At 37.9% G+C, this 72,089-nt stretch overlaps 2 protein-coding genes across 2 annotated transcripts in view; one reads left to right on the top strand and one right to left on the bottom strand.

The window, feature by feature from the left end:
• The window catches only part of C2CD6 (C2 calcium dependent domain containing 6), a 145,139-nt gene extending 142,125 nt beyond the window's left edge, over positions 1-3,014 (top strand). The window contains exons 17-18 of the mRNA XM_021703012.1: positions 1-21; positions 2,667-3,014. The exon at positions 1-21 is cut by the window's left edge and continues 3,233 nt beyond it. Coding sequence (XP_021558687.1) covers positions 1-21; positions 2,667-3,014 — 369 coding nt within the window. The remainder of the gene's footprint in view (positions 22-2,666) is intronic.
• A 22,469-nt stretch (positions 3,015-25,483) lies between these two features.
• Positions 25,484-68,923, bottom strand: STRADB (STE20 related adaptor beta). Its single transcript, XM_021702991.2, has 12 exons — positions 68,817-68,923; positions 65,541-65,636; positions 60,547-60,627; positions 42,097-42,196; positions 39,111-39,232; positions 37,632-37,740; positions 29,669-29,792; positions 28,281-28,452; positions 27,877-27,981; positions 27,454-27,698; positions 26,777-26,819; positions 25,484-26,299 (listed from the first exon to the last, which is right to left on the bottom strand). The coding sequence occupies exons 2-12, from the start codon at positions 65,550-65,552 to the stop codon at positions 26,165-26,167; spliced, it is 1,248 nt and encodes a 415-aa protein (XP_021558666.1). The 5' UTR covers positions 65,553-65,636; positions 68,817-68,923; the 3' UTR covers positions 25,484-26,164.
• Positions 68,924-72,089: the final 3,166 nt, after the last annotated feature.

The raw sequence follows: 72,089 nt of genomic DNA, 5'->3' as shown, positions 1-72,089 counted from the left end.
ACTGCAAGAAGAACTATACACGTAATACTGTCTTTCTAAGTCTTCTACTTTTGTATTTGGCAAAGTCTGTCAATAATCTACTTTAGGGTGTATATGTCTGTATGCAAGTATGTGTGTAACCTTTGTTGCCCCAAAATACACAGATTGTCAAACTTAAAAAATTCTTCTGACATTCAAATTCACCTCACCCAGTTTAAAATGCAGTCACAAAATCAGGGGACTGTTAACACACTCAGTGCCTTTGTATGAAATAGATAAAGGGCACTCCATCTGGAGCATAAATTAGAAAAAAATCACCCTTTCCTCTGGGCAGACTCTGTTGACTGACACAGCCTGGAGCCAGAGCATATAGCCCCTGTCAAAGGAAAACTGGCTGGATCTCAGCCATGACTCACCCCTCAGCCCGGGGCTGCTGTGCAGTCACAACGTATACAATTCTTGGCAGTGGCTGTATCCTATGGAAACACGGCTGGAATTTTGTTTTCATGCAGATATAAGTATATATAGTATTATGTGCCAGTTATTCTGATAAATATTAGGGATATGCAAAATTTATAATCTATTGGATTATGAACAGAAAAATTTTAATTTAGCTTCTCCTCTCTTCTATTACCATTGCCCCTCTGCTATATCATGTGCTGAGAAACTTGGGAATTCAAATCTATTTATAATATTAACATAAAACAATTAGGAAGGTAAACCTGCTAACAGACTTTATACAAACCATTCTGAGGTTAAAAACTAGGAGTGGAAGGGACTTATTTTAGTTTTCTGGACTGCTGCTCTTTTCTGTTTGTATATATAAATAGGCATGACCCATAACTCGGAGAACTCATAAATCCCAAAATGATATTACATTGAAAATTTGATGTGCATAATCCTTTGAATGAGAAAAATAGATCTAATTTAGAACAGTTGCTTTTTTTCTTGTTTAGAACAGTTGCTTTGAATTTGCTCTCCATAGTAAAACAAATATTTAGCTTTAGTAAATAGTAAAAATAGTAGCAGGGAAAATATCAGTTTAGCTTATACTCTCAATGTTGGAATTCTCTTTTCTATTTAAATTTGATAATTTTAGTATTGAGTGTGTATGTACACACACATGTGTGTATCCACTAGGAAAAGGAAGTAGAAGATGGGTTCACAGTTTTGAGAAAGGACTTTCCAAAGTTCCTTTAGACAAATTGAATCTTTAATGTCACTTTTCCAAACAAAACAATAAATTGTGTTTATATTATATAATATGAGATCATCTAGGATCTCAGAACCTTTATCCTAAGAGTGGGCAGGAGAGATAGAGTTATCCTTATTTTCCTCTGTTAAACCAACAGTCCCTAAACTTTTCTCTCCAGTGAAGTTGACAACAGAGAATTGAATGGTAGCAAGGCATTTTTCAGATCATCAGAAAGACGTGCTCATCTGATTCTTTTCTAAAATCCAGGAAGCTCCCAAAAGAATCAAAACAGAAAACAAGAGAAATTGAGTTGTAGGAGAATCCAGAAAAGTAACCAGTTGTGTGGGTCTCCATGCCCTTTCGCTGTTATTTCATCTGTTGTTTCAGTTATTTCATCTAGTAATCAGTTATTTCATCTGTGAAGCAAGAATTATGTATTACTCACCAAAGCAGCAGAAATTCCCTTAATAATGTTCCACGTCCATAAAAGGGGAGAGGAAGAATGTTTCCTTGCCTTCTTCAAACCCAGGCAAAGATGTAAAGTAGGTACAACTAGTCTTTAGACTCTATACCTCCTTTTTTGTAAATCTTTCTTGCCGCCCTAATTCTTCTCAGTCCTGCACAACTTCCCCCCACCCTCCAATTCTATTAATTCATTCACACCTTCTCTCTAAATCAGAGTAGCTTATTCCTTTGGTGTGGTCATCGCTGCAAAGTGTTAAGGGACAAGATGCTCAAGCTGCAGAAGAAACTAGTTTATACTAGTTTAAGAATGACTAATAGCTCCATACCCTCTTTGGGATAATTGTAGGTTATTATATATTTATTATAAAATAGAGCCATATTATATAAATTTGAAAAAAAGAGAAAAGAAAAACAAAACCCATAATCCCACCACCCTAACCCAACCATCATTTTTAAAAAATTGCTTGGTGTATATCTTTCCAGTTATTTTCCTAAATGTCTTACTTCTTTACTCTCAGAATGTACATAAATTTTTATTACTTTAATATAAACAGTATAACTATATCCTAGATGCTAGGCTCTCTCTATGTGTGTGAAAGCGTGTTAAATAAGATGTTTATTAACTCTTAAAGAATGAAACTTTGGATGATATAAAGTATGAGTTCATGATTTATATTTAGGGTTGGAGAAAATATAATATGGAGAATTATAGAATAGGCTGACTGCCTTTAGGAGTCTGACCCCTAAGGACAGCTCTCCTAAGTTTTTCTGGTTTCCAGCTTCATATTTTCTATCCCTTCTAAAATAACAGATCCTTTGAAACAGTAAGATTTTTTTTTTTTTAAGCATGGTTTCTATGATAGTGTCTAATAGGAGGCATTGGGTGTAGGATCTGAATTTGGGGACTGCCTATAAAATATTTAATGCTCTCATTCTTTAACTGTTGATATTACACACTTCAATTCTTGTAAATTTAAAATGTACTTTTAAGAAAACTAATGCACCAACCTGATCTTTTAATATTTAGGATTGTTCGGATAGATTTGAGGATATACCTGTGACCTCATTTAAGCATGCTGAACAAGCAAAATCAAGAACAAGGCTTTTAGGAAAAAGCCCAGATGATAGCCATAATCAGTTAAAACACTTTGCAAGACCGAATACTGCTCCAGAGGTTCACAAACGGCGAGAGAACTACAGCGGAAAATTTACAAGTCCTCGAATGGTTTCAGCAGGCTTAGTTCACATAAATGATGCAAACCCAGATTATGAAATCCATAAAATGAGGCAAAAAAGAAAATTAAAAGAGAATATTGAAAAGTGTTCGCTCATTTGTGATATCATCCAAATGTTAAAAGTTCAGAATGATATGTAAGGCCAACTGTCGATTTCTCCAATTAACAAAATGGTTTGGACATCTGTCCTTTTGTGGGATAGAAGTCAGCAACCAAATTTCATTTTGTTAGAACCATTTTGTTTTAATTAAAATGATAAAGAAGCACTTTTGATGTAAATGTGTTTTTGTTTATGAACCTTAGGGAACAGACCAAGATATACATATTCAGTTCATATTTGTTAAGTTTTATTTCCCAGTTTTTCCCCCTTTTCACTGTATAACAATACCACACCAGTTGATAGTTCTCTGATTTCCCAAATCTTTGTTATTCTCTGAATTATTCCTGTCTACCCAGTTTTCAAGGTCTTTATTTGCAGTTATTTATGTTTAGCCATTTGTTATGAATATATTCTTATTCTTCAGCTCTAATTATATTTCCAGATTCAAAAGTATGTAATTTTCTGGGCTTAGAGAACATCTGTTAATTTTAATATCATCTGATATTACAACTTTTACACTATAAATAAAGATAATAGATTTAATATAATTCCTGAGGCACCTCCTATACTGGATTGACTCTTCTAACTTACTCAAAAAACTATGAAAGGGCCTCTTTAATGGCACAAAATGTAGGAAACCACATAAAACTGTAGAAATTGCATAAGAATTAGCAAAATCAACATAGGATTTAAATCAGAGACTTCCTGGGGCACCCAGGTGGCTCATTTGGTTAAGTGTCCAACTCTTGATTTCAGTTCTGGTCATGATCTCAGGATTGTGAGATTGAGTCCTGTGTTGGATCTGCACTGGGCCCCTCCCGCCCCCCTTTCTCCCTCTCTAAAAAAACAAAAAACAAACAAACAAAAAAACCCAGAGTCTTTTGAGAATTGGTTCTACTTTTTTTTTTTAATTCAAGTATAATTAACATAGTGTTATAATAGTTTCAGGTGTACAATATGGTGATCCAAAATTGTATGCATTACTCAGTGCCCATCAAGGTAAGTGTACTCTTAATCTCCTTCACCTATTTCATCCATCCCCCCCACCCACCTCCCCTCTGGTAACATTTGTTCTTTATATTTATGAGTCTGGTTTTTTGTTTGTCTCTTTTTGTTGTTTATTTGTTTTGTTTCTTAAATTCTACATGAGTAAAATCATGTGGTATTTGTCTTTCTCTGACTGACTTCTTTCCCTTGGCATTATACCCTCTATATCCATTCATGTTGTTGCAAATAGCAAGATTTAATTCTTTTTTATGGCTGAGTAATATTCCTCTGTGTGTGTGTGTGTGTGTGTGTGTGTGTATCATCTCTATCCATTCATCTGCCGATGAACACTTGAGTTGCTGCCTTTTCTCGACTATTGTAAATAATGCTGCAATAAACATAAGGGTGCATATATCTTTTCAAATTAGTGTTTTTGTGTTCTTTGGGTAAATACCCAGTAGTAGAATTACTGGATCATATGATAATACTTTTGATTTTTTGAAAAACCTCCAAATTGTTTTCCACAGTGGTTTGCATTCCCACCAACAGTGCACGAGGGTTCCTTCTTCTCCACATCCTCACTAACACTTGTTATTTCTTGTGTTTTTGATTTTAGCCATTCTGACAGGTGTAAGGTGATTTCTCATGATTTTGATTTGCACTTCCCTGATGATGGGTGATATTAAGCATCTTTTCATGTGTCTGTCTTCTTTGGAAAAATGTCTATTCATCTCCTCTGCCCATTTTTAAATTGGATTATTTGTTTCTTTTGGGGCTGAGTTGTATAAATTCTTTATATATTTTGGATATTAATGCTTTATTACATATATCATTTGTAAATATCTTCTCACATTCAATAAGTTATTTTTGTTTTGCTGATGGCTTCCTTTGCTATGCAAAAGCTTTTTATTTTGGTGTAGTCCCAATATCTTAATTTTGTTTGTTTCCCTAGCCATAAAAGACATACTAGAAAAATGTTTCTACAGCTGGTGTCAAAGAAATTACTGCCTATGTTTTCTTCCAAGAATTTAGTTGCAGGTCTTACAGTATTACATCCATTTTGAGTTTTTTTGTACTGTGTAAGAAAGTGGTCTAGTTTCATTCTTTTGCATGTAGCTTTCTAGTTTTCCCAACCCCATTTGTTGAAGAAACTGTTTTTCTCTCATTGGATATTCTTGCCCCCTTTGTTGTAGATTAATTGACCTTAAAAGTATGGGCTTATTTCTGGGCCCTCTATTCTGTTCCATTGATCCTTTTTTTTCCCTTTCAAATTTTTCCTTTCAAAATTTTATTTAAATTCAAGTTGGTTCACATATAGTGTAGTATTTGTTTCAGGATTAGAAGTACCCTCCTTAATGCCCATCAACCAATTTCCCCTTTCCCCCACCCCTATATTTAAGAGTCTCTTATGGTCTGCCTCCCTCTCTGTCCTTATCTTATTTTTCTTTACCTTTCCCTATGTTCATCTGTTTTGTTTCTTAAATTCCACATATGAGTGAAATCATATGGTATTTGTTCTCTGACTCATTTCACTTAGCATAATACACTCTAGTGGCAAATGGCAAGATTTCATTCTTTTTGATGGCTGAGTAATATTCCATTGTATATATATACACACCACTTCTTCTTTATCCATTCATCAGTTGATAGACATTTGGGCTCTTTCCATGTTCTGGCTGTTCCACTGATTTATGTGTCTGTTTTTTGTGCCAGCACCATCCTGTTTTGATTACTACAGTTTTGTAGTATACCTTGAAATCTGGGATTGTGATACCTCCAGATTTGTTTTTATTTTTCAAGATTGCTTTGGCTATTCAAGGTCTTCTGTGGTTCCATATAAATTTTAGGATTGGGGCGCCTGGGTGGCTCAGTTGGTTGGGCGACTGCCTTCGGCTCAGGTCATGATCCTGGAGTCCCGGGATCGAGTCCCGCGTCGGGCTCCCTGCTCGGCAGGGAGTCTGCTTCTCCCTCTGACCCTCCTCCCTCTCATGCTCTCTGTCTCTCATTCTCTCTCTCACAAATAAATAAAATCTTAAAAAAAAAATTAAAAAAAAAATTTTAGGATTATTTGTTCTAGTTTTGTGAAAAATGCTGTTGGTATTTTGATAGGGATTGCATTAAGTCTGTAGATTGCTTTGGGTGGTGTGAACATTTTAACACTATTGGTTCTCCCAGTCCATGAGCAAGGAATCTTTCCATTTGATTGTGTCATCTTCAGTTTCTTTCATTGACGTTTTATACTTTTCAGAGTAGAGATCTTTCATCTCCTTGGTTAAGTATATTTCTAGGTACTTGGTTCTTTTTGGTACAATTGTAAATGCAGTTGTTTTCTTAGTTTCTCTTTCTGCTACTTCATATTAGTGCGTAGAAATGCAACTGATTTCTGATATTAATTTTGTATCCTGCAACCTTACTGAATTCACTTGTCAGTTCTAGTAGTTTTTTGGTGGACTCTTTAGGGTTTTCTATATATAGTATCATGTCGTCTGAAAATAGTGAAAGTTTGACTTCTTTACCAATTTGGAGGCCTTTTATTTCTTTTTGTTGTCTGATTGCTGTGGGTAAGATTTCCAGTACTGTGTTGAATAAAAGTGGTGAGAATGGACATCCTTGTCTAGTTCCTCACCTTAGAGGGAAAACTCTCAGCATTGAGTGTGATGCTAGCTGTGGGTTTTTCATATATGGCCTCTATTATGTTGAAATATGTTTCTCTGAGCTTAATTTGTTGACAGTTTTTATCGTGAATGGATGTTGTACTTTGTCAAATGCTTTTTCAGCATGTATTGAAGAGATGATGTGGTTTTTATCCTTTTTCTTGTTAATGTGATGTGTTGTGTTGATTGATTTGCAAATATTGAACCACCATTGCATCCCAGGAATAAATCCCACTTGATTGTGGTGAATGATTTTTTAAATGTATTGTTGGATTCCATTTGTTAATATTTTGTTGAGAATTTTTACATCTATGTTCTTTGGAGAAATTGGGTTTGGGGTTTTTTTTTCAGACTGTCTTTATCTGGTTTTGGTATCAGGGTAATGCTGACCTCATAGAATGAATTTGGAATTTTTCCTTGCTCTTCTTTTTCTTCTTCTTCTTTTTTTAATAGTTTGAGAAGAATAGGTATTAACTCTTCTTTAGATGTTTGGTATAATTCCCCTATGAAGCCATCTAGTCCTGGTCTTCTGTTTCTTGAGAGTTTTTTTGATTAGTGATTCAATTTCATTGCTAGTAATTGCAGTGTTCAAATTTTCCATTTCTTCCCAATACAGTTTAGGAAGCTTTTATGGTTCTAGGGCTTTATTTATTTCTTCTAGGTTGTCTAATTTGTTGGCATATAATTTTTCATAATATTCTCTCATAATCCTTTGTATTTCTGTGTTGTTGGTTGTTATTTCTCCTCCATCATTTCCGATTTTGAGTTCTTTGTCTCTCTTTTTTTCTTTTGATGAGTCTGGCTAACGGTTATCAATTTTGTTGATTTTACAAAGAACCAGCACCTGGTTTCATTGATCTGTTGTATTTTTTTTTAATTTTGATTTCATTTGTTTTTCTTCTAATCTTCATTATTTCCTTCCTTCCAGTAGCTTTGGGTTTTGTTTGTTCTTGTTTTTCTAGGTCCTTAGGTATCTCTATTCTTCAGAATGTTCCATGTGTACTTGCAAAGAATTTGTAGGTTGAAATGTTCTGAATAGATCTTTTAGATCCATCTGGTCCAATGTGTCATTCAAATCAACTGTTTCTTGTTGATTTTCTGTTTGGATGATCTCTCCATTTACTTAAATGGGATGTTTAGGCCCCCTACTATTATTGTATTACTATCTATTTCTTCCTTTATGTCTGTTAATAGTTGCTTTATATATATGGGTGCTCCCGTGTTCAGTGCATAAATGTTTACAATCACTGTATCTTCTTGTTGGGTTGTTCCCTTTATGATTATGTAGTGTCCTTCTTTCTTTTTAGTCTTTTTTTTTTAAGTCTGTTGTCTGATATAATATTGTTACCCCAGATTTCTTTTCACTTCCATTTGCATGATAAATGTTCTTCTATCTCTTCACTTTCAATCTGCATATGTCTTGAGCTCTGAAATGAGTCTCTTGTAGGCAGCATATAGAGGGATCTTGCATTTTTTATCCATTCAGTCACACTGTCTTTTGATTGCAGCATTTGGTCCATTTACATTCAAAGTAATTATTTTATTTTTTTTAAAGATTATTTATTTATTTATTTGACAGAGAGAGAGACAGCAAGAGAGGGAACACAAGCAGGGGGAGTGGTAGAGGGAGAAGCAGGCTTCCTGCCGAGCAGGGAGCCCGATGCGGGGCTCGATCCCAGGACCCTGGGATCATGACCTGAGCTGAAGGCAGACGCTTAACGACTGAGCCACCCAGGCACCCTACATTCAAAGTAATTATTGATAGATATGTACTTATTGCCATTTTGTTACGTGTTTTAGGGTTGTTTTTTGTAGTTCTCTGTTCTTCTCTTGCTCTCTTTTGTGGTTTGATGGCTTTATTTGTGATATGCTTGGATTCCTTTCTGTTTATTTTTTGCTTACCTATTATAGGGTTTTGGTTTGTGGTTACCATTAGGTTTATATATAAGATCCTGTGCATATAGCAGTCTGTATTAAGCTGATGGTCGCTTAAGTTTGAACCCAAACTAAAAGCACTAAATGTTTATTCCCCTTCATGCATGTTTTATGTACATGGTGGCATGTATTACATCCTTTTATTTTGTGAATCCCTTGACTGATTTTTATTTATGTAATTGATATGACTGCTTTTGTGCTTAACCTCTGTATTGTTTTTTTTTTTTTTAATTTCTATTCCAGTGTAGTTAATATACAGTGTTATATTCATTTCAGGTGTACAATATAGTGATTCAACAATTCCATATATTATTCAGTGCTCATCAAGATCAGTGTACTCTTACTCCCCTTCACCTATTTCACTCTTCCTCCCACCTACCTCCTCCCACCTGCCTCCCTTCTGGTATCCATCTGTTTATTCTCTATAATTGAGAATCTCATTTTTAGTTTGTCTTGTTCTTTTTTTCCCTTTGTTTGTTGTTTCTTAAATGCCACATATAAGTGAAATTATATGGCATTTGTCTTTCTCTAACTGGCTTGTTTTGCTTAGCATTATATTCTCTGGCTCCATCCATGTTATTGCAAATGGCATGAATTCATTCTTTTTTATGGCTGAATACTATTTAATTGTATATATGTACTATATCTTCTTTACCCATTCACCTATCAATGGATACTTGGGCTGTTTCTATAATTTGGCTTTTGTAAATAATACTGCAATAAACATAGGAGTGTATGTATCCCTTTAAATTAGTGTTTTTGTATTCTTTGATTAAATACCTAGTATTGAGATTGCTTGATCATAGGGTAGTTCTATTTTTAATTTTTTGAGAAACCTCCATACTGTCTTCCACAGTGGCACTGGTTTGCATTCCCACCAATAGTGCACTAGGGTTCCTATTTCTCCATGTCCTTGCCAATACTTATTATTTCTTGTGTTTTTTATTTTAGCCATTCTGACAGGTTTGAGGTGGTATCTCGTTGTGGTTTTGATTTGCATTTCCCTGATGAAGAGTGATGTTGAGCATCTTTTCATGTATCTGTTGGCCATCTGTATGTCTTCCTTGGAGAAATGTCTATTCATATCTTGTCCATTTTTAATTGGATTATTTGGTTTGGGGATGTTGTGTTGCATCAGTTTTTTATATATTTTAGATACTAACCCTTTATTGGCTATGTCCTCCCATTCACTATGTTGTCTTTTAGTTTTGTTGATTGTTTCCTTTGCTATGCAGAAGCTTTTTATTTTGGCGTAGTCCAAATAGTTTATTTTTTACTTTTATTTTCCTTGCCTTGGGAGACATATCTAGAAAGATGTTGTTATTACAGTGTCAGAGAAATTACTGCCTATGCTCCCTTCTAGAATTTTTATGGTTTCAGGTCTCACATTTAGGTGTTTAATCCATTTTGAGTTTATTTTTGTGTATGGTGTAAGAAAGTGGTCCAGTTTCATTCTTTTGCATGTAGCTGTCCAGTTTTCCCAACAACATTTTTTATAGAGACTGTCATTTTCCCACTGCATATCCTACCTCCATTGTCAAAGATTAATTGACCATATAATCATGAGTTTATTTCTGGACTCTCTATTCTGATCCATTGATCTATGTGTCTATTCTTGTGCCAGTACCATAATGTTTTGATTTCTGCAGTTTTGTAGTATAACTCGAAGTCTGGAATTTTGATACCTCCAGTTTTGTTTTTAAAGATTGTGTTGGCTATTTAGGGTCTTTTGTGGTTCCATACAAATTTGAGGATTGTCTGTTCTAGTTTTGTGAAAATTGCTATTGGTATTTTGATAGGCATTGCACTATATCTGTAGATTGTTATGGGTAGTATGGATATTTTAACAATATTTGTTCTTTCAATCCATGAGCATGGAGTGTCTTTTCATATCTTTGTGTTGTTTTCAATTTCTTTCATCAGTGTTTTATAGTTTTCAGAGTACAGATCTTTCACTTCTTTGATTAAGTTTATTTCTAGATATTTTATTATTTTGGTGCAATTATAAATGGGATTATTTTCTTAATTTCTCTCTCTGATGTTTCATTATTAATGTATAGAAATGGAACATTTATGTACATTGGTTTTGTATCCTGCTACCCTACTGAATACATTTGTTAGTTCTAGTAGTTTTTTAGTGGAATCTTTAGGGTTTTCTATGTAGTACATTGTCATCTGAAAATAGTGAAAGTTTGGCTTCTTTACTGATTTGAATGCCTTTTATTTCTTTTTGTTGTCAATTGCTGTGACTAGGATTTCCAGTACTGTGTTGAATAAAAGTGGCGAGAATGGACATCCTTGTCTTGCTCCTGATTTTAAAGGAAAAGCTCAGTTTTTCACCATTGAGTATGATGTTAGCTGTGGGTTTTTCATATAAGGCCTTTATTATGTTGAGGTATGTTTCCTCTAAACCTACTTAATGTTGAGGGTTTTTGGATGAATGGATTTTGCACTTTGTCAAATGATTTTTCTACATCTATTGAAATAATCAAATATGTCTTATCCTTGTTTTTATTGATGTGATAAAACATATTGATTGATTTGCAAGTATTGAACCACCCTTGTATCCCAGGAATAAATTCCACTTGATCATGGTGAATAATTTTTTAAATGTATTGTTGGATTCCACTTGTTAATATTTTGTTGAGAATTTTTGCATCTATGTTCATCAGAGAAATTGGGTTTTGGACTTGTTTGTTTTTTTTATACTGTCTTTATCTGGTTTTGGTATCAGGGTAATGCTGACCTCATAGAATGAATTTGGAATTTTTCCTTGCTCTTCTTTTTTTTTGGAGTAGTTTGAGAAGAATAGGTATTAACTCTTTAATGTTTGGTAGAATTCCCCTGTGAAGCCATCTGGTCCTGGACTTTTGTTTTTTGGGAATTTTTTGATTACTGATTTAATATCATTGCTGGTAATCCCACTGTTCAAATTTTCTATTTCTTTCTGGTTCTGTTTTGGTAGGTTACATGTTTCTAGAAATGTATCCATTTCTTCTAGGTTGCCCAGTTTGTTTGCATGTACTTTTTCATAATATTCTTTTTTTTTTTTAAAGATTTTATTTATTTATTAGAGAGAGAATGAGAGAGAGCAAGCACATGAGAGGGGGGAGGGTCAGAGGGAGAAGGAGACTCCCTGCCGAGCAGGGAGCCCGATGCAGGACTCGATCCCGGGACTCCAGGATCATGACCTGAGCCGAAGGCAGTCGCTTAACCAACTGAGCCACCCAGGCGCCCCACTTTTTCATAATATTCTTATATGATCCTTTGTTTTCTGTGGTGGTGGTGGTGGTATTTCTTCTTTTTTGTTTCTGATTTTGTTTGCATTATCTCTCTTTTTATGATTCTGTTAGAAGCTTATCAATTTTGTTGACTTTTCAAAGAACCATCTCCTGGTTTTGTTGATATATTCTGTTGTCTTTGTTTCTATATCATTTATTTCTGCGCTAATCTTTATTATTTCCCTCCTTCTGCTGGATTTGGATTTTGTTTGTCCTTCTTTTTCTAGTTCCTCTAGGTGTAAGGTTAGGTTATTTGAGATTTTTCTTGCTTCTTGAGGTAGGTCTGTATTACTATAAACTTCCCTCTTAGACTGCTCTTGCTGCATCCCAAAGAATTTGGAACATTGAGTTTTCATTTTCATTTGTCTCCATGTATTTTTTTTATATAATGTATTATTTGTTTCAGGATACAGGTTTGTCATTCATCAGTCTTATACAATACCCAGTGCTCATTACAACACATACCCTCCCTAATGACCAGCACCCAGTTACCCCATACCCCCACCTCCTTCCCCTCCAGCAACCCTCAGTTTGTTTCCTAAGAGTCTCTTATGGTTTGTCTCCCTCTCTGGTTTCATCTTGTTTCATTTTCTCCTCTCTTCCCCTATGATCCTCTGCCTTGTTTCTTAAATTCCGCATATCAGTGAGATCATATCATAATTGTCTTTCTCTGATTGACTTATTTCATTTAGCTTAATACCCTCCACTTCCATCCATGTCGTTGCATATGGCAAGATTTCATTTTTTTTAAAGATTTTATTTATTTGACACAGAGCACAAATGGGGAGCAGCAGGCAGAGGGAGAGAGAGAAGCAGGCTCCCTGCCAGTGCGGGGCTCAATCCCAGGACCCTGATCATGACCTGAGCTAAAGGCAGTTGCTTAACCAACTGAGCCACCCAGGCACCCCAAGATTTCATTTTTTGAAGGCTACATAATATTCTAGTGTGTGTGTGTGTGTGTGTGTGTGTGTGTGTATACACACACATTATCCATTCATCTGTCGTACATCTGGGCTCTTTCCATTGTTTGGCTACTGTGGACATTGCTGCTATAAACATTGGGGTGCAGGTGCCCCTTCAGATTACTACATTTGTATCTTTGGGGTAAATACCTAGTAGTGCAATTGCTGGGTCGTAGGGTAGCTCTATTTTCAACTTTTTGAGGAACCTCCATACTGTGTTCCAGAGTGGCTGCACCAGCTTGCATTCCCACCAACAGTGTAGGAGGGTTCCCCTTTCTCCGCAGCCTCGCCAACATCTGTCGTTTCCTGACTTGTTAATTTTAGCCATTCTGACTGGTGTGAGGTGGTATCTCATTGTGGTTTTGATTTGTATTTCCCTGATGCCAAGTGATGTTCAGCATTTTCTCATGTGTCTGTTGGCCATTTGGATGTCTTCTTCACAGAAATGTCTATTTGTGTCTTCTTCGTATTTCTTTATTGGATTAGTTGTTCTTTGGGTGTTGAGTTTGAGAAGTTCTTTATAGATTTTGGATACTAGCCCTTTATCTGATAAGACATTTGCAAATATCTTCTCCCATTCCATCAGTTGTCTTTTGGTTTTGTTGACTGTTTCCTTTGCTGTGCAAAAGCTTTTTATCTTGATGAAGTCCCACTAGTTCATTTTTTTAAAAGATTTTATTTATTTATTTGATAAAGAGAGACCCAGTGAGAGAGGGAACACAAGCAGGGGGAGTGGGAGAGGGAGAAACAGACTTTCCGCAGAGCAGGGAGCCCAATGCGGGGCTCAATCCCAGAACCCTGGGATCATGACCTGAGCCAAAGGCAGACACTTAACAACTGAGCCACCCAGGTGCCCCCCCCACTAGTTCATTTTTGCCTTGGTTTCCCTTGCCTTTGGCGGTGTGTCTAGCAAGAAGTTGCTGCGGCCAAGTTTGAAGAGGTTCCTGCCTGTGTTCTCCTCACGTATTTTGATGGATTCCTGTGTTACATTTAGGTCTTTCATCCATTTTGAGTCTATTTTTGTGTATGATGTAAGGAAATGGTCCAGTTTCATTCTTCTGCATGTGGCTGTCCAATTTTCCCAACACCATTTGTTGAAGAGACTGTCTTTTTTTTCCATTGGATATTCTTTCCTGCTTTGTTGAAGATTAGTTGACCATAGAGTTGAGGGTCCATTTCTGAGTTCTCTATTCTGTTCCATTGATCTATGTGTCTGTTTTTGTGCCAGTACCATACTGTCTTGATGATTACAGCTTTGTAATAGAGCTTGAAGTCCAGAATTGTAATGCCACCAGCTTTGGTTTTCTTTTTCAACATTCCTTCTTTGGCTATTCGAGGTCTTTTCTGGTTCCATACAAATTTTAGGATTATTTGTTCCAGTTCTGTGAAAAAAGTAGGTGATATCTTGATGGGGATTGCATTGAATGTGTGGATTGCTCTAGGTAGCATTGACATCTTCACATTTGTTCTTCCAATCCATGAGCATGGAACGTTTTTCCATTTCTTTGTGTCTTCCTCAATCTCTTTCATGAGTATTCTATAGATCTGAGTACAGATCCTTTGCCTCTTTGGTTAGGTTTATTCGTAGGTATCCTATGGTTTTGGGTGCAGTTGTAAATGGAATTGACTCCTTAATTTCTTTCTTCTGTCTCATTGGTGTATAGAAATGCAACTGATTTCTGTGCATTGATTTTATATCCTGCCACTTTACTGAATTCCTATATAAGTTCTAGCAATTTTGGGGTGGAGTCTTTTGGGTTTTCTGCATAGAGTATCATGTCATCAGCAAAGAGTGAGAGTTTTTTTTTCAAAGATTTTATTTATTTATTTGACAGAGAGAGACATAGTGAGAGAGGGAACACAAGCAGGGGGACTGGTAGAGGGAGAAACAGGTTTCCCATGGAGCAGGGACCCTGATGTGGGCTCGATCCCAGGACCCTGAGATCATGACCTGAGCTGAAGGCAGATGCTTAATGACTGAGCCACCCAGGCACCCCAAGAGTGAGAGTTTGACTTCTTCTTTGCCAATTTGGATGCCTTTTACTTCTTTTTGTTGTCTGATTGCTGAGGCTAGGACTTCTAGTACTATGTTGAACAGCAGTGGTGATAGTGGACATCTCTGCCATGTTCCTAACCTTAGGGGAAAAGTTCAGTTTTCCCCACTGAAGATGATATTCACTGGGTTTTTCATAGATGCCTTTTATGATATTGAGGTTTGTACCCTCTATCCCTATACTGTGAAGAGTTTTAATCAAGAAAGGATGCTGTACTTTGTCAAATGCTTTTTCTGCATCTATTGAGAGGATCTTAATATTTTCTTTTATTTATGTAGTGTATCACATTGATTGATTTGTGGATGTTGAACCAACCTTGCAGCCCAGGAATAAATCCCACTTGGTCGTGGTGAATAATCCTTTTAATGTACTGTTGGATCCTATTGGCTAGTATTTTGGTGAGAATTTTTGCATCCATGTTCATCAGGGATATTTGTCCGTAATTCTCCTTTTTGTTGGGGTCTTTGTCTGGATTTCAGATCAAGGTAATGCTGGCCTCATAGAGTTTGGAAGTTTTCCTTCCATTTCAATTTTTTGAAACAGCTTCAGAAGAATAGGTATTAATTCTTCTTTTAATGTTTGGTAGACTTCCCCTGGGAAGCCCTTCAGTCCTGGGCTCTTGTTTGTTGAGAGATTTTTGATTACTGCTTCAATTTTCTTGCTGGTTATGGGTCTGTTCAGGTTTTTTATTTCTTCCTGGTTCAGTTTTGGTAGTTTTTATGTCTCTAGGAATGCATCCATTTCTTCCAGATTCCTTAATTTGTTGGCATATAGTTGCTCATAATATGTTCTTGTAATTGTTTGTTATTTCTTCAGTGTTGGTTGTGATCTCTATCAATCATGATTTTATTAATTTGGGTCCTTTCTCTTTTCTTTTTGAGAAGTCTGGCCAGGGGTTTATTGATCTTATTAATTCTTTCACAGCAGCAGCTCTAGTTTCGTCGATCTGTTCTACTGTTCTTTTAGTTTCTATTTCATTGATTTCTGCTCTAATCTTTATTATTTCTCTTCTCCTGTTGGGGTTAGGCTTTATTTGCTGTTCTTTTTCCAGCTCCTTTAGGTGTAGGGTTAGGTTGTGTATTTGAGACCTGTCTTGTTTCTTGAGAAAGGCTTGTATTGCTATATACTTCCCTCTTAGGACCGCCTTGCTGCATCCCAAAGATTTTGAACTGTTGTGTTTTCATTTTCATTTGTTTCCATGATTTTTTTTAATTCTTCTTTAATTTCCTGGTTGACCCATTCATTCTTTAGTAGGATGCTCTTTAGCCTCCATGTATTTGAGTTCTTTCCAATTTTCCTCTCATGATTGAGTTCGAGTTTCAAAGTATTGTGGTCAGAAAATATGCAGAGAATGATCCCAATCTTTTGGTACCAGTTGAGACCTGATTTGTGATCTAGGATGTGATCTATTTGGGAGAATGTTCCATGTGCCCTAGAGAAGGATGTGTATTCTATTGCGTTGGGATGGAATGTTCTGAATATATCTGTGAAGTCCATCTGATCCAGTGTGTTAGTCAAAGCCCTTATTTCCTTGTTGATCTTCTGCTTAGATGATCTGTCCATTGCAGTGAGGGGGATGTTAAAGTCCCCTACTCTTATTGTATTATTATCAGTATGTTTCTTTGATTTTGTTATTAATTTCCTTATATAATTGGCTGCTCCCATGTTAGGGGCATAAAGATTTAACAATTGTTAGATCTTCTTGTTGGATAGACCCTTTAATTATGGTATAGTGTCCTTCCTCATCTCTTATTACAGTTTTTGGTTTAAAATCTAATTTGTCTGATATAAGGATTGCCACTGCAGCTTTCTTTTGTTGTTCACTAGCATGATAAATGGTTTTCCACCCCCTCACTTTCAATCTGGAGGTGTCTTTGGGTCTAAAGTGAGTCTCTTGCAGACAGCATATTGATGGATCTTGCTTTTTTATCCAATCTGATACCCTTTGTCTTTTGATTGGGGCATTTAGCCCATTTACATTCAGGGTATCTATTGAAAGATATGAATTTAGTGCCATTGTATTACCTGTAAAGTGACTGTTACTGTATATTGTCTCTGTTCCATTCTGGTCTATATTATTCTTGGGTTCTCTCTTTGCTTAGAGGACCCCTTCCAGTATTTCTTGTAAGGCTGGTTTGGTGATCACAAATTCTTTTAGTTTCTGTTTGTCCTGGAAGCTTTTTATCACCCCTTCTATTTTGAATGACATCCTGTCTGGATAAAGTATTCTTGGATGTGTATTTTTCTCCTTTAGCACCCTGAATATATCATGCCAGTCCTTTTTGGCCTGCCAGGTCTCTGTGGATAGGTCTGCTGTCAATCTAATATTCCTATCCTTATAGGTTACAGACCTCTTGTCCCAAGCTGCCTTCAGGATTTATTCTTTATCTCTGAGATTTTTAAATTTCACTATTATATGTTGGGGTGTTGACCTATTTTTATTGATTTTGAGGGGGGTTCTCTGTGCCTCCTGGATTTTGATGCCTGTTTCCTTCCTCAGATTTGGGAAGTTCTCTGCTATAATTTGCTCTAATTATACCTTCTGCCCCTCTCTCTCTTTCTTCTTCTGGGATCCCAATTATTCTAATAATTTTTCATTTTATGGTATCACTTATGTCTCAAATTCTCCCCTCATGATCCAGTAGTTGTTTATCTCTCTTTTTCTCAGCTTCTTTATTCACCATCATTTGGTCTTCTATATCACTAATTCTCTCTTCTGCCTTATTTATCCTAGCAGTTAGAGCCTCCATTTTGATTGCACCTCATTAATAGCCTTTTTGGTTTTGACTTGGTTAGATTGTAGTTCTTGTATTTCTCCAGAAAGTGTTTCTCTAGCATCTTCCATGCTTTTTTTCAAGCCCAGCCAGTATCTTTATAATCGTCATTCTGTGTCTGGTTGAGTTTGCAGGTGTTCCCTATGGTTTGGTAGCTAGCTAGCTGAATTCCTGGGACCACACAAAATTAAGGTCTCCTACTCATCTGTCATCCTAGACTTCCTCCTCTATGTATTTCTTTTTATTCCTTCTGATTTCTTTGTTGACCTATTCATCATTTAGTAGCATGTTAACCTCCATATATTTGTGCTCTTTCCAGATTTTTATCTTGTGGTTTATTTCTAATTTCATTGCATTATGGTCAGAAAAGATGCATGGTATAACTCTGACCTTTTTGAAATTGTTGAGACTTGTTTTGTGACCTTATATGTGATCTATTCTGGAGAATATTCCATGTGCACTTGGAAAGAATGTGTATTATGCTGTTTTAGGATGAAATGTTCTGAATGTATCTGTTAAGTTTATCTTGTCCAATGTGTCATTCAAAGCCACTATTTCCTTGCTGATTTTCTGTTGAGATGATCTGTCCATTGATGTAAGTGGGGTGTTAAAGTCCCCTACTATTATTGTATTACTTTATATTTGTTATTAACTGTTTTATGTGTTTTGGTGCTCCCACGTTGTTTGCATAAGTATTTACAATTATATGTCTTCTTGCTGGATTGTCCCCTTAATGATTATATAGTGTCCTTTGTCTCTTGTTACAGTCTCTTTTGAAGTCAATTTTGTCTGATATAAGTATTGATACCCCAGCTTTCTTTTCATATTCATTTGCATGATAAATGTTTCTCCATCCCCTTTCAATCTGCATGTGTCTTTAGGTATGAAGTGATTGTCTTGTAGGCAGCATAAATGGTCCTATGTTTTTATCTATTTTATCACCCTATGTCTTTTGATTGGAGTGCTTAGTCCATTTAAATTCAAAGTAATTATTGATAGATATGTATTAATTACCATTTTGTTATTTGTTTTCTGTTTGTTTTTATGGATCTTCTTTGTTCCTTTCTTCCTTTGCTCTCTTTTTTTAACCATAAGTTGGCTTTCTTTAATGATTAACTTGGATTCATTTCTCTTTTGCATATCTGTCACTGGTTTTTTATTTGTGGTTACCATTAGGTTTGTAAATCACATCTACATATAGCAGTCTATATTAAGCAGATGGTTGCTTAATTTTGAATCTATTCTTTACTCCTCTTCTCCCCATATTTTAGGTATATGTTATCATACTTCATTTTGTGAGTCCCTTGACTGATTTTTATAGATATAATTCTTTTTCCTGCTTTTGTGCTTCCTTTTTTTCTTTTACTTATGGTCTTTCCTTTCCACCCAAAAGGGTCCCCTTTAACATTTCTTGAATGGCTGGTTTAGTGTCACGAACTCCTTTAACACTTGTTTATCTGGGACACTCTGTATTCTGAATGATAGTCTTGCTGGATAGAGTATTCTTGGCTGCAGATTTTTTCCTTTCAGCACTTTGAATCTATCATGCCACTCCCTTCTGGCCTGCAAAGTTTCTATTGAAAAACTCACTGATAGCCTTATGGGGTTTCCCTTGTATGTAACTGTTTTCTTTTCTCTTGCTGCTTTTCAAATTCTTTATCACTGCTTTTTGCCATTTTAATTACTGTGTGTTTTGGTGTGGACCTCTTTGGGTTGATTTTGTTGGGTCGGGCATCTCTGTGTCTCCTGGATCTGAATTTATTTCCTTCCCCCAATTTGGGAAGTTCTCAGATATTATTTCTTCAAATAAATTTTCTGCTCCCTTTTCTCTTTCTTCTCCTTCTGGGATCACTATAATCTCTATAATGTTAGTATGCTTGAGAGAGTCATTGAGTTCCCTAAGTCTGTTCTCATTTTGCATAATTTTTTTCTTACCACTTAGCTTGATTTCTTTTCATTACTCTGTCCTCCAGGTCACTCATTTGTTCTGTGTCTTCTAGCTTGCTATTTATTCCATCTAGTATATTTTTAATTTCAATTATTGTGTCCTTCATCTTTTTTTAAATATGTGTTAAGGGTCTCTTGATGTCCTCTACTCTTCTCAAGTCCCATGAGTATCTTTACGAACATTACTTTAAATTCTCTATGAGGCATATTACTTATATCTGTTTTGCTTAGGCCTCTTGCTGGATTTTTCCTATTCACTTGGGACATATTCCCCTGTCTCCTCATTTTGCCTCTCTGTGTCTGTTTTTGTGTAGTAGGAAACTGAGCTATATCTCCTGCTCTTCAAAGGAATGGGTGGTGTGTGCACTTTTAACAAGATAGCACTCATCCTCTTCCACAGGGGACATGCAGCTGCTGCAGAGATGGGGGCACACAGGCTGCTCCATAAAGCATGCATGGGGGAGTGCAGTTTTAACAAGGTACGTGCATCTTCCCCAGGAGGTGACAAGCTGCCACCAGGATAAAGGCCCTGCGAAGTGCACAGTTGGGAGATACAGTGTTGGCAAAGTTTGCATGCTGGTCTTGCTGGGGAGGGCACCAGCAACACCAGGGCTGAGGCAGGCCTGGGTGGAAGGGGCAGATCCACAGAAGCACTAGGGAGGGTGATGTAGTTTAAGCAATTTAGGTAGTGAATGACGGTTCCCACAGGTGGCTGTGTGTTTATGCTGGGGAACAGGGGAGGGAAAGGGTGCCTGCCTGCTCCTTTGTTCCTGAAAAAGTCCCCCATAGACTGACATTAGTCAATAACTTTCCCTCCTATATGTTCCAGGAATTTTTTCACATTACTGCTTCTAAACTGTGTCTCCACAGGCTATGTGTCATGCTGTCACTTTAAGTGTGGGGACTCAGCTTCCTATCACCTTCAGTGCTGTCCCAGAGCTAAGGCCACTGATTTTTAAAATTACAGGTTTTAAGTCTCACTGGTCTTAAAAACTCACAAAATTTGGCCCTTCTGATTTTCAAAGCCAATTGCTATGGTGATTTTTCTTCTCTGTGCAGCCTCCCCTGTGTGTAGTCTATTTCTTGCCCATGTCTGCACCTGTAGCAACCCACCTCTGGCAGGCAGACCTGTAGGGTTAAGCTCCCCACCATGTCTCTGATAGGAACGTGGCCTCTTCTCTACATTTAGTTGTGGAGTTATTCTCCCAGTCTTTGGGTCATTTTCTGGGTTATACTGATGTGAGTGTCATCTAGTTGAATCCATGGGAAGAGGTGAGTTTAGGGCCTTCGTACTTCACCATCTTTGCTGGAAGTCCCCTGTACTGGACTTATAAGTGATTTATCTACTACCTTTATTATGTTTGTATGTACCTGTGAAGTTTTTTCCTTTTCTAATTTTCTTACTCCTGTCTATGTTTTTTTCTTTTCACTGAAAGAATTAATTCCTTTTAACATTTCTTATAAGGCTGGTTTAGTGGTGAGAATTCCTTTATCTCTCTGTCTATTCTGAATGATAAAATTACTGGATAGAGTATTTTTGGTTGCAGGTTTTTTTCTTTCAGCACTTTGAATATATCATTCCACTCCCTTGTGGCCTGTGAAGTTCCTGCTAAAAAATCAGAAGATAGCCTTATGGAGTTTCCCTTGTATATAACTTTTCTTTTCTCTTGCTGCTTTTAAAATTCTCTATAACTACTTTGCCATTTTATTGTGTCTTGGTGTGGACCTCCTCGGGTTGATTTTATAGGGGGCTCATTGTGCCTCACTGTGCCTCCTGTTTCTGGATGTGTTTCCTTCCCTAGATTAGGGAAGTTTTCAGCAATTTTTCAAATTTTCTTCCCTCTTTTTCTTCTCCTTCTGGGAACCCTACAATACAAATGTTATTATTATACTAGATGGTGTTGCTGAGTTCCTTAACCTATTTTCATTTTTCTGATTCTATTTTCTTTTTGTTATTCAGCTTGATCACTTTCCATTACTTTGTCTCCCAACTTGCTGATCTGTTTTGCATCCTCTAGTCTACTATTTATTTCCTCTAGTGTATTTTTTAGTTTTTGAGTTCATGTCTGGTTTTTTTATATTTTCTACCTCTTTGTTGAGGGTCTCACTGAGATCCTCCTCTCTTTTCTCATGTCAATTATCTTAATGACCATTACTTTGAATTCTTTATCTGGCATATTGCTTATATCCATCTCATTTAGCTCTTTGGTTGTGATTTTGTCCTGTTCCTTCATCTGGGGCATAGTCCTCTCCCCTCCCACCCTCGGCCCCATTTTGTCTATGTATTGGGAAAGTCAGCTACATCTCCTGATCTTAAAAGTAGTGGCCTTTTGAAGAGGTCCTGTAGTGCAATGTCCCCTGTTCACCAGAACGAGGAGCTTCAAGGGTGTCTCCTCTGTGTGGTTGCATGCACTGTTCTGATTGAGTCACATTTGCCTTCTGCAATGGCTCTCTTTGTCTGTTGTGGGCAGGGTTTGGTCCCTGTTCTGTTAAGGGGCCCATCTGGGGCTGTGTTGGGCATAATAGTTGGGTTGGACCAGATGCCTGCCTTCAGCCCATTTGCTGGGGTTAAGGGTTGCATGAAACTGTGGGGCATTTTCCCTGAGTTGTCCCTTATTGGTGGGTGGTGATGGCATTCAGATTAGATGTCTGGCTCCAACTCACCCTCTCACTCTCCTAGGTCTAAGCCCACTGATCTTTAAAGTACCAGGAGTTAAGCCCTGCTGATTGTAAACTCATCAAGTTAATCCCCATTGCTTTTCAAATCCAGATGTTGTGGTAACTCATCTTCCCAGTGCAGGCACCTCGTGTCTGCGGTGCCTGAAGTGTGGTCTGTTCCTCTCCTTTCTCTATTCTTGTGGTGTCCATCCCTTTTCTGGTTAGTCTTGCTGAGAGTTTGGGTACTGACTGCATCTCTGCCCCTCCTACCATTTTCCTTGTGGCCTCCTCTCAACAATTAACTATGGAGGGCCTGTTCTGCCAGTCTGGGTTGTTTTGGGGGTTAGGTGCACTGATGTGGCTGTTATCTAGATGTATCCATGGGACAAGCTGAGCTTAGAATCCTCCTACTCCACCATCTTCCCAGGCTCCTATATGTTCTATTCCTATCAAGTACAATATTTGGATCTTGTCAGACTTTGGTTTGCTCTTGAGAAAAACTTCAATTTACAGAATATTGGTCAATTTTTCTACCATAAATCATAAAGACTATGGGGGGGGCTTAAATAGAATTGGAAAATGGATTCTTGATCATTCACTTAATGGTATAATCAATAGGTAGTAATTTTTTTTTTTGGAGACCAAGAATTTCTAGTAATCTTCAAGGTTGTCAGTATGTGTATCAATCAGGGAATTGGGAAAGTAACTCTGGATCTGTCAAGTTAGAAGGAACACAGGGAACTGGTTTCATTGGTGATGGAACTAAGGCTAAGAAATCAAAAGGGATAGTGAGGCAATCCAAAGATTAGCAAGAGCAGGAAGTGATACCCGCCCTAGGATGGAAGGGACAGCAAGAAGTGGTGTTACCTGAGTCCTAAAGCAAGAAGACGAAGAAGGTACAGCTGCTGCCAGAGACACCACAAAAAACAGGGAAGTGGGACAAAAGGTGAGCAAGAAATACATTTCTTCTGTCTCCTCTTATACTCTGATCTTCCACTGGTGCCTCCCTGGAAACCAGAGAGTGAGGGTGCATGGGAAATGTAGTTCCCAATGAAGCAGCGCAGGGGAAGAGTGAATAAGTGGATTTGAGAACAGGCAATTGACCAGAAGTACTTAAGAGGAAAACCACTGACCTAGCTTATAGTAGAGGAGATATTTACTAAATGAAAACTGAAATCCCTTTACCTCACTAAACTTCTAGAGGCAATCTTGTAACATAATATCAATATTGTAACATATCGTCAAAATTTTCCATAGAAATCAAAATTACCAGAGACATCTCTCAAATTTTTTCAAGTCCTTTTTTTAAAAAAACAAAAAAACCCTCATAACCTTTATTCAAGGAAGAATTCCTTAAATATATATTAAATGTCTACAATATGCCAAACACTTTGCCAAACACTAGGAATATAGTAGTGAATAAGACAATATTTCCAAGGAGTCCACAGTCTACTGGGGACATAAATACACAAGTATAGAGTTGTGTAAGTGCTGTTTGGGGGAAGTACTACAGCAGCTCATAGGAGGGCATTTTGCTAAGGTGACTGTATTAGTTTGGTTCTTTAGAAAGTAGACACCAAGATGAAATCAGACATGTGTGGTAAGGCAGAATAATGACTCTCCTCCCCCTTCACCCCAAATATATCCACATCCTAATTCCTGGAACCTGTGATTATGTTGCCTTACATGGCAAGAGAGACTTTGAAGCTGTGATTGAGTTAAGGATCTTGAGTTGGGGAGATTATCTTGCATTTTCGGGGTAGGCCCAAGAGTCCTTACAAGAGAGAGGCAGAAGGGTCAATCAGAGGTGTGATCACTTGAAACAGAAGCTGGAATAATATTGGTCCACAAAGGCAGGCAGGTAGTTTCTAGAAATTGGCAAAGGCAGATTTCTCCCTAGGGCCCCTAGAAGGAATATAGCCCTCTCAACCCATTTGAAATTTCTGACCTTTAGAACTATAAGAAAATAAATCTGTATTGTTTTATGCCACTAAATTTGTGGTAATTTGTTACATCAGCGATAGAAAATTAATACAGCAAGCAAGGAGCCTATGGTGCAAAATTTAAGGCAAGTGATCTCAGGGTGAAGCTATCAATATCTATCATGATGGTTAATTTTATGTGTCGATTTAACTGAGCCACAGGGAGTCCATTTATTTGGTCAAACATTATTCTGGCTATTTCTGTAAGGAAGTTTTTTGAGGAAATTGACTAAATCTATAGACTGAATAAAGCAGATTGCCTTCCTTGATGTGGGTCGGCCTCATCAGTTGAAGACCCGAATAGAACAAAGACATTGACTAGGCTGACTCTCCCTTGAGTAAGAGATAATTCCTTCTGCCTAACTAACTGCCTTCAAAGAGGAGCATCAGCTTTTTCCTGCCTTTGGACTGGAACTACATCATTAATTCTCCCGGGTCTCCAGGTTGCTCACTCACCTTGCAAATCTTGGGACTTGTTAGTCTCCATAATAGTATAAGCCATATTTATTCCTTATAATAAATATCCTATTGGTTCTGTTTCTCTGGAGAACTCTAATACTCCTCTAATACACAGGAGATCTGAGAAGCACTGCTTCGTGGCTTCCAGAGTCCACCTTTTGCACTAACATCAACTCTCACCCAGGCTCTATGGTTTCTGTTAGCCTCTCTTACCTAGAGGAAATAGGAGGAGGTTAGTGGAATGAACTACAGTCCCCACTACTACAGGTGATCTCAGGGCCTCAAATGGTATTTATGTCCTCTCTCTTCCACCTTGGCAGGTCTTCATGGCTTACTTGATGGAGTAACTTAAACATTCTTGAGGAGAGCTGGCCAATAAACATGAAAAGGTTTGTGTTTCAAATTGTCTATTCATTTTTGCATTATTTGTCTCATTGGTTTTAATTCTTTAGTCTTAAGACAATCATCTGAATTTTTAATGTAAATAAGCTAAAGACAATCCATTAACTGAGGTAGGTCCCAATTTACCACAGTTTAAACTATATACTCTTTGAGACACATCTCTCTTTTTTGCTAATAAGGTAAAACCATTAATTAAGATCTCTATGTCCTTAAATGTTGTATCCCCTACAGGAGCAAGAATAATCATATAAAGGGCCAGAACATCTTCTGCCTCATTGAATAAATACCAGGTTGTCCCCAATTCATGTATGTTATGTAAATAAATCCATTTGAGAAGAGGCTTTCCTTGGCAAAACAAATTAGAATCTGTGTTTTAGCTTTATCAAATCACAAAAATAAAAACAAACTCAATTCAATAAATCTTTATTGAGCTCCCACAGGGTGCATGAATTTAGAATCTATAATTTACAGAAGTAGAAAAGTGTCACTTTAGCCTCTTAAAAATGAAAAAAAACAAAGCAAATTACAATTTCTCTATATATTTCAAGTGAATCATTTAATGTGAGGCTCAGTTTGATATTACCGTAAGTATTAACAGAATAAAATGGGAAAGTATAAACATTTTCCCTTCTATCAAAAAAGGGTTTTGATGCCAGGATAAACTAGCCTGTTGGTCTAAAACAGCTGATCAAAAAGGCTAGAGAATCTGGAAGTAAAAAATGTACTTGGAAGCACTGTCCTCTGAGGGCTCATTCCCCTGAGGGCAACAAAATGCTGAAACCTGGCTCAAAAATTATATTGAAAGATCAAGAAGGGGCGTTAGTCACAGCTTGGGGAAAAACAATTGAGAACAGATGACACTAAATGTAGCTAGATTCATAATTCTGAAGTTTTCCTGGAGTCATACTAGAACTCTGAGTTAACCAAATAGGCTATGAACTCATGCTCCTTTGAAGAGAGTGGTTTTAAGAAATAGACTCTCCAGTGCACCAACTGTATTTTCAAGTATAATTCTAGTATTTGTACCTAGCAATACAGAAGAAAAGCAGCAGGGAGAAAGTGTCAAGTATCTAGGACATAAAGGATGTGGTAGTCCTAGAATTCCCAGTTTAAGTCTTTTTCATCAGGAAAATCACATTCTGGCTCAGTCCAAGGTGACACCGGAGACAGTGCTATTGATGGCTTAGGAGGCAACAGTGAAAGTATTGAATCCTGGCTTTCTTCTTTCATCTGTTAAAGAAACTCAAAATAAGGCTGTTGGTACATAAATTCAATACATTAGCTATGTTAGCAATAAATGACTTTTTAAAATGTAAAAAGTGTTTAATTTTCACTAAAAATGCCTTTGATCATCTGAAAACAGGAAGAAGTAATAACCAGATGAACTAATTTTTATCAGAATTATTTTGCCCCTTCATCATCTCTAGCCAATATAGAAAACTAAAATGTCTCTAATCAAAATATAAATTGAGGGCATAATAACATTTAATGATACTCTGTTTTTACTCATTTTGTTTCACAGAATGGAAATATTTTAGAAAGTCTGTAATTGAACTACCAAAAAAGTTTTCTTGTTTTTAACTTTACTTTGTAAGGAAGTCATTATTAAGAATCTTGGTTACCAAACTGTCCCATTAAGCCAAAAAATGAAATGAATTTTTAATAGTATTTAAAAACATCTAGGCAACAGAGGATAGATCAGCTTACCTGTTTGAAGAAAACATGAGACAATAAACTGCTTGCAGATGGTCTGAAATTTTTTTAAAAGTTATAAGAAAAAAAGAGCCTTGTGTTAGAATGTGTATTTTTAGGTGTAAAAATATATTAGAAATTAGGTTTAGAGCTATAAAATTCAATACTAAAAAACTGAAGCCCAATTCTTAGCTTCAGCGTTGACTAATGGGAAAAATTAATTTGAGAAATAACATTTATTGGGCACTTACTAATTTTAAGGAAGTATTCTAGGCATTAAGAGGCTAAAAAAAGATACACCTTATTTCTGAAATACTAACACATATGTAGTTGCAATAATAATTTATGCTATAGCAACATTTTTGTACTACTTGGAAGTTTCTAAAATGTATCAACAAAAAATGCAGTAATTAATGTTCAGAAAGATGAACTGATTTTTACAAAATAACTTGGTTAAGAAGGGATACAGCTGAGACCAGAGACCAAGTCTTCTGACTTCAGATCCAGTACTCGTCCCATTTGCTCACTGCCTCTACTTGTTCTTAGCACTGATATTGTCTGGATTAGACTGTAATTTTTTGATCAAAAGATTGATAGAAGAGATTTGAATTTTGTGGGAAGAGAGTATCACAAAGCTTCTATAAAATATAAAACACGTAAGTTTGATGCTATTTACAAGTGGCCAATATTACCTTTTCTCAGGATCTTGTTGCAAACAGAGCTGAACCAAGCTAAAGAAGGCAGGAGAGAAAGTTTTTGAGGATGGAGTTTGCAATCTGTCACTATTTCCTGTGTGAGTTCCACTGGAGACAAGTACACTTTCTCCAATCCCAGAGTCTACACCTGATCGGGAATTCTTCATTCTGGATTCTGACTGAGGGAAGATACTAACATCCAATGGGCTATAAGGAGGACCTTTCAGTTTCTGTAACAACATCTAAAAGAAAGAAAATTTCCTTCAACCCTTTTCAGAGAAAATTTCCTTCAACCCTTTTCAGAGAAAACATTAAAATAACAATAAAGATTCTAAGAGCAAAGATGTTTAACAAATTATCTAGAACATAAGGGATCTTATGAAAAAAAAAAAGTAGTTTGGGGCTCTTAATAGCATTTACCTGAGTCCTATGCATGTCCTGGAAAGGTACCTGCCCACTGGCCAATTCGCATGCTGTAATCCCAACACTGTAAATATCTGACTTTACATTATATCCATGTAAATCCTGTAGAACAATTAATTTGAAGTCCTTTAGTGAAAATAACTTAAAAAGTTATATAAATGTGCTTTTTTGAGAACGGATGTGGGAATAATGGAAAAAACTCATAAGTGAGAAATCAAGATATACCTAATATGTGGTATAAACATTTTAAAATCCCTAACATAATTTTGACAAGAAAGAGGAAAAAAAAGTCTTGCAGTAGGCCATTCACCAATCCAAATCTAAGGGCACAATTGTCCTTTAGTCAAGCTCAGAAGACACTCAAGATGCACAGACAACCCAATACGAAGGCCACACCTGACCTGTCTCAGTAGTTCTGGGCTCAGCCACGGCTGCACTGATGTGCTGAACTGTGGGAAATCATACACAGCCCTATGCCTCTGTCCGTGCTTAACCAAACTATGCAGGTGGGACAGGCCAGAGAGGGTCACTAGGCCATCACCAGAAATGAGGATATGGCTGGCTTTAATACTCCTAGAACAAAAAGAAACAATCCTAAATACTAGGAAATTGGCCAAGGAAGAATAAATATCTGGTCAGAACAAATCCATGTATTCTCTTGGAAATTACTCTTTATAAAATTATAAAATAGCACACTTATATATAAGTGTGCTTATACAAACATATACACATATATGTATACATACACATATGAAAAGTGAGGAATTAAGGAATCCTTTCAAGTATTTAATATAGCATTAGAACAAGGGAAAATACAACTGACAGCTACATTTGGAAGGGATAATATTTTTTTCAAACTAGGAATGGAATCAAATTATTAATTTCACTGTTTTAGGATACTGTTGCAATATACCCAAAGAGAAGTCTAAAAAGTCAAGTAATATTTGAATTATAAAGTTAGAATTTAAAGTTAAATGCAGTATTATCCAATAAAAGGCAGCCTAGCCTCTCATGGTATTAACATCATTTACAAAGATGTTTTATATAAAAATTTCCTTTGTCAGATAAATTATACAAGAGCCTTGTTTTTCATCCAAAATACTGAATTTGGAAACTAACAGAAGTAGGATGGCCAACAGTCCGGTTAACTATATTAAAACCTTGATTAATTAGAATACAGTATGTTAGAACTCCTCTGTTAACCAGAATGTTCCTAAAAATGATAGTAAGAAGCTTTAAAGATATTGAAATGAACAGTAAAAAAACAAGCTTATTTAAAAATAATTAAAAGGGAAAAAGTCCCAGTATATCATAGAACAACGTTGTTTTTAACATTCAGCCAATTACTTCTGCATCTATAGTTTAAAAATAAGAGAACTGATATTTAATATGATAGTTTTAAGGTGCTCCAAAATATTTAAGAAATCAAAGGTTTAGTTCCAATTTGTACATGATATAAATATGACACAGAGCTGAAAAGCAGATAAGAAAAACAAACAAGACACAATGAGAATCACTATCTACAGCTTATACCCTAGAGTTCCACGAAGGCAGGCGCTCCACCAGAACACTGAGCACAGCATTTGGTAAACAGGATGTGGTCTGAACATTTTTGGTGAATGAACATAAAATGTAAACAATTACTGTACCTACTGGCCCGTTCCTCCCTCAATTTTCACTTACGAGTTTCCTATCTCTCCTAACACTCAACTGCTCCTTCCTAAAAGCTCCTTACATTATTTCTTCCACTTAAATCCATTCATTCTATAAAATACAAGTAAGTAAATACCTGTGAATACAGCCATTTTGATGCAGATAGCTCAACCCTCTCACTGCTCCAAAGAGAATGTTTCTTATTAAAGTTTCATTCATTCCTTCAGGAAAGTAAGTCTTCAAGAGTTGACTTGCTGATCCTGAAAGAAACACCTGAAATCTTCAATTGAACATTGAAAGTGATTTTGCTTCTAGCTATGTTTCTGGGTTTTTTTAAATTTTTTTTATTGTTATGTTAATCCCCATACATTACATCATTAGTTTTAGATATAGTGTTCCATGATTGTTTGTGCATAACACCCAGTGCTCCATGCAGAACGTGCCCTCTTTAATACCCATCACCAGGCTAACCCATCCTCCCCCCCCCCAGAACCCTGTTTGTTTTTCAGAGTCCATCATCTCTCATGGTTTGTCTACCCCTCTGATTTTCCCCCTTCATTCTTCCCCTCCTGCTATCCTCTTTTTTTTTCTTAACATATATTGCATTATTTGTTTCAGAGGTACAGATCTGAGATTCAACAGTCTTGCACAATTCACAGCGCTTACCAGAGCACATACCCTCCCCAGTATCTATCACCCAGTCACCCCATCCCTCCCACCCCAACTCCCACTCCAGCAACCCTCAGGTTCCTGAGATTAAGAATTCCTCATATCAGTGAGGTCATATGATACATGTCTTTCTCTGATTGACTTATTTCGCTCAGCATAATACCCTCCAGTTCCATCCACGTCGTTGCAAATGGCAAGATCTCATTCCTTTTGATGGCTGCATAATATTCCATTGTATATATATACCACATCTTCTTTATCCATTCATCTGTTGATGGACATCTTGGCTCTTTCCACAGTTTGGCTATTGTGGACATTGCTGCTATAAACATCGGGGTGCACGTACCCTTTCTGATCCCTACTTTTGAATCTTTGGGGTAAATACCCAGTAGTGCAATTGCTGGATCGTATGGTAGCTCTATTTTCAACTTTTTGAGGAATCTCCATACTGTTTTCCAGAGTGGCTGCACCAGCTTGCATTCCCACCAACAGTGTAGGAGGGTTCCCCTTTCTCCGCAGCCTCGCCAACATCTGTCATTTCCTGACTTGTTAATTTTAGCTATTCTGACTGGTGTGAGGTGGTATCCCATTGAGGTTTTGATTTGGATTTCCCTGATGCCGAGCGATGTTGAGTGCTTTTTCATGAGTCTGTGGGCCAGTTGGATGTCTTCTTTGGAAAAATGTCTGTTCATGTCTTCTGCCCATTCCTTGATTGGATTAGTTGTTCTTTGGGTGTTGAGTTTGATAAGTTCTTTATAGATTTTGGATACTAGCCCTTTATCTGATATGTCATTTGCAAATATCTTCTCCCATTCTGTCGGTTGTCTTTTCGTTTTGTTGACTGCTTCTTTTGCTGTGCAAAAGCTTTTTATCTTGATGAAGACCCAATAGTTCATTTTTGCCCTTGCTTCCCTTGCCTTTGGCGATGTTTCTAGGAAGAAGTTGCTGCGGCTGAGGTCAAAGAGGTTGCTGCCTGTGTTCTCCTTTAGGATTTTGATGGACTCCTGTCTCACATTTAGGTCTTTCAACCATTTGGAGTCTATTTTTGTGTGTGGTGTAAGGAAATGGTCCAGTTTCATTCTTCTGCATGTGGCTATCCAGTTTTCCCAACACCATCTGTTGAAGAGACTGTCTTTTTTCCATTGGACATTCTTTCCTGCTTTGTCAAAGATGAGTTGACCATAGAGTTGAGGGTCCATTTCTGGGCTCTCTGTTCTGTTCGATTGATCTATGTGTCTGTTTTTGTGCCAGTACCATACTGTCTTGATGATGACAGCTTTGTAATAGAGCTGGAAGTCCGGAATTGTGATGCCGCCAGCTTTGCTTTTCTTTTTCAACATTCCTCTGGCTATTTGGGGTCTTTTCTGGTTCCATACAAATTTTAGGATTATTTGTTCCATTTCTTTGAAAAAAGTGGATGGTATTTTGATAAGGACTGCATTGAATGTGTAGATTGCTCTAGGTAGCACTGACATCTTCACAACATTTGTTCTTCCAATCCATGAGCATGGAACGTTTTTCCATTTCTTTGTGTCTTCCTCAATTTCTTTCATGAGTATTTTATAGTTTTCTGAGTACAGAAAACTTTGCCTCTTTGGTTAGATTTATTCCTAGGTATCTTATGGTTTTTGGTGCAATTGTAAATGGGATCAACTCCTTAATTTCTCTTTCTTCTGTCTTGTTGTTGGTGTATAGGAATGCCACTGACTTCTGTGCATTGATTTTATATCCTGCCACCTTACTGAATTCCTGTATGAGTTCTAAAAGTTTTGGGGTGGAGTCTTTGGGGTTTTCCACATAAAGTATCATATCATCTGCAAAGAGTGAGAGTTTGACTTCTTCTTTGCCGATTTGGATGCCTTTGATTTCTTTTTGTTGTCCAACTGCTGTGGCTAGGACTTCTAATACTATGTTGAATAGCAGTGGTGATAGTGGACATCCCTGCCGTGTTCCTGACCTTAGGGGGAAAGCTCTCAGATTTTCCCCATTGAGAATGATATTCGCTGTAGGTTTTTCATAGATGGCTTTTATGATATTGAGGTATGTACCCTCTATGCCTATACTCTAAAGAGTTTTGGTCAAGAAAGGATGCTGTACTTTGTCAAATGCTTTTTCTGCATCTATTGAGAGGATCGTATGATTCTTGTTCTTTCTTTTGTTGATGTATTGTATCACGTTGATTGATTTGCGGATGTTGAACCAACCTTGCAGCCCAGGAATAAATTCCACTTGGTCGTGGTGAATAATCCTTTTAATGTACTGTTGGATCCTATTGGCTAGTACTTTGGTGAGAATTTTTGCATCCATGTTCATCAGGGATATTGGTCTGTAATTCTTTTTGATGGGGTCTTTGTCTGGTTTTGGGATCAAGGTAATGAGTTTGGAAGTTTTCCTTCCATTTCTATTTTTTGGAACAGTTTCAGAAGAATAGGTATTAATTCTTCTTTAAATGTTTGGTAGAATTCCCCTGGGAAGCCATATGGCCCTGGGCTTTGGTTTGTTGGGAGATTTTTGATGACTGCTTCAATTGCCTTAGTGGTTATAGGTTTGTTCAGGTTTTCTATTTCTTCCTGGTTCAGTTTTGGTAGTTTGTACATCTCTAGGAATGCATCCATTTCTTCCAGGTTATCTAATTTGCTGGCACAGAGTTGCTCATAATATGTTCTTATAATTGTTTGTATTTCTTTGGTGTTGGTTGTGATCTCTCCTCTTTCATTCATGATTTTGTTGATTTGGGTCATTTCTCTTCTCTTTTTGATAAGTCTGGCCAGGGGTTTATCAATCTTGTTAATTCTTTCAAAGAACCAGCTCCTAGTTTCGTTGATCTGTTCTACTGTTCTTTTAGTTTCTATTTCATTGATTTCTGCTCTGATTTTTATTATTTCTCTTCTCCTGCTGGGTTTAGGCTTTATTTGCTGTTCTTTCTCCAGCTCCTTTAGGTGTAGGGTTAGGTTGTGTACTTGAGACCTGTCTTGTTTCTTGAGAAAGGCTTGTATTGCTATATACTTTCCTCTTCGGACTGCCTTTGCTGCATCCCAAAGATTTTGAACTGTTGTGTTTTCATTTTCATTTGTTTCCATGAATTTTTTAAATTCTTCTTTAATTTCCTGGTTGACCCATTCGTTCTTTAGTAGGATGCTCTTTAGCCTCCATGTATTTGAGTTCTTTCCGACTTTCCTCTTGTGATTGAGTTCTAGTTTCAAAGCATTGTGGTCTGAAAATAGGGAATGATCCCAGTCTTTTGGTATCAGTTGAGACCTGATTTATGACCTAGGATGTGATCGATTCTGGAGAATGTTCCATGGGCACTAGAGAAGAATGTGTATTCCATTGCTTTGGGATGGAATGTTCTGAATATGTCTGTGAAGTCCATTTGGTCCAGTGTGTCATTTAAAGTCTTTATTTCCTTGTTGATCTTTTGCTTAGACGATCTGTCCATTTCAGTGAGGGGGGTGTTAAAGTCCCCCACTATTATTGTATTGTTGTCAATGTGTTTCTTTGCTTTTGTTATTAATTGCCTTATATAATTGGCTGCTTCCATGTTAGGGGCATAGATATTTACAATTGTTAGATCTTCTTGTTGGGTAGACCCTTTAAGTAGGATATAGTGTCCTTCCTCATCTCTTATTAGTCTTTGGTTTAAAATCTAATTTGTCTGATATAAGGATTGCCACACCAGCTTTCTTTTGGTGTCCATTAGCATGGTAAATGGTTTTCCACCCCCTTACTTTCAATCTGGGGGTGTCTTTGGGTCTAAAATGAGTCTCTTGCAGACAGCATATCGATGGGTCTTATTTTTTAATCCAATCTGATAGCCTGTGTCTTTTGATTGGGGCGTTTAGCCCATTTACATTCAGGGTAACTATTGAAAGATATGAATTTAGTGCCATTGTATTGCCTGTAAGGTGACTGTTACTGTATATTGTCTGTGTTCCTTTCTGGTCTATGTTGCTTTTAGGGTCTCTCTTTGCTTAGAGGACCCCTTTCAAGATTTCTTGTAGGGCTGGTTTCGTGTTTGCAAATTCCTTTAGTTTTTGTTTGTCCTGGAAGCTGGAAGCCTAGCTGGATATAGTATTCTTGGCTGCATATTTTTCTCATTTAGTGCTCTGAATATATCATGCCAGTCTTTTCTGGCCTGCCAGGTCTCTGTGGATAGGTCTGTTGCCAATCTAATGTTTCTACCATTGTAGGTTACATATCTCTTGTCCCGAGCTGCTTTCAGGATTTTCTCTTTATCTCTGAGACTCGTAAGTTTTACTATTAGATGTCAGAGTGTTGACCTGTTTTTATTGATTTTGAGAGGGGTTCTCTGTGCTCCTGGATTTTGATGCCTGTTTCCTTCCCCAAATTAGGGAAGTTCTCTGCTATAATTTGCTCCATTATACCTTCTGCCCCTCTCTCTCTTTCTTCTTCTTCTGGGATCCCAATTATTCTAATGTTGTTTCGTCTTATGGTATCACTTATCTCTCGAATTCTGCCCTCGTGATCCAGTAGTTGTTTATCTTTTTCTCAGCTTCTTTATTTTCCATCATTTGGTCTTCTATATCACTGATTCTCTCTTCTGCCTCATTTATCCTAGCAGTTAGTGCCCCCATATTTGATTGCACCTCATTAATAGCCTTTTTGATTTCAACTTGGTTAGATTTTAGTTCTTTTACTTCTCCAGAAAGGGTTTCTCTAATAACTTCCATGTTTTTTTCAAGCCCAGCTAGTATCTTTAAAGTGATGATTCTGAACTCTAGATCCGACATCATACTAATGTCCGTATTGAGTAGGTCCCTGGCAGGCAGTACTACCTCTTGTTTTTTTTTGTTGAGGTGATTTTTTCCGTCTTGTCATTTTGTCCAGAGGAGAATAGATGAATGAGAGAACAAAATGCTAACAGGGTAACAACGTCCCCAGAAAATATACTCTAAACAAATCAGAAAAGACCTGAAGCAGGGGGGAAAGAAAGGGAAAGAGAGAAAAAAGGAAAAAAAAAAGAAAAAAGAAAAAAAAAAGATAAAAACAAAAACAGAACAAAACAAAAAAAAAACAGAATATGATCAAATATGATCAGGCTGGTATATAGATCAGTGCCACACACTAGATGTTGGGTGTATTTTGGTCTGTTAGAAGAAAGTGCCTCCCAAAATTTTAAAGAAAGAAAAACTTATATATGTACAAAAGTAAGGGTTGATACGATGAAGGGATGGAATATGACTGTAAAGATGGAAAGTATAAAAAATTTTATAAAAGGAACTGATAAGTTGTTTAAAAAAGAAAGAAGAGGATTTAAAAAAAAAAAAAGAAAAAGGAGAGAATGTGATCAGGCAGGGGAGTAGAAAAAAAACATACACTAGAGATTTAGGGTATATTTTGATCTGTTAGAAGAAACTATCTCAAAATTTTAAAGAGAGAACAACTTATATATATATGCCAAAAATACAGGTAACTACTATGAAGGGATAGGATATGACTCTAAAAATGAAAAATAAAATTTTTTTTTTAAAAAACGGATTGATAAAATGTTGGCTGAAAAAGGGAAAAAGAAAAATTCCGAAAAAAAAAAAGGCAGTTAAAAAAAAAATTAACTTTGAAAGACTAAAGAATCATGGTAAAAAAAAGCCATGGATTCTATGTGCAGTATTCCCCTAGCGCTGGAGTTCTGCCATTCTCATTGATCAGTAAACTTGGTCTTGGCTGGCTGTTCTCGCTGATCTTTTGGGGGGAGGGGCCTGTTGCCATGGTTCCCAAATGTCTTTGCCGGAGGCGGAATTGCCCGCCCTTGCCCGGTCCGGGCTAAGTAATCTGCTCGGGTTTGCTCTCCGGAGCTTTTGTTCCCTGCAAGCTTTCTGTACAGCTTTGGAGGCGAAGAGTGAAAATGGCGGCCTCCCAATCTCCACCTCGGAGGAGCCAAGAACTCAGGGCCCCACTCCTCAGTGCGCCCCCAGAGAAAAGCCATCAGTCACTCCATGCTCACGCAGCCTGTGACCCTGCCTTTCTATCTCTGGCACCCGACCCCATGTGGAGTCTCCAAACCCCGCAGATCCCTGCGGTGCACTCCCGTGCCTCTCCTCCCGGGAGAAGAAGGTCAGTCTCCACGGATCTGCCGCTTGTTGGGTCCCTGCTGGAGGAGCAGTGGCCCAACTGTGCTGCGGATCACGGTTTATGACAACCCTGAGCTGAGAGCCTGCGCCTCGGCTCCGTCTCTGCAGCCGGCTTTCCCGCTCCGATACCTGGGAGCTCTGCCGCACTCAGGCTCCCCCGGTCCTTCTGTGACCCCGAGGGTCCTGAGACCACATTGTCCCACGCGGGTTCCACCCCCCGCTTAGCCACTGGAGTGACGTCCCTCAGCAGAGCCGACTTCTAAAAGTTCCGATTTTGTGCTCCGCTGCTCTATCACTTGCCAGAAGCGGCCGACAGAGGCCCCTCCCCCGCCGTCTATCCTCCTGAATATCGAATATCGCCTCAGATTCACTTCTCCACACGTCCTACCTTCCAGAAAGTGGTTGCTTTTCTGTTCAGAGAGTTGTTGCTATTCTTTTCTCCAATCTCCCGTTGAGTTTGTAGGTGTTCAGCATGGTCTGATCCCCATTCAGCTCAATTCCTGAGACCAGATGAAATCCAGGTCTCCTACTCCTCCGCCATCTTGCTCGGTTTGTTTCGCTTCTAGCTATGTTTTAAATGTTCTTTCAACCATAAACTCACACACACACACACACACACACATTATGTTTTAGAGTCTAACCACTATCCTATGATGCAAAGGTAATTTTCCTTCAAGAATCTTCAAAAAGACCTAATGATACTCTAGAGATTAGAAAATTAACAATTTTCAGTATTACCAAAAAAATACTGTGTGGATGTATTTATTTTTCAATCCAGAGGCAATTCACAAAAGTGTCCTAAAAATCAAAGCTCTAGAATCCATTAATTTATTTATTCAATACACTTATTGAACACTGTGTGTGAGGGACTATATGAGCACCAAAATGAAAAATACATGATCCTGGCCTTAAGAAGTTCAAGTCCAGTGAAATGAGGCAGGTACACACAGAGATGTTTACCATACAGTAAAATAAGTTTACAATGAGAGAAATTGGGACAGAGATAGTGTGCATAGGTGAAGAAGCATTCTGCTTGAAGACCTATAGCGGCTCTCCATTGATAGAGAGGCAGGAAACTGAAGGGAAGAGACAGTTTTTTCAAAGGTATGGACTTTTAGGGAAGCAGTAGTAGTTTCACTGATGATCAGACCCATTCTGCCTTTTTCCAAAGACTAAAATTCAACATGAACCAGATATAGAGATTTATCATGAAATCTAGACTTGGCCACCAGATTTATAAATTAAAAGTAGGGACTAATAAATCTAAGATCCCACCCATCCTTATAATTGTAGCTTCCAGGCTAAACTATGAGTTACTTTATCTAAGATGAGTTTTCTTACCATAAGCCATAAATGGAGAAATAACCCAAAGCCAGCTGCCAACAGTGAAAACAGTCCAATAAGTTGTAATATTGGGGTGCCGGAAAAAGTGGGATAGAATCACTGCTTTCTAGGATAAACACACAAGAGACAAGACATTTAAAAACAACTTTTTTCCCCCTTATGATGAAAATAACAGCAGAGATGGCAGCTAACACTCAGCACAGCTTATTAGTACTAAGCACTGTTCTCGGGGCTGCCATCTCTTTAAATGTCACCACCATGACACAAAGTATGTCATATGATCATTCCTATTTTACAGGAGAGAAACAGGAAATAAGAAACTTAGAAATAAGTCAGAAAGCTTGTTCAAAAGCACATAATCAATAAAAGGAGTGGAAGAGAGATGTGAATTGAGTCTGACTCCTGAGGTCATACTTTTAATAACTATAGTATGTTCTTATTACAGAAACATTTAAAAATACATAAAACTATGAAGATAATCACTTCTAACACTAAATCAGAGACAACCACTGTTAACATTTCACTGTACTTTTTTTTTTTTTTAATTTTACTTATTTTTTTGAGAAAGAGAGTGAGAGAGAGAGAGATCATGAGCAGGGGGCACGGGTAGAGGGAGAAGCAGACTCCCCACTGAGCAGGGAGCCCGATGCGGGGCTCAGTCCCAGGACCCTGAGATCATGACCTGAGCCGAAGGCAGATGTTTTAACTGACTGAGCCACCCAGGTGCTCCTTCACTGTAATTTTTTTTTTTTTTTTAAGATTTTATTTATTTATTTGAAGAGAGAGACACAGCGAGAGAAGGAACACAAGCAGGGGGAGTGGCAGAGGGAGAGGCAGGCTTCCCGCCAAGCAGGGAGCCTGGTGGAGGGCTCGATCCCAGGACCCTGGGATCACAACCTGAGCCGAAGGCAGACGCTTAATGACTGAGCCACCCAGGCGCCCCCACTGTAATTTCTTTCAATCTTTTTTTTTCTGTGCAAAAACATGTGCACATGTAAATACTTTAAAAATTCGGACAATATCAAAACAAAATGCTTTCCCTCTTTATATCAAAAGTGATTAGTGACAATGAAAATGGTATTACAATATTCCTGAAATGCAATTCTGTTAAAATTTATCAATTCAGAACTTGATTTTACTTAGCTGGATGAAAAGGAAACTATTTGTTTTTGTTTTTTTCTATTTCCGTATATGACTATTTGGGATTGGACTAGGAGCACTGTAAATCTCCAGACCAGCATTTTGAATAGGATATTCATTTGAGGGAATTTATAGTAGTTACCAAAGTTTGAATATATTTGTTCTTTCATAGATATGGCTTCCAAGCATTATTTCCAATTCTGTTATTGCATGTTTATTAGAAGAAAGAAATTTAACTTTCTCTAACAGAAAGAACTGTAATTTGGGAAAAAGAATTCTTACAGATGTAATCTCATCAAATAGACATTAAATATATCATTTTTCTCATATTGGTACCTGTAAAGCATTCAGGCGTTCATCAGTGCAGTTTTCTAGATTTGTAATTTTTATAGTCACCAGTGTTCCTGTAGGAGTATGACGGGCAAGATGGACAGTCGTCAAGTTGTCAAATCCTCTTCCTATAATCAAATGTAAAACTCATGTTAGCAACTAAAGAAGAAAAAAACTGATAATTTGGACATCATCAAAATTTAAACCTTCTGCTCTTCAAGAAAACACTGTTAAGAAAATGAAAAGATAAGCCACTAATAGAAAGCATTAATGATACTTATATCTGACAAGACTTATATCCAGCATATATAAAAAATTTTTTACAACTCTATAGAATTCTTACAATTCTATGCTACCCTATACTAAACTTAAAAATATGCAGAAGATTAAATAGGCAACCCACAAAAGAAGATATAGGAATGTCTAATAAGCACATGAAAAAATGCTCAAGATAGAGAAATGCAAATTAAAACCACAATGATATACCATTACATATCTATTATAATGGCTCAAATTGTGACTTGATAAACAAATTATGACAAATTCAAACAATGGAGTATTATTCAGCAATCCCTGAACCACTGATGTGTTTTCTGTTTGTCACATAAATGGTATCATACTTTGTGTCTGGCTTCTTTCACTTAGCATAATGCTTTTGAGACTTTTTTTTTTTTCCAAGATTTTATTTATTTGACAGAGACACAGCCAGAGAGGCAACACAAGCAGGGGGAGTGGGAGAGGGAGAAGCAGGCTTCCCGCGGAGTGGGGAGCCTGATGCTGGCCTCAATCCCAGGACCCTGGGATCATGACCTGAGCCGAAGGCAGACGCTTAACGACTGAGCCACCAGGTGCCACCGCTTTTGAGACTGTTCCATGTTGTTGTGTTTCAGTAGTTTCTTTTTATTGCTGAGTAACAATCCATTGGATGAATATACCACAATTTATCCATTCACAAGTTGATAGATACTTGCGTTGTTTTCAGTTTTTGGTGACTATAAATAAAGCTTCCAAAACATTCTTTAAGTAGACATATGTTTTCATTTCTCTTTGGCAAATACTTACAAATGGGAAGGCTGGGTCATGCATATTTAACCTTATAACCTTATATTTAACCTAATTTGAAAGTGGCTGAACCACTTTTATTCCCACATGCAATGTATAAGAGCTACAACATACTCACCAGCATTTGGTGTCATCAATTTTTAAAATTTAAAACACCTGGAGTGGCACCTATCAATAGGCACCTAATAAATGTTAGTCCCTCCCTCTCTCCAGTCACCAAATTATGCCATTTATCTTTGAAATGAAGTTAATCACAAATTCATCCCTTCCACTCCAGTCAGCATGACTGCCTTAGTTCAAGTCCTGTCCTCTGTCACTGGTCGCATGCAGTGACTTCCTCACCATGCCCTGCATTCTCAACTAAGGCATGTTCCAAAATTACTGGGGAAACAATACTTTTAAAGGCTATACCTAGGTCCCACTCACCAGAAATTTTGATTCAGTAGGTCTGTGATGGGATATAGGCACTGCAATTTTTAAAGACTCAGGTGATATGGATGATCCTTCCAGTTGTAAATCACTGATCTACATCTTCCAGACTGCTGCCTGGAACTGCTGCCAGTTATCTATTGATAAAATTCAGCATTTTATCAATAGAAAGGTACTAGAGTGCAGCATCTCTCCAGTCAGAAAGATTTGCTTTCAAATCACTAGCTGTAGGGCTGTCACTTAAATTCTCAGAGCCTCACTATCCTCATCAGACAAATGGGAGTGGTAAAAGGCTGACATGAAAACATACACATGAAATGTTCAGCACAGTGCCTATTAGATGGTATTATTACTACTGTCACCATTCCACAATGTATCTAACACGGAGAGGATAAATTCCAAACTTGTGCCTTAAGTGCTTTGAGAAATGAAGTGGGTAAGTTGTGAGGGATGACAGAGTATGAACTTCTAAATACATCATATGAAATCTTTCAGAGTGTTACAAACTTCTCTTTCCAGATTTGTCTCCTGCCACTGCCTACTCTCCCTCTGTTCCCACTTGTAGGCAAAGAGCATCTATGGGGTAGTTCCCCTCTAACCATCTTTCCTTAGTCATCTACCGAAGTAATTTTTTTTTTTAACCTTTTTTTAAATTGACACCATCCGAACATCCCTTCTAATTTGGGGGCATTTTCCACCAGTGCTATTTAGAAATGTCAGATCCTTATCTTCTCTTGGTCTCCTTGACACTGGCACGGGAAGGTCAATGACTTAAGCTTAGCCAAATGATGGATGGAGTTAGTGACAAACAGAAGCAGAGGCAGCAGAACTCACTGCAGTGGGTTCCAATATCTGGGATATAAGTACTCTAACAGGTAGTTCACGAACCAGGCTGTTCCTATGCCATGGCCCTGACTCTGGTTCTAGTTACATAGCTTTTCTTAGTTTTTTCCAAGTCTCCCTCTCTAGCCAACAACTGTGTCAGTTAGCAATACTGTTCAAAAAATTCTCCTCTTAAGTTAGGATTGTTTTCTGTTGTAACAAAAACCCTGAGTAGAACATTTAGCAAACTTTTCCTCATTCTTCAGGATCCCGCTTATTTTTGTGACCTTTATTAACTCTCAGAGTAGTCAAGATGGATGGTCAGATGTTCCATCTTTTCTGTTCCCATAACAACATACCTCTACTATAGTGCCCTCTAGTACATAAACAAGACTACCTTACGAGTTCATCTTCCCAGAGAGAATACGGATTCCCCAAGTGTTTTACATGGGTTTATATCCCTAGCACCTAACATAGTATCTGTTTGTAGTGTTTAATAGATATTTCTGAATATTCACAGCAAATATTTCACAAGTGTATGGCTATTAATAGATCTGTCTGACACAATTAACATCTAGTTTTATGCTACAGGTGACAACAGAAAAAGACCTGCCCACAAAATAATCTTTTTGTCATCAATTTCATTTCTAACGATGAAGGGTCAATTCAGGATAATTACCTATTTCCACTTGGAGTTCATAGTGAGAAACATTGGTGGAACAGATCACATCCTTGGCTCTAGTGGAAGGAGGCAATTGGGAAAAGGTTGGCGCATCAACCTGCATTATTTTAAAAAGATGAAAACAAAATAAACTTTTTTGGTCCCCCATTTTAGTCCCCTACCCTAATATAAAATACTGGTATTTTATTTTCAAACACAAAAGTGCTCATTAGGAAGGCACTGGAAGGTGGCTTACGACACCATTTCAAGATCTAAAAAGAGTTTAAAATTGCTAATAAGTGGTTAGTTAAAAAGCTATCAGCATGTAAAGGCGGAGAGGATGGGAAAAGCAGATTTATAGGTAGCAAAGAATACTTTCCTGCACTATTTCCAGTAAGCATTTTTAGGAGTTGCTAGAAACAGCTATTAATTCTTCAGGGTATCTAATAAATACATGAAGGGAAGAAACGCAGGGACCTGTGAGGAATATTCTGTACTTTTGCTCTTGCTTCAAGTGGTTGCCAGTTATATCTATTACACATGTAAGTCCCTGCTCAGCTAATGGAGATGTTAACAAATCAAGGAAAAATTTCCACATTGCAGCCTATTAAAATTGCTGAAGTTTGGGCGCCTGGGTGGCTCAGTTGGTTAAGCGACTGCCTTCAGCTCAGGTCATGATCCTGGAGTCCCTGGATTGAGTCCCGCATTGGGCTCTCTGCTCAGCAGGGAGTCTGCTTCTCCCTCTGACCCTCCCCCCTCTCATGTGCTCTCTCTCATTCTCTCTCTCTCAAATAAATAAATAAAATCTTTTAAAAAAAAACATTGCTGAAGTTTTTCACAAGATGAATCAGAAGGAAGGTAAGAAAGAAAAACCTCAAGAGATGGGAGAATAGGGTACAGACTTCCTGAGTTAATGACTATGTGCCAATATGAGGTCTCATGGGGGTGCTTTAGGGTCAGAGTCTCAGGTTTGCATCAGATCCCAGTCACAGTGAAATAAGATGCACACAGAAGAAAGAAGAGGCCAAAACCACTGGTGTCATACGATAGCCAAGAAGACCTCCCAAAAGACAGCCATACTCTAAAAGACACTTGGGAGATTTCACAGGCATCAGCAGGTGGCACGAAGCTTGTTACTGCCTCCAAGGTACAGAGAAGGAAGAAAGGGATGAGAAATGACATTACTGTAGTAGGAGTTGTGCTGCTTTTTACAACCTTGATTCTACATGTTCCCTAAACTTTTAAAAGAGCAGAAAAAATATAAGCTCACAATTAAAGATGAATAAAGGTCAATACTGTTCAAGAGGGGTGAAAGACTGTAAAAAGAAATCCTACTATTACAATTGGAAATAATCCCAATGAAGAAATCTAAATAAATCATTTCTTCAAAACAGGTAGTCTTCAAATTACATTAGATTTGAAGAACACAAATAAGAGATAGAAAGAAGAACATATTAATAATTTTTTAAAATTTTCAAGTGATAACCTATAAGCCTGTCAGGAAGGCTAGAGCACCCAATGAACTGAGGTTTATAGCTCACTGCTAGAGAAAAATGGAATAGGTTACCAGACGATGGATTGAAATCAGGCTAATCAGCCTCTTTGCTTCCATCTTCTCCATTAGGGAAATAGTCACCTTTTTTTTTTTTTTTTTTTTAAATAGGCTCCATGCCCAACATGGGGCTTAAACTCACAACCCTGAGATTAAGAGTTGTATGCGCTACCAACTGAGCCAGCCAGGTGCCCCAGGAAATAGTTTTCTTTAAAATAGAAGGGGTGGGGCACCTGTGTGGATCAGCTGGTTGGGCATCTGACTCTTGGTTTTGGCTCAGGTCATGATCTCAGGGTCGTGGGATCAAGCCCCGTGCTGGGCTCTGTGCTCAGCGCAGAGTCTACTTGGGATTCTTTTCCTCTTCCTCCCCCTCTGCCCCTCCCCCCACTGCACATGGGCACACGCTCTCTCTCTCTCTCTCAAATAAAATCTAAAATAGAAGGGGCACATATATTGTAAATATGTAGCTGAAGTCCAAAACAAAGTGTTTTAAATAGGTTCAAAGTTACAGGCCAAAGACAATTATATCTAGAATATTATATCTAGAATATTAAGTTTGCAGATGTAGTAGAACTGAGAAGAGAAACCAGAATGAAAATAGTCAAATACTGACCCAATTTTCAAAACTGCCCGGCCCCCACATTCTCCTGCAGACCTGCCCTCAGCAGAAGTCCATCCAAGGCAAGTCACAGAAGGGCATTGTGCAAGCAGTCTAGACAGTTGCCAGTACCACTCCACAGTGACTCTTGCCATAGGGAGAGGGGAATATAGCCATATACACCAATCTGACTCTGACCCCAGCATTGGCTGGGGGCAAACATCTGGTCTGATTATAGGTGGCCCCACCCACCAATAAAAGCTTCTCAGGAGACAATACAGGGAGAGCACACTGCAGTTGGGTATGACCCTAGCACTGGCAAATGCCTGGTCTGACCCACCTTAAGCCCAAGGCAACCCCAAACTGGCCATTCACAACACAGGGACCAAAAGCTGCCAACAATCGGCAAAGAGAACCACTGCAGATCACTGGACTGAAGGCAAACACTGCTCAGCCACAACAGGGCACATACAACACACATAAGAGACACTCCTGAAGCACTTGGTTCTGGCACAGTGCGTGGTACTACAGAAGCTCTTCTTCAGAAGGCCACTACTTTTAAGAGCAGAAGTAGCTGACTTTTCTAACATAGGGAAACAGAGAAAGTTAGACAAAATGAGGACACACAGAAATATGTCTCAAATGAAAAAGCAGGACAAAATCACAGCAAAAGAGCTAAACAAAACAGAGATAATATGCCTGATAGAGAATTTAAAGTAATGGTCATGAAGATACTCACTGGACTTGAGAAAAGAGTGGAGGATCTCAGTGAGACCCTCAACAAAGAGATAGAAAATATAAACAAGAACTAAGCAGACATGAAGAATACAATAACTCAAAAATATACTAGAGGTAATAAATAGTAGACTAGAGGAAGCAGAAGACAGGATCAGTGACCTATAAGAGTAATAAAAAAGCCATCAAGCTGAACAGCAAAAAGATGAGAACAGATTAAGGGAACTCAGCAACACCATCAAGCCCAGTAACATTTGCATTATGGGGATCCCAGAAAGAGAAGAAAAAGGAAGCAGAAAATTTATTTGAAGAAATAATAGCTGAAAACATCCTGAATCTGGGGAAGGAAACAGAAATCCAGATCCAGCAGGCACAGAGAGCCCCCAACAAAATCAATCCAAGGAGGTCACAGCAAAGACATATAATTATTAAAATGGCAAAAGGTAGTGATAAAGAGAGAATTTTATTTTTTAAGATTTTATTTATTCATCAGGAGAGAGAGCACAAGCAAGGGGAGCGGCAGGCAGAGGGAGAGGGAGAAGCAGGCTCCCCGCTGAGCATGGAGCGTGATGTGGGACTCAATCCCACGACCCTGGGATCACAACCAGAGCCAAAGGCAGATGCCCAACTGAATGAGCCACCCAGGTGTCCCCCAAAAAAGAGAATTTTAAAAGCAGCAAGAAAACAGTTACATACAAGAGAAACTTGGGGCACCTGGATGGTTCAGTTGGTTAAGCATCTGCCTTCAACTCAGGTCATGATCCCGGAGGCCCAGCATGGAGCCCTGCATTGGGCTCTCCTCTCAGCAGGGAGTCTGCTTTTCCCTCTGCCCCTTCCCCCACTTGTGCAGTCTCTCTCTCTCTCTCTAATAAATAAAATCTTTAAACAGAGAGAGAAGGAGAGAGAAACTCCATAAGACCATCAACTGATTTTTCAGCAGAAACTTTACAAGCCAGAAGAAAGTGGCACATATCCTAAGTGCTGAAGGAAAAAACCTGCAACCAAGAATACTCTATCCATCAAGGCTAGCATTCAGAATAGAATAAAGAGTTTCCCAAACAAAAGTTAAAGGAATTCATCAACACTAAACCTCTCTTACCAGAAATGTTAAAGGGGATTCTTTGAGTAGAAAGGAAAGGCCATAAGCCAGAGTTTAAAAAGTAGGAAGCACAAAAGCAGTAAAATTAAGTATATCTATAAAAATCAGTCAAGGGATTCACAAAATAAAAATATGTAAATTATGAGACCATATACATAAAAGGTGGGGGAAGGAGGAGAGTAAAACTTTAGTGCTTTTAGAAGTGTTCAAATTTGGGGCGCCTGGGTGGCTCAGTTGGTTAAGCGACTGCCTTCGGCTCAGGTCATGATCCTGGAGTCCCGGGATCGAGTCCCACATCGGGCTCCCTGCTCGGCAGGGAGTCTGCTTCTCCCTCGGACCCTCCCCCCTCTCATGTGCTCTCTTTCTCATTCTTTCTCTCTCAAATAAATAAATAAAATCTAAAAAAAAAAAAAAAAAAGAAGTGTTCAAATTTAAGCAACCATCAACTTAATATAAACTGCTATATGCGTAAGATATCATATATAAACCTAAGAGTAATGACAATTCAAAAACCTGTAATAAATATGCAGAAAGTAAACAAAGGAATCCAAGCATAGAAAAAAAGCCATCAAACCACGAGAGAAGAGAGCAAGAGAAGAAAGAACAGAGAACTACAAAATCAACCGTGAAACAACAAAATGGCAATAAGTACATACCTATCAGTAATTACTTTGAATGTAAATGGACTAAATGGTACAATCAAAAGACACAGGGTGGACCAGAGAGTTTTGCAGGGTCTCAGTTCTGGTAGAGGTCGTGACAGGTCTCATTTCACAAGCAGACCAGGGCACACCTAGTTAGAACTCACCACATTCAGGCCAAGGACCAAACACTGCCCACAGCAGACAAGAAGAGCCTCTACAGAAGACTGGCCTGAAGTACAGATCAGCCAGAACACAACAGCAGAGTGCAGGCAGCACACACCTGAGATACTCCAAGAAGCACCAGGCCTGGGCACTACATGACCTCTCCTTCATATGGCCATTACCTTTAGGAGCAGGAGACATAACTGGCTTTTCTAACACACATAAACAGGCACAGACTTAGACAAAATGAGAAGACAGAGGAATTAATCTCAAATGAAAGAACAAGATAAGGCCATGGCCAGAGATCTAAGCAAAACTAATATAAGTAACATGCCTGATGGAGAATTTAAAGCAATCCTCATTCATAAGGATACTCACTAGGCTTGAGGAGAGTGGAAGACATGAGTGAGACCCTTACCACAGAGATTAAAGAGTTAAAAAAGAATCAGTCAGAGATGAAGAGTGCAATAAATGAGATTAGAAACATGCTTGCTGCAATGAACATCAGGCTGGAAGATGCAGAGGAACAAATTAATGACATAAAAGACAGTGTAATGGAAAGCAATTAAGGTAAACAAGAGAGAGAATTATGCAACACAAGAATAGACTTAGGGAACTCAGTGACTCTATCAAATGTAATACCATTCATATTATAGGAATCCCAAAAGAAGAGAGAAATGGGGGCAGAAAATTTATTTGAAGAAGTAAAGTTGAAAATGTCCCTAATCTGGGGAAGGAAACAGACATCCAGATCCAGGAAGCACAGAGAACTCCTATCAAAATCAACAAAAGACAGCCAACACCAAGACATATTGTAATTAAATTTACAAAATACAGTGATAAAGAAAAGCAACAAGACCAAAGAAGTCAGTAACTCACAGGAGAAAACCCATAAAGCCAGCAGATTTTTCAACAGAAACTTTGCAAGCCGGAGGGAGTGGCAGGACATATTCAAAGTGCTGAATGGGAAAAATCTGCAGCCAAGATATTCTATCCAGCAAGGCTAACATTCAGAATAGAAGAAGAGATAAAGAGTTTCCCAGACAAAAACTAAAGGAGTTTGGGACCACTAAACCAGCCCTGCAAGAAGTATTAAAGGGGACTCTTTGAGTGGAAAGAAGAGACCAACAGTGACAATATAAAGGTAGGAAACACAAAAGCAGTAAAAATGAATATTTCTGTAAAAAAATCAGTCAAGGAGCCCACACAAAAAAGATATAAAATAACATATACCTAAAATGTGGGGAGGAGAGAAGAAAAGAATGGGTTCAAACTTAAATGACCATCAACTTAATATAGACAGCTATATGCCAATGAGTTATAAATAAACATAATGGTAACCATAGATCAAAAACCACTAATAAACATGCAAAGAATAAAGAGAAAGAAATCCAAATATATCACTACAGAAAATCAACAAACACAAAAGAGAAAAAGACAAGAAAGGATCAGAGAAAAGCTCCAGGGACAACCACAAAACAAGTAATAAAATTCCAATAAATTCATAGCTATCAATAATTATTTTGACTATAAATGGACTAAACATTCCAATCAAAAGACATTGGGTGTCAAAATAAACAAAAATACATGACCCATCTGTATGCTGCCTACAAAAGACTAACATTAGACCTAAAGTCACCTGCCAAATGAAAGTGATGGGATGGAGAAACAATTATCATGCAAATGAATGTCAAAAGAAAGCCAGAGTAGCAATACTTGTATCAGACACACTAGACTTTAAAACAAAGACCGTAAGAGACAAAGAAGAATACTACATAATAAAAATAAAGGGGGATACTCCAACAAGAAGATATAACAATTGTAAATATTTATGCAAACAACAAGGGAGCACCCAAATACATAAAACAGTTAATAATACAAAGGAATTAACTGACAGTAATACAATAATAGTAAAGAACTTTAACACCCCACTTACATCAACGGACAGATCATCTAAACAGAAAAGCAACAAGGAAACAGTGGCTTTAGATGACACACTGGACCAGCTGGACTGAACAGATATATTCAAAACATTCCATCCTCAACAGCAAAATATACATTCTTTTCAAGTGCACATGAAACATTCTCCAGAATAGATCACGTATTAGGCCACAAAACAGGCTTCTACAAATACAAGAAGATCAAAGTCACACCACTGACCTTTTCTAACCACAACACTATGAAACTACAAGTCAAGCACAAGAAAGTATCTGGAAAGAACACAAATATATGGAGATTAATTTAACATGCTACTAAACAATGAGTGGATCAATAAGGAAATCAAAGACGAAATAAAAAAATACATGGAGACAAAAAAAAATACATGGACACAAATGAGAATGATAACATACTGGGTCAAAAATCTTGGGGATGCAGCAACAGCAGTCTAAGAGGGAAGTTTATAGCAATACAAGCCGACCTCAAGAAGCAAGAAAAATCTCAAATAACCTAACCTTACACCTAAAGGAGCTAGAAAAAGAAGAACAAAAACCCAAATCCAGCAGAAGGAAGGAAATAATCAAGATTAGAGCAGAAATAAATTATATAGAAACTAAAAAAATAATGGAACAGATCAGCAAAACCAGGAGCTGGTTCTTTGAAAAGTCAACAAAGTTGATAAACCTCTAGCCAGATTTATCAAAAAGAGAAAGGACCCAGATAAAAAAATCACAAATGAGAGAGGAGAAAGGATAACCAACACCAAGGAAATACAACTAGCGGAAATATGAAAAACTATATGCCAAAAAACTGAACAACCTGTAAGAAATGGATAAATTTCTAGAAACATATAACCTACCAAAACAAAACCAGGAAGAAATATAAAATTTGAACAGACCAATTACCAGCAAAGAAATTATCAAAAAACTCTCAACAAAGTCTAGGGCCAGATGGCTTCACAGATGAATTCTACCAAACATTTAAAGAAGAGTTAATGACTATTCTTCTCAAACTATCCCCCCCCCAAAAGAAACATTTGACAAAGTACAAAATCCATTCATGATAAAAAATCCTCAACAAAGTAGGTGTAGAGGAAACATACCTCAACATAACAAAGGCCATAATAAAGACCCATTGCTAATATCATCCTCAATGGGGAAAAACTGAGAGATTTTCCTGTGTGGTCAGGAACAAGATAGGGATGTCCACTCTCAGCACTTTTATTCATCACAGTACTGGAAGTCCTAGCCACAGCAATTAGACAAGATAAAAGAAATAAAAGGCATCCAAATCAGTAAGAAAGAAATAAAACTTTCACTATTTGCAGATGACATGATACTATATATAGGAAAGCCAAAAAAACTCCACCAAAAAACTGGTAGAACTGATAAATGAAATCATTAAAGTTGCAGGATATAAAATCAACATACAAAAATCTGTTGCATTTCTATACACCAATAATGAAGCAGCAGAAAGAGAAAATTAAGGACTCAATCCCATTTACAATTGCACCAAAAATAGTAAGATACCTAGGAATAAATCTAACCAAAGAGGTGAAAGACCTGTACTCTGAAAACTATAAAATACTGATGAAAGAAATTGAAGATGACACAAAGAAATGGAAAGACATTCCATGATTATGGATTGGAAGAACAAATATTGTTAAAATGTCTGTACTATCCAAAGCAATCTATACATTTAATGCAATCCCTATCAAAATATCAACAGCATTTTTCACAAAACTAGAACAATCCTCAAATTTGTATGGAACCACAAAAGACCCCCAAATAGCCAAAGCAATCTTGATAAAGAAAAGTAAAGCTGGAGGCATCACAATTCTGGACTTCAAGTTATATTACAAAGCTGTAGTGATCAAGAGAGTATGGTACTGGCACAAAAACAGACACATAGAACAAGAGAACAGAATAGAAAACCCAGAAATGAACCCACAAATATATAGTCAATTAATCTGTGACAAAGCAGGAAAGAATATCCAAAGAGAAAAATACTGTCTCTTCAACAAATGGTGCTGGGAAAACCAGACAGCAGCATACAAAAGAATGAAACGGAATGACTTTCTTACACCATACGGAAAAATAAACTCAAAATGAATGAAAGACCTAAATGTGAGACCTGAAGCCATAAAAATCCTAGAAGAGAACACACACAGTAACTTCTTTGACATTGTCCATAACAACTTCTTTCTAGGTATATCTCCTGAGCAAGGGAAACAAAAGCAAAAATACACTATTGGGACTACATCAATATAAAAAGCTTCTGTACAGTGAAGGAAACAATCAACAAAATTAAAAGGCAATCTAAAGGAATGGGAGAAGATATTTGCAAATGACATATCTGATAAAGGGTTAGTATCCAAAATATGTAAAGAACTTATACAACCCAACACCCAAAAAACAAATAATCTAATTTTAAAATGGGCATAAGACATGAACAGACATTTTTCTAAAGAAAACAGATGACCAACACACAATTGAAAAGATGTTCATCATTAATCATCAGAGAAATGCCCAATCAAAACTACAATGAGGCATCACCTCACACCTGTCAGAATGGCTAAAATCAACACAAGAAACAACAGGTGCTGGGGAGGATGTGGAGAAAAAGGAACACTTGTACACTCTTGGTGGGAATGCAAATTGGTGCAGCCACTCTGGAAAACAGTATGAAGGTTTCTCAAAAAGTTAAAAATAGAACTACCTTATGACCCAGCAATTGCACTATTACCCAAAGGATACAAAAATACTAATTCAAAGGGATACATGCACCCCAATGTTTATAGAAGCATTATCAACAATAGCCAAATTATGGAAACAGCCCAAGTGTCCATCAACTGATGAACGGATATAGAAGATGGTGGTGTACACACACACACACACACACACACACAATGGAATGTTACTCAGCCATAAAAAAGAATGAAATCTTGACATCTGCATTGAACATGGATGGAGCTAGAGAGTATTATGCTAAGTAAAATAAGTCAGTCAGAGAAAGATAAATACCGTATGATTTCACTCATATGTGGAATTTAAGAAACAAAACAATCAAGCAAAGGGAAAAAAAGAGAGAGAGGCAAATCAAGAAACAGACTATTAACTATAGAGAATAGACTGAAGGGAGGTGGGTGGGACGATGGCTTTAATAGGTAATGGGGATTAAGGAGTGTACTAGTTGTGATGAGCACTGGGTAATGTCTGGAGTTGTTGAATCACTATATTGTACACCTGAAACTAATACGACACTATGTGTTAACTAATGTGAATTTAAATAAAAACTTTAAAAAAAAGAAATAGAGTGACTGAATGGATAAAAAAGCAAGATCCATATATGCTTCCCATAAGAGACTCATTTCAGAACTAAAAACACATGCATATTGAAAGTGAAGGGATGGGAAAATATCATGCAAAAAGAAATGAAAAGAAACCTGGTGTAGCAATACTTATATTAAACAAAATAGACTTTAAGACAAAAAGTGTAACAAGAGACAAAGGACACTACATAATAATAAAGGAAACAATCCAACATGAAGATATACAATTGTAAATATTTATGCACCCAACAGGGGGAACACTCAAATACATAAGGCAACTATTAACAGACACAAAGGAAAAAAAATCAATAGTACTACAATACAATAATAGTAGAGAACTTTACACTGCACTTTCTTCAATACATAGATGATCCAAAGAAAATCAACATGAAAAGAGTGACTTTTTTTTAAAATTTTTTTTAAGAGAAGGAGAAAGAGAGAGAGTGGAGAGTGGGGAGAGGCAGAGGGAAAGGGAGAGAGAGAATTTTTTTTTTTAAGATTTTATTTATTTATTTGAGAGAGAGAGACACAGTGAGAGAGGGAACACAAGCAGGGGCAGTGGGAGAGGGAGAAGTAGGCTTCCCGCCGAGCAGGGAGCCTGATGAGGGGCTCGATCTCAGGACCCTGGGATCATGACCTGAGCCGAAGGCAGATGCTTAATGACTGAGCCACCCAGGCACCCCAGGAGACAGAGAATTTTAAGCAGGCTCCACACCCAGGATGGAACCCAACACGGGCTCTGAGATGATGACCTAAGCTGAAATCAAGAGTTAACTAATGTTAATGCTTAACTGACTGAGCCACCCAGGTGCCCCAAGAGTGACTTTGAATGACACACTGGACCAGATGTTTCTAAGAGATATATTCAGATCATTCCATCCTAACACAGCAGAATACACATTCTTTTCAAGTTCACATGGAACATTCTCCAGAATACATCACGTTAGGCCACAAAACATGCCTCAACAAATTCAAAAAGACTGAAATCATATCATATGCATCTTTCTGACCACAACGTTATGAAACTAGAAATCAACCACAAGAAAAAATCTGGAAAGAACCAACTACATGGAGGTTAATTAACATGCTACTAAGCAATGGATGAGTCAACAAAGAAATCATAGAGGAAATGAAAATATACATGGAGACAAATGAAAATGAAAATACAATGGTCCAAAATCTTTGGGATGCAGCAAAAGCTGCTCTAAGAGGAAAGAATACAGCAATACAGGCCGACCTCAAGCAGCAAGAAAAATCTCCAATAAACAACCTAACCTTACACCTAAAGGAGCTAGAAAAAGAAAACACAAAACCCAAAGCCAGTAGAAGGAAGGAAATAATAAACATTAGAGGAGAAATAAATTAATTAGAAACTAAAGAAACAATAGAACAGATCAATGAAACCAGGGACTGGTTCTTAGATAAAGCTTTAGCCAGATTCAAAAGAAAAAAGAGAAATACCAACCAAAACCACAGAAATACAATTATAAGAGAATATTATGAAAAATTATATGCCAACAAATCGAACAACCTATAAGAAATGGATAAATTCCTCGAATCAAATAAATTACCAAAATTTAATCAGGAAGAAATATAAAATTTAAACAGACAAATTACCAGCAATGAAATTGAATCAGTAATCAAAAAAACTCCCAACAAATACAAGGCCGGGACCAGAAGGCTTCACAGGTGAATCCTACGAAACATTTAAAGAAGAGTTCATACTGGGGCACCTGGGTGGCTCAGTCGTTAAGCATCTGCCTTTGGCTCAGGTCATGATCCCAGGGTCCTGAGATCGAGCCCCTCATCAGGCTCCCTGCTCAGCGGGAAGCCTGCTTCTCCCTCTCCCACTCCCCCTGCTTGTGTTCCCTCTCTCACTGTGTCTCTTTCTGTCAAATAAATAAATAAAATCTTAAAAAAAAAAAAAAAAGAGTTAATGCTTATTCTCTCAAACTATTTAAAAAAAAAAAAAAGAGCAAGGAAAGCATCCAAATTCATTCTATGAGGCCAGCATTACCCTGATACCAAAACCAGATAAAGACACCACAAAAAAGAGAACTATAGGCCAGGATCTCTGATGATCTTTGAATGTAAGATGCAAAAAATCAACAAAATATCAGCAAATGGAATCCAACAATACCTTAAAAAAATCATTCACTCGATCAAGTGGGATTTATTCCTAGGATGCAAGGGTTGCTCAGTATTCACAAATCAATCATGTGATACATTCCATCAATAAGAGCAAGGATAAAAACCATATGATCGCTTCAACAGATGCAGAAAAGCATTTGAAAAGTACAACATCCATTCATGATAAAAACCCTCAACAAAGTAGTTTTAGAGAAACACCTCAACATAATAAAAGCCGTATATTAAGAATCCACACCTAACATCATACTCAATGGTGACAAACTGGGAGTTTTTCCTATAAGATCAGGAGCAAGATAAGGATGTCCACTTCCACCGCTTTTATTCAACATAGTACTGGAAGTCCTAGCCACAGCAATCAGATGACAAAAAGAAATAAAAGGTATTCGGGGTGCCTGGGTGGCCTCAGTCGGTTAAGTGTCTGCCTTCGGCTCAGGTCATGATCCCAGGGTACTGGGATCAAGCCCTGCATCAGGCTCCTGGCTCAGCAGGGAGTCGGCTTCTCCCTCTCCCTCTGCTGCTCCCCCTGCTTGTGCTCTCTTTCTCTCTGTCAAAATCTTTAAAAAAAAAAAAAGAAAGAAAGAAAGAAAGAAAAGGTATCCAAATTGGTAAGGAAAAAGATAAACTTTCACTATTTGCAGATGACATGATACTACATATAGAAAACCCCACAGACCACCAAAAAACTACTAGAACTGATAAGGAAATTTAAAAACCTCACAGAATACAAAATCAATATAGAGAAATCTGCTGCATTTCTATACACTAATAACATAGCAGAAACAGAAATTTAAAAAACAACACCATATACAATTGCACCAAAAAGAACCAAATACCTAGAAATAAAGAGGTGAAAGACCCATACTCGGAAAACTATAAAACACTGATGGGAGAAACTGAAGATGATACAAACAAATGGAAACATATTCCATGTTCATGGACTGGGAGAACCAATATTGTTAAAATGTCCATACTACTAAAAGGAATCTACAGATTTAATGCAATTCCTATCAAAATTCTAACAGCATTTTTCATAGAAGTAGAATATCCTAAAATCTGTCTGGAAACACAAAAGATCTCAAATAGTCAAAGTAATCTTGAAAAAGAAAAACAAAACTGGAAGTATCACAGTCTCAGATATCCAGATACACTACAAAGCTGTAGTAATCAAAACAATATGGTACTAGTATAAAAACAGATACATAGGTCAATGAAACAGAATAGAGAGCCCAGAAATAAAGTCATAATTATATGGTCAGTTAATCTATGAGAAAGGCAAGCATATGTAATGGGAAAAAGACAGTCTCTTCAACAGTGTTGGGAAATTGGACAGCTACATGCAAAAAAGAATGAAACTGGACCACTTCCTCATACCATACACAAAAACAAACTCAAAATGGATTAAGGACTTAAGGACTTAAATGTGTTACAGGTAGTAATTTCTCTGACATCAGCCATAGCAACATTTTTCTAGATCCGTCTCCAGAGGCAAGGGAAACAAACAAAAAAATAAATTATTGAGACTACATCCAAATAAAAAGCTTCTGCATGGCAAAGGTACTAATCAACAAAACAAAAAAGCAACCTACTGAATGGGAAAATATATTTGCAAAAGATGTATCTGTTAAGGGGCTAATATCCAAAAATATAAAGAACTTATACAACTCAACACCCAAAAAACAAATAATCCAATTAAAAAATGGGCAGAAGACATGAACAGACATTTCTCCAAAGAAGACCTAAGATAGCCAACAGACACATGAGAAGATGCTCAACATCACTAATCATCAGGGAACTGCAAGTCAAAACCACAGTAAGATATCACCTCATTATCTGTCAGAATGGCTAAAATCAAAAACACAAGAAATGACAAGTGTTGACAAGGTTGTGGAGAAAAAGGAACCCTCTTGCACTCTCGGTAGGAATGCAAACTGTACAGCCACTATGGAAAACAGTATGGAGGTTCCTCAAAAAATTAACAAAGAATTAACCATATGATCCAATAATTCCACTACTGGGTATTTACCCAAGAGCATGAAAACACTAATTTGAAAAGATATACGCACCCCTATGTTTATTGCAGCATTATTTACAATACCCAAAATATGGAAGCAACCCAAGTGTCCATTGACAGATGAATGGATAAAGAAGATGTGGTATACATACCCAATACAATATTATCCAGTCATAAGAAATAATGAAATCCTGCCATTTGCAACATTGATGGATCTGGAGGGAATGATGCTAAGTGAAATAAGTCAGAGAAGGACTAATACCATATTATTTCACTCATATGTGGAATATAAGAAACAAAACAAATGAACAAAGAAGAAAAGACAAACAAAAAACCAAACTTAAATATAGAGAACATATTGGTGTTTACCAGAGGGGTAGTGGGTAGGGGGTGGGGACGGGTGAAATATGTAAAGGGGATTAGAAGCACACTTATCATGATGAACACTGAGTAATGTATAGAATTGCTGAATCACTACACTGTACACCTGAAAACTAATATAACACTTTATTTTAAATATACTGGAATTTAAAAAAACTCATGGCACACTCCTTGTTCCTGTTAAACTTTTTATTAGCCCTAAAAATTCAGAAGACCTGCTTAATGAATAATCTGCAAAAGTAATCATTAAAACATCAATAAAATACTTAGAAATTAAACTAATCAAGGAAGTGAAAGAGTTGTACAATGAAAACTATAAAACATTGCTAACGGAAATTTAGGAAGACATAAATAAACGGAGACACATTTCATGTTCATTGATTGGAAGACTTAATATTGTTAAAAGCTCAAAGGACGTTGAGTAATTCAAATAATCTTGAAAAAGAACAAAATTGGAGGACTCACTCTTCCTGATTTTGAAACCTATTACAAAGCAATGGTAATCAAACAACATGGCACCAAAATAAAGACAGAAATATAGACCAATGGAAGAGAATAGAGAGCCCAGAAATAAACTATCACATATCTGGTCAAATGGCATTTGACAAGGGTGTCAAGACCATTCAATAGGGGCGCCTAGGTGGCTCAGTCGTCAAGCATCTGCCTTCGGCTTAGGTCATGATCCCAGAGTCCTAGGATCGAGCCCCGCATCGGGCTCCCTGCTCAGCAGGAAGCCCGCTTCTCCCTCTCCTACTCCCCCTGCTTGTGTTCCCTTTCCCACTGTGTCTCTCTCCAAATAAATGAAATCTAAAAAAAAAAAAAAAAAAAGACCATTCAATAAAGCAAGGACAGTATATTCAGCAAATAGTGCTAGGAAAAGTGTATATCCACATGCAAAAGAATGAAGTTGGACTCTTATCAAACACCATATACAAAAATTAACTCAAAATGTATCAAGGGCTTAAATTTAATACCTAAAACAATAAAACTCTTGGAAGAAAAAATAGGACAAAAGCTTTATGACATTGGATTTAGAGAGGATTTCTTGGATATGACAGCAAAAATATAAGAAACAAAAGAAAAACAAAGCAGACTTCATGTAAATTTTTAAATTTTGTGCATCAAAAAATACTATCAACAAAGTTAAAAGGCAACCCATAGAATGGGAGAAAACATTTGTAAGTATCTGGTAAGGTGTTAATATCCAGAAAATATACAGAACTCTTAAAACTCGACAACAAAAAAAGCAAACAACCCAATTTTAAAAAGGGCAAAGGACTTGAATAGACATTTCTCCACAGAAGACATACAAGTGTCCAATAAGCACATGAAAAGATGCCCAACATCACTAGTCATTAGGGAAATGTAAATCAAAATTACAATATCACCTCACACCCATTAGGTTGGCTGCTATCAAAAACCAGAAAATAGAGAGGTGTTGGCTAGGATGTAGAGAAACTGGAATTCTTGTGCTATTGGTGGGAATACAAAATGGTATAGCCAGTGTAGAAAACAGTATGGTGGTTTCCCCCCAAATTAAAATATCATTACCATATGATGCAGTAATTCCACTTCTGGGTATACCCAAAGAAATGAAATCAGTTCTTGAGATATTTGCACACCTATGTTCATAGCAGCATTATTCACAATAGCCACAAAGTGAAAGCAACCCAAGTGTCCATCAACAGATGAATGGATAAGCAAAATGTGGTATACACATATAATGGAACATTTTCGGCCTTAAAAAATAAGGAAATTCTGTGGGGCGCCTGGGTGGCTCGGTCGGTTAAGCATCTGCCTTCAGCTCAGGTCATGATCCCAGGGTACTGGGATGCAGCCCCATGTTGGGGGGGGGGGGTCCCTGCTCAGCGGGGAGTCTGCTTCTCCCTCTCCCTCTGCCCCTACCCACACGTGTGCACTCTCTCTCTAATAAAATCTTTAAAAAAAAAAAAAAAAGGAAATTCTGCAAAATGCTACAACACAAATGGACCTGAACATTAAATGAAATATAACTCAGTCACAAAAAAGACAAATACAGTATGATTCCACTTATATGAGGTACTTAGAGTAGTCAAAAATCATAGAAAGTAGAATGGTGGTTGACATAGGCTAGGGAGAGAGGGAGAATGGGGAGTTATTGTTTAAGGGATACACAGTTTCAGTTTTACAAGATGAGAAGAGTTACAGAGATGGATGGTGGTAACAGCTGCATAACACTATGAATGTATTTGATACCACTGAACTGTACACTTAAAAATGGCTAAGATGGTAAATTTTATGTATACTTTAGCACAAGGCCAAACAAAACAAAACCGAAAAACACACACACAGACAGCAGCACGTGTGGAAGTTTCCTGAAGTTTAAGACCTCTCTCGGCAATAGCAAGGAGACAACAGCAGACACTTTACCTCAATCTGAAGGGTAATACTTGAATGAAAACTAGGATTGGATGATATATTCTATTACACAAAAGGGCAGAAGACTAAAAGACTTTAGAATATTAGTGAGTAAAAAGTAAAATGAGAAAAATGAAGACAACTGAATAGAGGATCAAGATAAACTTATAAACAGGAACAACTGGGATTACCTTATTTTGTAGGAAACAAGGCATTTGCAAGGCAGGTTCTGTTTTGTAGTAAGAACTGAAGAATAAAGTAAGGATTAAGGAAGGGAAGACCCCAGAGAAATATTTATTCCCAAGCATGTTTTTCAAAATATTACTTAATATATCAGGCATTGCCCAGGGGAAATACAGATGAAAAAGGCAGGATGCCTATTTTATGGGAATCATGTTATAGTTAGAGAAACACGTATATCAATCATTGTGAAATAATATAATAAATACCATTTTCTGGGAATGTCTAAGATTTGTAGGAGCATAATGGAACAAAAAATACAAGACGAAAAGCTTCAGATATGCAATATTTGAGCCAACTCTTCACAAATGAGGAAGGATTTGGGAGGCAGAAAAAGGGTATTTCAATCAGAAAAAAAGAGTATATGCGAAGACTCAGTAGCAAGAAATGAAACTCAAAAGTTAGACCTATTCTACACCAGTAAGAGTCCTTATACTATGCTAAGAAGTTTCAGCTTTAATCCCATAGGCTGCAGGAAACCAAAGAAAGTTTTAAAGCTGGAAAGTAACACAAACAGGCCTGTACTGGTAACAGGGTTGAATTCTGATCTGAGTGTGAGAGGACGTTTACCTAGGAAACTAAAGGCAATGTGTCTACCTGCAATTGTCCAGGCAAGAAATGATGAGATCTGGGTAGTAGCAGTGATGAGGTGAAGGAGGGTATGCACTCAATGGCATTTCAGAGACAGAGACAAAAGACTTGGTGTATAACTAGATGTGGGGGGTAGAGGCAATTGTCAGGATAACTTCAAAGTTTCTAGTTAGGGTGACTTAGTAGATGAGTTTTCATTAGCCAAAGAAAAAAATACAAGGGGTCGGAGAAGTTTGAGAGATTAAGGTTTTACTCAAACTGCATAGAAATGCCTTTGAAAAGTCCAACTGGAGGCATTCTATAGACACTTCCAGTGCTCAGGAAAGAGTGTGGGGTTATAGGTAAAAATCTGAGAATCACCAGTCCTGCTTGATGCCAGAGTCCCCTCATGACCTGAAGGAAAACCTGAGGTAGCTACAGGACAGTCTGAAATTTGAGCAACTGAAACCTAGGGGGAGCCTATTTAGGCAGAAGAGGTCAACTGTAGACTTCTGGAGAATAACAGAAGTAGAGGAAAAAGAAACAGTAAAAGATACTGTAAAGAAAAAGAGATATGGAAGAACCAGGAATTACATTCTATACTATGATACTACAGAAAGCAAAGGAGGAATATTAACTGTACTTAACCATTTTCTTACCAAGTGTTGATGGATACTGGTTTCAGACTGTTTTTCAGGTCTGAGTGATTCAACTTGTGTTCGTGAAGTGCAGAAACAATCCTGGGAATTCAGAAATGCATTAAGTTAAAAAATACGTCACAAGGTAAGTATGTGGATACAAAGGTCTGGTGACTGTGGTGAGGAGCAGACAAAGGGCAGCCCGCAGAACCCTGGAATTGCCAGGATTCATAGCATGGAGGTTCTCAGTATGGGAGAGAAGGGAGAAGCAGCTGGGTATGAAGAAGACAAATTTCGTATCTGGTAGAATTTACTTGGTGCTATCTCTGATCCTTATCCTATCCTCTGGAAGTCATAATATCAATTCATTTTCACTGCTGGTGTTAATTTTCAACCTTTTCATCATCTTTGCAGTTTTGTTTTGAATATTTGGCTATAGATTATTCTGCTGTACTCATTATAATCAATTTTATTTTAATCCTCTGATTCTCTGTTTCTTAAATGTAGGAACCATGTTTATCCACATTAAACTACACAATGAGTGTATCTGGAACCAATTTTGTTTCTTAAGGTGATAAACATCTTACTTCAACTGGAAAGCAAATTAAAAGTAGGAGACTTGGGATGCCTGGGTGGCTCAGTTGATTAAGCGTCTGCCTTTGGCTCAGCTCATGATCCCAGGGTCCTGGATCGAGCCCCATGTCTCCTGCTCAGTGGGGAGTCTGCTTCTCCCTCTCCCTCTGCTCTTGCTCTCTCTCTTGCTCCCTCTCTCTCTCAAATAAATACAATCTTTAAAAAAAAAAAAAAGGTAGGAGACTTAGTTCCATTATCACAATTTACATTTTCCTGCATTTTAACCCATGGTCCTATTATCACATATTGCCAATAAAGAAATGTAATACTGCCATGTGATTTATCATGTGGGGTAAAGCTGACCTTATTCTACTTAGGAAGAAAAGGTGTGTCGAAAGTATAAACAAATTGTATGAAAGAGATTTTTGTAATAAATTTTTTGAAGCATCTCATGAACATTTACTTGTGTATGAACAGTAAAGTACTAATATCAAATGAGTCTTCAAGATAAGCTCACCCATATCTACCTAACACTTTGTAGTCACTTAAAAGTAATCACACTTCCTTTCATTTAAAATAACGCCAGAATTTCTCACTAATCTGTCATTTTTTCAGCGTAAATTACTGATTAAGATTAATTCCTGCAGTTTGTATACCTTATCAATCTTATCACAATAATTTGATCTAAATCTCCCGTCTTATGTAAAACTCGCCCCTGAAGAACAGAAGCTAACAATGTCATGATAGCTATAGAATCATTTCCTTTGCAAAGTTTCTAATGGTTTGTCTAAAGTGAATAAAATGGACAAAGTTTTTGAAGATACTTATTACTGTTCCTCATGGTGGTTGAAAATAACCATCAGTTAGGTCACTTACATATTGTATTTGATATTTACCTATATTTTGTAACATTTACTATGAATCATTCTATACAATGGTATTGTACAGAAGAGTTAACATAGCAGGCCTAAAACTGCTACACTTAGAAAAGGCTTGTTTGCAAAGTTGACTCTTGGCTGGTATCTGGGAACTTGGATTTGGGGAGGGTTCTCACCCTTCCTGATAAGAACAGATCATGTGCCTAAATTGTGTAAACAATATAGTTTCTGCTGAATTACTGCTTTTTTCCTGGAAGTCTGAAATTTGTTACCTGCTAAGAGAAGGTACCTACATGACCAATCCCCATAAAAAAGCCTGAGAATGAGTCTCTAATGAGCTTCATTGGTAGGCAACATTTACACATGTTGTCATTACCCTGGGAGAATTAAGCACATCCTATGTGACTCCACTGGGAGAGGATTCTTGGAAGTTTGAATCTGGTTTCCTCTGAACTTTACTCCATATACCCTTTTCCCTTGCTGATTTTGCTTTGTGTTCTTTGGCTATGAGAAATCTTAGTTATGACTACATGACTAAGTTTTGCAAGTCCTAGCAAATCATCAAACCTGGAGGTGGTCTTGGGGGGACCTCTAATACAGTTATCAAAATATATTCAAACACAAAAAAGTCTTTCTAAAAAATGTCCATAACTTTTTTTTTTTTTGATGGAAGGGAAGTTAATTTAAGACATATTGGGCATATTTTTAGAGACGCCAGGGTGGTGCAGTCGTTGAGCATCCGACTCAGGTTTCGGCTCAGGTTGTGGTCTCAGCATCTGTGGGACTGAGCCCTGCAACGGGTTCCACATTCAGCTCACAGTCTGCTTAGGGCTCTCTCCCCCTCTGCCCCTCCCCCCTGTGCGCGCGCGCACACACACACACTCTCCCTCTCAAATAAATAAATCTTTTTTAAAAACTTATATTGACCCTAACTTATTCTCAAAATAAGAGTACTGATCCATGTTTTTGGTTTATAGAAATAAAGAAAACACTATAATATGGTAGACTTCCATTTCATTATCTTTATATAGAATTTTCACAGTTCAAGAAAGTGATCACTAATGTGAAGACAGCTAAAACCAGCCAATGTTATAAGGCAAAATGTTTTTGCTGACCTCTCCTAAAAAATGTTGGCATGTTCATTAGCTGCCCAAGTTATAAAAATCATAAAACACTCATAGCTTATCCTTCAAAACATTTTTTATATCCACATTGAATCAATTAGATGCTGGTGAATAATAGCTTATGAAAAATGCACACATTAAGGTCTCTTAGGCAGCACAAATGATTTCAAACCATCCAGAAGCTGCCCCAAAATATTTTTAATGTATTTTTTTAATCCACTACCATAATAGCCAAATGAAAAGCAGTTATACCTAAAAGAGAATCTAAAGGAAAATATTTTACTTATGCTGCTCCTTTGAACACACCATTTCTTAACTCTCCAACAGAGGGTAAAACTTGAATGGGGAGGAATCCTTCATAAGTATAAACATCAACTTTATCTCAGTTGTACAAATATCTCATTTAAGAAAATATTCAAAGAATTCCAAATCTTTCATCATTACAGGAAGAATATATTTAAAAGTAAAATTATTAGCAAACTGAATAAACTTATTTCACCCATTATTAAATTCTATTATTTTTCACAAAACCAATAATTATAGAATAATAGAATAAATAAGATATTCTTTTTCCAAAATTCAGAAGCTCTGGGAATCCACACAGCCCTCTAAATCTTAGGATCTTCATCTGTCAAATGCCCTTTTACATCTCATCCAATTTACAAACTGATGTAAAATTGTTAATCTTAAGTAATCCTTTAGAACAGGGGTCCACAAACTATACAGTCCACAAGTCAGTCTGACCCACCACCTGTTTTAGTGAATAAGGTTTTACTTGAACACTAACACATTCATTTTTATTCGTTTACATACTGTCTACGACTGCTTTCACACACAACAGAAGAGTGATGTTACAGGGACCACAGAGCACACAAATACTATCTGACCCTTTATAGAAAATGTTTGTTCATCTCTGCGTTAGAAAATGAGGTATTTCATAACAACTTTCCAGATAGATAAATAAAGCTACCCACCTTTTTTTTTAAGGTTTTATTTTTATGTAATGTCTGCACCTGACATGGGGCTTGAACTTACAACCCCGAGATTAAGAGTCACGTGCTCTACTGACTGAGCCAGCCGGGTGCCCCCAAAGCTCCCCTTTTAAGTAGAAAAGCTTTACTTTAAAAATAAAGTGAATGCATTCAGTATTTTCCATATACCAAACAAATCATACAATAAATCCAACAAATGCACTCTGTATTTCCTCACTTCATAGTTCTGCCTCTCAGACTTGGCAAATGATGGAGTGGATTGGCAGATATGAGTTTGAGCCCTGGCAATTCTTTGCCATCTTGGGCCAAACTCAAAATAAGGATTAAACCACCTGCCCTGCGATCACTTATAATTTTGAAGACTGGAAGAGATATAAGATATGAAAGTATTTATAAACTGCAAATCATACAAATGCACCCATCATTTTTTAAAAGATCACTACTTTAATAAAGTCAGATATTGTATTATGTTCTATACAAGACATGATGAAAGACCTGAAACTACTTAATCTAAATAATATTTTCTGTAGGTTGAATATTTTTTACCACATGATTTCTGGTTCTCAATCTAGATACCATGGATCTAATATAAACAAAAAACAAGTTAGAATCTATACATATATTATACGTTGATCCAAATATTTTTTGTCTTGTTAGAGGCTTATTTTTAATATTATTTTGCTTGCCTTTGGTCTAATGGAAATTTGTAAAAGGGATTTTTGAAAGATTTAAGGATGAGGCATAGCTAACTAGATGGGAGAGGCATATATAAGTACAGGCATAAATGTATGAAAACAAGTGGGTATGGGACAAAGGAAAAGAATAATGAATATATCAGAAAAGTAAAGGAGAAGCTCTTTTTTTAAAGCAACAAAAACTCAATGAGAATTTAACTCATTTCTTAAGACCAGAAGCCATTCAGGTCAAAATAACATCTCAGCATAACAATATCCCATCAGAATATGCCTTCAATTATGGCTCTGCACTAACATCTAACTACTCTGATGGCACAAAATTAGACCTATGTTTTTTTATTTTACAGATTTATTTATGTTATTTCATTTTATATATTTTATTTATTTGAGAAAGAGAGAGCACAGAGGGAGAATGAGAGGAAGAAGCAGACTCCCCACTGAGCAGGGAGCCCAATGTGGGACTCGATCCCAGGACCCTGAGATCATAACCTGACCTGAAGGCAGACACTTAACCAACTGAGCCACCTGGGCACCCCTTGCTTATTTGAGAGAGATTGAGAGAGAGATTCAGAGCGCACAGGGAGAGAGGGAGGGCGGAGAGAATCCCAAGCCAACTCCTCGCAGAGCATGGAGCCTGACCTGCGGCTCGATCTCACGACCCTGAGATTATGACCTGAGCCGAAACCAGGAGTCAGAGGTTTAACAGACTGTGACATCCAGGTGCCCCGAAATTAAATGTTAATACAAACTTACCAAGAGAGACATTGAATCGTTTTAGTTCACAGAAAGTGTCAAAAATCCATCTACTCCAAAAAAGATTTTCCTTTATCTTCAAGATGAAGAAATATCCTATTATAAAAAACAAAAGCAAAATAATTTAGATTTAAATAAAAGTTCCCTGAACTAGTTGCTATAAACCCTTATGATATTTAGGCAGTTATTCTTTGATGCAAGGACTAGAGACATTTCTGAAAAGTGTCTTTACAGAGCATTTCTGTTTACAGAACACAATTTGGGATCTGAGGTCACAACAGAAGGGCAGAGTTAAGTTGAAGGAAGATTCTGAGTATTTCCAAAGGCCAATATACCTGCATCTCTCCTTCCCTATCTTTTCTGTACTTTTTTTAAAGAAACTTAAGCAAATGTGAAAGCAATATAGAAAATCAATGTTGGACCCACTTACAAATATGCCCCAATAATTTCCAATGATTCCAGTTATAAGTAAATGTTGAAGGTTCCAAAGCTTCCTGATTGGATTAATTACCTATTAAATCATTTGGGGTCCATGACTAGCAAATTTGGGGAAGAATCTGGATTAGTAACACACTAGGAATAACATTTTCTTATTGCCATACGTTGTTGTTGTTTTTTAAGATTTTATTTATTTGAGATAGAGCAAGTATGCACGACTTGGGGGAGGGGCAGAGGGAGAGGGGGAGGGGGAAGCAGACACCCCACCCCACCCCCAGCAGGTAGCCAGACTTGGGCTTGATCCCAGGATCATGACCTGAGCAGAAGGCAGACGCTTAACCCACTGAGCCACCTAGGTGCCCCTCCTTGTCATGTGTTTTTAAAAAAGAGAAATTTCTTTTCAGTTCCACATAAAAATAATATTTTTAGGCTGAATATTTTTTACCTTATGATTCTTAGTTCTCAATTCTATTCTTCCTAGAATTTGACAAGTATGAAAGATATGAGGATTATACAAATAATTCCTGTCCACTTTCACCAGTAGAGTATTAATCTCAATAGTTTATGAAGACGCTGCAACAGATTCAGAAGTTTAAAACAGCAACTTATTCAGATTCAAGGAACTACAAAGGCACCACCAAAACTTTCCAGAGTTTTCCTAACAGAAAGGGTGGCAATGTTCTAAACTTTCTAGTGTTGGGTGTTTTGTTACACCTAACCATCTCTTTCTTCTTAATTGTGGTTTGTTATTTTAATGAAATCCCCAAGTTTAATCAAGATAAATGTCTAAGCAAAATGAAAGAGAAAAGGAAGATTGTGTAAACAACAGATATTATAGAGCAGTACCCAATTTTACTGCTAAGGAAAGATATGAATTTATTCAGGATATTCACTACAAACCAGAAGTAGAGAACAGGAGGAAGAAAAACCTGAAAGGGTATGATTATTTTGTCACCTGCCATTCATTATCATCAATTTAAGGCAGTGCAGTGCCATTTGCTGTATTACAAAAGGGGGAAAGCAATACTTGCTCTGTCCACCTTCCAGGGTGATTGAGATCAAATGAGATACTTCATCTGAAAGGGCTCATAACTACCAAACACTGTACCAATATAAGAACTTGAGTGTATGCTCTGAAAGGTACACTCAAATATTACCAGTGGCAGCTCAAAATGGTAAGGCTCATTTGGAAAGCAAGTTGGCAATGTTTCAATGACCATGAAAATACTCATACCTTTTGATCCAGTAAAATTCTCACCTCCCCTAATCAACTCTAAGGAAATGTCTAAATAAATGAAGAAACCATACACCTGTAGAAAGTCATTACACTGTTAATCTGAAGCAGCCAGGTATTCATTCCATGTGTGTTTAATGAATGGCTACCATGGTCAGGCACTGAGGACACTCACTGATGATCAGGGGCAGACAAGGCAGTTTACATTCCCACAGACAGAAGGATTAGGGATGTCGTGATTAACTCAGTTTTCTGGTTATCAGGATTTTGTTTCTTTCTTTTTCCACTCCGTATCAGTAAGTTAAATAACAACAAAAGAATTTAAATTCCATTACATTATCTATATTTCAGAAAAACTCAGAAGAAACTGACCGATTTATGAGAATTGCTAGTAAAGTTGTCCCACGGGGGTGATTTAATCCCACAGATTTCTGCTTTAGATATGCCAGACGATTAAGAGATGATTTTACAAGACATTCTGAGGTCAAGGCAGCAGCTGCACCTGGTCAAGAGGGTGGTGGGGTGGGAGGGATAGATTCGCGGTCATAATTTTCTCCTGCATGCTCTTTCACTAGATACGGATACAAATCCTTCTTAAAGAAATCATACTTCAGACCTATAGTTTTAAATATATTACATCAGTGTGGTCCCTTGCATTTGTGTCTAACAAGCTAATTAGGGTATAGCTTTATAAATAATTTAAATTTGCTCCATTATAGAATGGTTCGTCCAAAGGCTTTAATATCAAAGGTTAACAATTTCTGTGAAAATCATAGGACGCATTTATTTACAGAACTCGGATTTTGAGTTAATTTAGGCATCCAACAGAGGCTATTGTTAAGAGGGAATGCAAAAAAAAAAACTTAACTCTGCTGAGCCTTAAAATTACTATAATTTTCAAAGAGATCTTGAGAAGCCATAAAATCTTAAAAAATTATAGCGACGCACAACTCCGTAAGATTTTCCAAACTTAGTATCGTGACTCATGCTTTCAAAAAATATTTCCTGAGTGCCTACTGTGCGCCAGACGGACTCTGTGCTAGGCAGACGCTGTGTCACAAAATCCTGACCGAGCTGTGAGGAAAAAAGTATTCGACACAACAAAGCCACGAGGAAAAAACACAACGCTGAATTTAAATACTGAGAACAAAACGAAGCTGGAGCATTTAATTTTGTAAGAGGTTCTTTCCGAGTCCTGCTTTGGGGGATCGCGAAAGCGAACTCGCCGAAGGTGGTACACAGAACCTCGGCCAGAGGGTGTCTTCTGTTCGGAAACTCCTCCAGGCTCGGGAGCGCTGCCAAAGGTGAGAGGTGGGGGAAGAGAGCACTTCGGGCAGCTCGCGCCCCGCGCACCTGGCAAGCACCGCCTACGCCGAACACAGGTGCCTCCGCCACGGGGCGGCCCGGGACTTAGGGGCCGCTCGCCTAGCCACGCCACGCTGACTCCAGCCACCGCTCCGCCGGCTGCCCGGGCTTGGGTTCGAGGCAGGAGGGCGAGTTCTAGCCTCGGGCTTCCCGAGGCGTGCGCGGTACAAGCCGCGCTCCCTCAGGTCCCCGACCCAGCCCTCCCCCTTCCCCTCCCCGGCCCGGCCTCCCCTCATTACCCTGGCGGCGACCACGACCAGCGCGACTCTCCTCAGGCGGCCAACGGCGTGGGGCCTATGGGCCCTGGGAGCCCAGCCCGCCGTGGGGCACCTCGAGCGCACAAGACCCGCTCCCAGCGCGGGCCGCGGGGCGTAGCAAGGCGGCGCGACCCGGACTGGGGCTGTGGGCCTGGAACTCTGCCCCAGCCCCAGGCAGTCCGCCCGGAGTGCATTCGCCCCAGGGTCGCGGCCCCGCCTCCCGCCCCAGGGCCAAGCTGCTAGGGGGCGGGGCCTTCTAGCTTGGGGGCGGGACAAACGCGCAACAGCTCCGAAGGGTGAGGGGGCGAGCGGACAGGAAACCACAATTCCCGGCAGGTCGCGCGCTGGTGCCGTGGAGGCTGCTGGGAGAGTGGGTCTTCGCTCTTCTCCAATGTGTGGGGCTGCTAGAGAGCCGGCCTCACTGCAAAACCGAAGTCGCCGAGTGATGATGTTGTGAAGTCGCCCGCCCGTCCCTGCCACGCCCGGGCGGTTACTGGCAGCGGCGGCCGCTTCGGCTGCAGCTCTCAGGCTGATACCGCTTTAGATCCTATTCCCTGAGGGAGCGCGGGCGGAGGACGGAGGACGTCGAGCCATGCCAGTGAGTAACATTCCCGCGCGTGACTCGAATTTGCCCTTGCCAACTTCTCCTGAAAGCGGAGGAGCCTCCCCGCCCCGAGCTCTTCCCGGTCCTCGGAGGTCACGCGCGGACATCAGAGCCGGAGGCTGGGTATCGCAGGCCCGGGTCTTCGTCCGGTCCCCGCCCCGCGGTGGGAAGTGGTTTGTTTCCCAAGTGTGGGTGCGAAGTGATAGGCGCTGGGCTCTGGTCTGCGGATTCATCCCAGCTGCGCCTCTGAGGATTGGCAGTATCTCAGATCTCTGCCGGAGAGCATCCACCTGGAACCCCATCCTTGAGCGATGAGCGGCTTTCGTGTCTGGACGTTAAACCTTTAGCCTCGGTCACCATGTGTGATGTCAGCGAAAGGAGAGGATATGGCAAAGAGCTCTTTCTATGCTGAATTGGGCTTTTCTTGCGATTGATTTTGAGCCAGATACCAAATATGCTTTAAAAGAAACGGTTAACTTTAGTTTCAAGCGTAAATAATAGATGTTGGCAGATGTCCTTTTTAGTACCAGCGTAAAGATAATCTCCCAAACACTTAAAAGAGTTCTGGGTCATAATAATAACGGTGAACTCAGCTCATTGCTGCAATTTCTGAGCCAGAAAAGAAAGAAAGAAAATCCCGAAGCAGTAACTTTTCACTGGAAATTCATCAAGCTAGAATAGACCATAGAAATAAAATGACATGTACTCTTCCAGTTTTTTAAAAAATATATTTCAGGAAAATTTGACCTGACCTTCATATCTTTGCTGTAGAATTGGAAGTCTGAGTTACAGTGATCTCCAAATAGCATGTTAATAGCGTTGACGTGACACTTCAGAACAAACTGTGAAGGACATTTGGTGGTGGGAAAGGGCAGGGATGAAGACACTTTATCATCTCAGCAGCTTTTCCAGCTTTCTGTTTTTAAAATTAATGTTCAACAAAGTCTCAAACATTCAGCAATCACATGTATGAAAGACAGTGTTTTGTTACTTTACAGATTTTTATTGATATGTTGAAGGAGTTACAAGAAAGAACAAACATTTGAGTACATTTGACCCTTGAACAACAGGGGGGTTAGGGGCACCAACCCTCCTGTACAGTTGAAAATCCGTGTATAATTTTTGACACTCTAGAAACTTTACTAATAGCCTGTTTGACCAGAAGCCTTATTGATAAACAGTTGACTAACATATTTTGTGTTATACGTATTACATTCTGTATTCTTACAATAAAGTAAGCTAGAAAAAAGAAAAAGTTAAGAAAATTATAAGGAAAAGAAAATACATTTACTGTACTGCATCGAAAAAAATCTGTGTATAAGTGGACCCTTACAGTTCAAACGCATGTTCAAGTCAGCTGTACTTTTAATCAGCCAGGCACACCAGTCATGAGCTCTATATACGTTCACTCAATCACTATAATAACCCTGTTGTGCTAATTTGAGGCTCATAGGGTTTGCTTACGTTACAAGTGGAGAGTCAAACCTAGATCTGCCTTGCGTCAAAGTTACAGGTCAGGTAAGTTGTACCTACATCAGAAATTACCTTAAAGTTTGGATGATTCAAAACTATTTTCCAGCATTATTTCCTAATACTGGTTCCTTATACACCTGGAATATCTAGAAGAAGTTCTGAACCCCTGCTTTAGTACTTTTGAACAAAGTGTTCTCTCTGCTTGCCATTCCTATACCCCACAGAGCTGCTCATTTCGACCCCGAAAGCCCATTCCAAATCCACCACAGTTTACTTGTGTAAGGCATGATAGGATTGGATTTTCATCTCAAAGGTCCTTTCTAGTTCAAAGGTTTACTGATTCTACAATTGAAAATATGAGCCAAAGAGTATTATTTTTCCACTGGAAACTGGAAATCATGGTTAACATCAGTAGTCACAAAGAGTAGAAAAACCAGTTTCTTAAAAATTTTACATCAATATCCAAAATATGTTAAACACCAATATAAGGAATGAGACAGATAGTAATATATTATTTCATGATTATTATTATGTGTAAGTTTTTGAACCTCTTTAGGTACCATCTTGTTTAGCTATTAAGAAATCTGAGGCATTAAGGTAATACATTTAAAATGACTTAGTAAATAAAGGGACTAAATTATTCATGGCTTCCAGTCATTTTGCTCAGACCTGCAGTGTTCATGTAGTAATAGGAAACATTTATGTAATACTTACTATGTGTTAGATACCTATCTTAACGTTTTACCTATATTATCCTCACAATAGCACTATGAGGTGTTTTTGTAGATAGGCAAATGAAGCAGAGGGTAAGTTAACATACCCAAGGTCATTCATCTTCTATCATTCATCTACTAAGTGGTGGAACTGGGTGTCAAACCCAGGCAAGCTCAGAATCTTCAGCATTTACTGAGCACCTACTGTGAACCAACCCCACAACTGGGTGTTTTATTATAATTAGATCATTTATCAGTACAACTACCTTAAATAGAACGTAATTCAGCATTTGGTGACTACCCAAAGCTACAAGATAAGTAAATGGTTGAACCAAGATTTGAACCCACTCTTGCCTTTCTTCAAAGCCCTTCTTTCTTCTACTTTCCCTTAATAATCAAATCTTTATTAAATACCTTTGATGGGCCAGAGACTGTGCTAAGTGCTAGGGATTTAGCCCCTGCTTT

The sequence above is a fragment of the Neomonachus schauinslandi genome, chromosome 3 (assembly GCF_002201575.2).
Source record: "Neomonachus schauinslandi chromosome 3, ASM220157v2, whole genome shotgun sequence".
In the NCBI taxonomy this organism is placed as follows: domain Eukaryota; kingdom Metazoa; phylum Chordata; class Mammalia; order Carnivora; family Phocidae; genus Neomonachus; species Neomonachus schauinslandi.
Note: the sequence above shows the minus strand (reverse complement) of the source record. Positions and strands in the feature narration are given on the sequence as shown.

What these genes read in the sequence shown, in the direction of transcription:
- STRADB (XM_021702991.2), bottom strand. An exon ending in CAACAAGATCCTGAGAAAAG is followed by an intron (nt 26,820 to 27,453) that starts GTAATATTGGCC and finishes AAAAAATTTCAG; the next exon opens with ACCATCTGCAAGCAGTTTAT. An exon ending in CTCATGTTTTCTTCAAACAG is followed by an intron (nt 26,300 to 26,776) that starts GTAAGCTGATCT and finishes TTTCTTTAACAG; the next exon opens with ATGAAAGAAGAAAGCCAGGA.